The 72,089-nt window shown below is 35.0% G+C and overlaps 1 protein-coding gene, 1 long non-coding RNA gene and 1 pseudogene across 2 annotated transcripts in view; all 3 read left to right on the top strand.

The window, feature by feature from the left end:
- Positions 1-12,920, top strand: part of LOC144366526 (contactin-1-like) — a 13,624-nt gene extending 704 nt beyond the window's left edge. The window contains exons 2-4 of the mRNA XM_078020766.1: positions 8,712-8,782; positions 10,213-10,446; positions 12,820-12,920. Of these exons, the coding sequence (XP_077876892.1) occupies positions 8,712-8,782; positions 10,213-10,350 (209 nt within the window). The 3' untranslated portion in view covers positions 10,351-10,446; positions 12,820-12,920. The remainder of the gene's footprint in view (positions 1-8,711; positions 8,783-10,212; positions 10,447-12,819) is intronic.
- Positions 12,921-21,432: 8,512 nt separating this feature from the next.
- Positions 21,433-58,756, top strand: LOC144366525 (uncharacterized). Its single transcript, XR_013425583.1, has 3 exons — positions 21,433-21,539; positions 22,328-22,484; positions 58,064-58,756. It is a non-coding gene; the product is annotated as an uncharacterized LOC144366525 (long non-coding RNA).
- A 564-nt stretch (positions 58,757-59,320) lies between these two features.
- Positions 59,321-63,086, top strand: LOC144366792 (chondroitin sulfate synthase 1 pseudogene; annotated as a pseudogene).
- Positions 63,087-72,089: the final 9,003 nt, after the last annotated feature.

Below are 72,089 nucleotides of genomic sequence, written 5' to 3'. Positions count from 1 at the left end.
TATAACTCAAGTTCTCTTTTATCATAGTTCAACTTTGGCTGTTCTTCAAATTCAGGTTGGCATTTTTATGCTAATTACCAACTCCATTTAAGTAGCTTTTACTGAAAGAAGCACTCTTTTCCCCTTTCCCCCTGAATTAATTAATTAAATAACTTATTTCTTTCTTCAAATTTGTTATACATGACAGCAGAATGCATTTCAATTCATAGTACACATATTGAGCACAATTTTTCATTGTCTCTGGTTGTACACAAAGCAGAGTAACACCATTCTTGTTTTCATACATGTATTTAGGGTAATGATGTTCATCCCATTCCACCATCTTTCTTACCTGCATGCCCCCTCCCTTCTCCCCACACCCTGAATTTCTAAGCAAACTGTAATTTTGATTCTAATGATAGCTCTTCATTTATCATTCCTGTATATCAAAAGGATTTTGTTTTTGTAAGCTCTCTGAGTTCCTTTATTTTTATTTTGACTATACTCTGCTAAACTTCAGCACTTTATTTTGGGAAAAAGTTGGGGTTTTTGAGGGGGAGTGGGTACCACGGATCAACTAGAAGACACTTGACCACTGAGCCACATCCCCAGTCCAATTTTGTATTTTATTTAGAGACAGGATCTCACTGAGTTGCTTAGCGCCTTGCTTTTGCTGAGGCTGGTTTTGAACTCAAGAGCCTCCTGCCTCAGTTTCCCGAGTCTCTGGGATTACAGGCGTGCTGTTGGGGAAAAGATTTTAAGCAGATAACAGACTAGAATATAATCATATAATCCTGCTGTGTTCTCTTAATACCACTTATCCATGTTTCTGGCTATCTCAGTTACATGGTATAATTTCTGAACTTCTATTTCTAATGTCTTTAGTTTTTAAAACAAACTGATTCCCAGAGATAACCATCAATAAGCTGTCTTTCACAGTTTTATATAATTTCATCAAATTTATCTGATGAAAACGATGACCCTTAAGTGAAGAAAATAGGATTAAGATATATGGTCTGTGGGGAGTATTTTCACCTAAATTTCATTTAACCTCATGATAATATTTCCATATAGGAGAACAGTCCTTATGATTGTTAATAAGCAGTAGACTCGGGGACACTGGGTAGTTTGCCTAAGTTAATACACCTACTTGTGCGATTCAGAATTCAAATTCAGATCTGTCTGATTCCACTGATATATTGAGCTTTTCTGATAAAAGCAATATCTCAAGCAGGATCCTAAAAATTTATTTGCTTATGTGAAGCTGTATTAGAATTGCATTAGAAGTTTGAATTTATTTAATCCTTAACTAAGATGTTAGAGATGTCCTAAGTATTATTTTTATTTGTTTTAGTGTGTTCACCTAGGAAACAAAAAGTGTTCCCTCTTCTCTACCTCATAGAAATCTCTTAGGATATAGAAGTCATCTAAGCCAAAGCTGTCTGAAGCACAGTTGTACAGAGCCAGCACCCCTGTGTTTATTTTTATTATTATTATTCCCTAGAGTCACCTATGTTTGCAATGGAGGCTACTGTTTGGCAGGCTGAACACAGTTGTTCTTTCTTGAAAAATACAAAGAAAGGAAAATGGGGCATGACTGAACCAGTGGTTTTGACCACATAATTTTACACTGAGAGATCATGCACTTGATCTGATTTAACAAGCATTTTCATTTTCAAAATAAAGTTGGAGAAAAATACAGAATGATTAAATTGGTCTAAGCAAGCATTTCAGTTACAACACTGTAACATACCTACCTCAAATACAAACCTTTTTAAACAAAAATCTCATTGAATTTTATTAATTTTCTGCAATCTCTTGATTAATGTCATATAAACCAAGTCTTATCTGCACACTGTTTCTTGAAGTAAAAATGGTTCACAGACAGGAGGATGCTTTCCTTTGGCACTGAGAATAGAAGTAGACCTCCCTCTTTTTACAAATTTTATTAAAAACAATAACTTTAATATTTTTATCAGAGAAGGATTTGTTACATAAGTTCATCATCTGGACATGATTGCCATAGGATTTGTCTTAGGCTTATTTTTAAATTCCCAAGTAGAAGTAATGAAATTAAATATTTTTAAGAGCAACAATAAAAATACCAATGTCTCAGATTCAATTTAATTGTTTCATATCTGGGTCTATGAATATAGTTTGTATTTAATATAATGCCTAGAAGTCCCTTGCTTAATACTAGTGGTATGTACCTCTGAAGAATTTTCTACTTCAATGTTTTCTTCTTCTTAAATTCTAGGGGAAAAAATGTTTCAAAGTAATATCAAACCCCAAATTGTGGCAACCAACTTATTTTTGGCATCATCTCTTACTTTATTTTTACTCAAATGGTATTTTATTAAGGATTTAACTTTCTGTCTAGTGTGCTTAGAAAATAAATTATTTTAAATGACATCATAGGCAGAAGAGCAAACACAACTATGAAATGATAAAGGTCTTAATCTCAGAACAAGGTGAAGCCCTGTAGTCACAGGGGATGATTCATTTACATTGTGAAAAACTAAATCCTGTAACCTATAACACATTTATTAATCTATCATCAGAAAATGCTTTAGGAATTTTGATTAGTCAACTTTTAGGTTGCCACCATTCACATATGGGACATAGGTTATCAGATATAATGCTTCACTCTCTGCTTAAATATATATATATTTTTTTGTTCTTTTGTTTTTTTAATATGCTGATTGAACTCAGGGGCACTCAACCACTGAGCCACATCCCCAGCCTTATTTTGTATTTTATTTAGAGACAGGGTCTCACTAAGTTGCTTAGTGCCTCACTTTTTTGCTGAGGCTGGCTTTGAACTCAGGATCTTCCTGCCTCAGCCTTCTCAGCTGCTGGGATTACAGACTTACACCATCCTACCCAGTCTCTGCTTATATTGCTTCTCTTACTTTTCATGACAGCTTTACAAAATTATGATTATTCCTGGTCTGACATGAGGAAGATTGTACCCAGCTAATGGGAGGCAGAGTTGGAATTCGAATCCAATTCTTCCAAATTCTAAATGTTTTGCTCCTAAATTCTATCTGAAGACAGTGCACAGTACTGAAGTTCCAAGCCATTGATCCTCTATGGAATCATAGCATCATCATTTGGAAGCTCTAGGATCTGGAACACATTACTTAATCTCTTGGAGCCACACAGTCTCATCTTTATATGGGAATCAATTGTCTTATGGGATTACTTTTATGATTTAAAAACACAGGATAGCAGCATTGTGGTACATAATATTTGCTCAATACATATTTACTATGCTATTAATGTTAATTTTAAAATTTAATATGCTTATAAAAATATGGTCTCCTGTCTACTTTGTAATTGATCATCTCACTTGGTAACATATTTCCATTTTTAAAAGCATAACAGATCATATTATTTCATAGAATTTTTTATCATCTTAAAAGAATGATTTTATGTATTCACAAAATAAAATTCAACAGAATTTCTCTTTTTTGTTTTTCCTTTCATCTACTTTATTAAAAATGAATATACATAAAATTGGACATTTACATTTTTCATTCTTACAGAAAAGTAAAAAGACTTTCTAAATGAGAGATATTTGTCTTGTCATGTGCAATTATAACGACTCTAAGAGATGCCAGCATATGTTATGTGGGATAAAGGCTAGTTTCCATTTGATGGAAAAGTTGATCTGTGCCTCATTATGCTAACTGAAGAGAGGTGACATTATCCAATGCTGCACATGCCCTGTTCTGTCCAATTACTTAATGTCAAGATCTCAGAGAACAGTTGAGTGTATTCTTTGGATTCAGACAAGTGTATTATAAAATGGATGCTCCCAAATGAAGAATTAGAAGGCATGTTTGTAATTCATTTTAGCCCTTTTAATTTTGACTGTAAGAAAGAGATAATAAAAACATCCTTTGAAATAATGAGTCATTGTAAGATATATTCCCACAGCTAATAGCTCTGCAGGTGCAGTTGGTGAATTGATAGCCTCAAATGGTGCAATCAGGTTTATTTTGACAGCTTTGTGTTTATTTGCCAGTTCAAGCCAGTTTGAAGAGGAAAAGAGGAAAAATAACAAAACCAGAATAAACACTTTCATGTTATGTATTAAGTCTGAATTTCATGTCCAACAAAGCTAGTATTTCTTTCATTTAGATTTTTCCATTTCTTTTTTTCTTTCTGTTGTTTTTTTCTTCTTTTCCTTATTTAATAAAAGACAGGAATGCCACTAAGAACATATTTTATAGCTAGTAAGAAACTACTATGTGAGAGTAAGTTGTCATTAATAATTAAGTAGATAAATCATTTTAAAAGAATCAAAGAATATAGATTGATTTTTAAGCCATCAGGAGACCCAAATTAAAGTTGGCAGCTTCTCTACTTGTGAGTAGTATAACCTGGACAATTAGCTTCTTTGGGATTCATTTGCCTTTTTTGTACTTTAAAGTGTTGTGTGAGTGTCCAATTAGGTGAGATAAGTAAAAATAATTCAAAAGTTGTAGATAAGTCTGTTGTTAAACACGGATCATTTTATTCATTCAGCACTTTTATAAATTTTGGACAATTAACACAATGAATTAAAACTAGTAGTGTGCACTTAACCTCTACCATCATAAAGAACATCTTCGGGACTTGAAGCAAATTGTATTTATATTGTTATCTTTAGTGCTTAACACAGCATATTGTCCATAGTTACTCAAAATTATTTGTATAAGAAAAAATGGAGAAATAAGGAGGATAAGCTGGCAGTACTAACTACCAGTCATTAATAGCAGATGGTGAAAGGAAGGTGTGATCAAAGCAACAGTGGGATTTACATATTATGATTTAGAAGTATCTACTACCAAATATATTTTGTTTTGTTTGAAAACAAGCTTAACATCTGTATTAGATGATTTTGGTTTTCATACACACAGAAAGGTAAACTAGAAAGTAACAAATATTTTACTTTATTTAAAGAAATAATCCATTACTGGTTTGGATTTTACTTATGAATTTTATTCTGCATATAATTATTTCAATTTATAGCATTCTTTTTTGCCTATCTAACCACTATCTACAACTGACTTTTCTTATAGGATCATTGCATTGAGCAATTAATATACTTACTCTACTCTCCTGTTATAATTTCCTATTTGAAAACAAAGCCTATAATAACAAACAAACCTCCGATCTCTGCCTGATAAGATGCTGAAACATTAATATTTTTGAGAGCTGTCTTGAAATTTCTTTATTTTTATCTATAATGAAAGAATATCAATTTAATATAGTAGGTGCATTAGAACTGCTAGCAATCTGCTCCACCATCAATGTAGGATCTCACGAGTTACAAAGAACTACTTCTATTTGAATATCCAAATATTCTACAATTTGTTTCATTTTATTTTTCACTAGATATGGAAGAGGGGTGGGAGGAAAAAAGAGGGGGCAGGGGATTAGCAAAGATGGTGGAATGTGAAGGACATCATTATACAAAGTACATGTATGAAGACTTGAATTGGATGTCAACATACTTTATATACAGAGATATGAAAAATTGTGGTGTATATGTGTATTAAGAATTGTAATGCAAAAAAACAAACAAAGTACATGTATAAAGGCATAAATTGGTGTGAACATACCTTATATAGAGAGATACAAAAAATTGTGCTCTATATAGGTAATAAGAATTGTAATGCATTCCACTGCTGTTGTGTATTAAAAAAATAAAGTCAATAAAAGATTTAAAAATGTAAAAAACATAGAAAAAAGAGTTTTTCAGAATTATATATTTAAGTGCTTAAACATAAAGACATAAAAATAGAATAAAACTAGGTGTTAAATTGTAATCTCTTAGAATAATACTTATGGAACCATTTAAAATCTCTTACTAAGATATTTGTTTTAAATCATATTGGACTTTTGATGCAACTTAAGCTGAAAATTTACATTCATGTTTAAATTTTTTGTCTAAAAGTGACTTTTCAAGTCAAGGAAATAATTAGCAACAAATAAGTAGTTAATATATTCTGAGTCAAGATCCAATCTTTATATATTCTATTTTCATAATTTTGGTTTTGTTACAAGCCAGTTTCAACACTGTTACATAAAACATCAAAGCCCAAAATGATATTTATATACAAATTGTTTAAGTGATGTTTATATACAAATTGTTTTATATTGAAATATAAAAGGGAGATTGGCAGTATTAGCTTCTTTTCATAGGAAAGATAATCATGGCAATAACTTGATTTTCTTTTTTAAGTTTTCTAAACCTGTGACTGTAATACAGAGGCACTCTTATAAAAAACCTCAAGGGAATCGCAGTTAGACTGAAATGATGGCAAAAGAATGTGTTAAAATATCCCACTGTTTTTACCTTTCATAGTAAAATTATAAATATTGCTTATTCATTATTAATATTTTAGCATTTTTAAAAATATTAGCTTAAATTCGTTTTAATGATTTATTATTTAAAGAATGTCAATTTGTTTTCTGTTCAGTGTGCTGAAGCCTGGAGCTAAACAGACTTCCTTGTGCTTATGGTGATTTACTTGCCTAAAAAAGTCACCATGTGGCCAGGTCCTCCTGTGTTACCAGGGCCAACAGGAGGAAAACAAAACCAAACAGCATCTAACTGCTCTGTTCTCAGATTCAAGTTAGATGAGTAGGCTATGTGCTAACTGCATCTGTGAAAAATTCCCCAAATCTGCTAAGGCTACTGGTGAATATTTAAGGCAACATGGGGGAAATTAAGTCAATAATCTAAGTAAGATATCAAAACAAAGCTACTTTTTATTACTTTTACTTCTGTGCTTTTCTTCATTGTCTTGTTTTCAGCAACATGAGCCCAACAGGCAATATTTGAGGAGCAAATCAATTCTGAATTATTTGTTTGAAGCATGTTAAAAAGCACTTAAACATAAAGTGGCAATGTAAACACACTCTATCTTTCGCTCTGTTCTTATCATAAGGTTAAAAATGATTATAATGAAATGCATTAATTACATTATAAATTATAATGTAACATCCTAACTAATATACTTGTCCCAAGGAAGGCAGTGTTTGATTCAACGAATTGTGGTATAGTTTATTATTTTAGAGGTATTTTTGCAATTATTTGCAAAAAAAACCTTTACTCATTGATTATTAGACAATAACCTTTTTTGTTTTTCTATAGCATGTGGAATTTTAACTTCAGAACATGAGTTATGGAGTTAGAAGTGTTTCCAGAGTTATTTTAATATCCTAGTCTTCAATATGTGTTTTAAAGAGCTACAAACAACTTCACTTTTAACAACCCTGTGCACTGAATTTTACCTTCTGACATTCACTGTGGTAACAGTTGAATAATGAATTGAAATCACTCAGGTTTTTTTCATGAGAAAAGGAAATCATCATATAGTTTTATAAATATAAGGGAAAGCATGCATTTTGTTTCTGTGCAATAAATCTACATATTTCTTCTAAGAACTTACATAGCTAACATGATGTTTTGAGGCTTGTCTTTTTTAATCATAATTATTTGTTAGGTTCTGTACTTCAGTAAATGTTACCTTGCTAAGACGATTCTGAGGAAGATATGACCATGTCACCTTGGGAAGGGAATTGAGAAGAAATGACAGTTCATCTCTTGGAAGGGTTAACCAATTTGGGAATAATATCTCCCACTGAGCCAACACATTTGCATGGGGAATGTACACAGCTTATGGAAACCCAGACCTCTTCCTAGGCAGCCAGTAGCTGGGGCATGCTCAAAACAGACAAAGCATCATTCATCTGCACATCTCCAGTTAGAGGCCATGTCTACACTTCTAACAAGATACAGTGTCTACCCTGAAGGGATTTCAAGGAATGAGAAAATCAAAAAAAAAAAAAAAAAAAAAAAAGGAACCCATTGGACTTGGCAGTTAAGATCAATTTTGTGAAATAGGGATTTTAGGAATATGAAGAAGTGGAAACAGATTGAGGGTTGTTAAAAAGTGATTATGTAATGAATACAAAAGACAGTCATGTGTTCGTTCTTTCACACACTTCAGTGACAGGAAAGGGTGTGATGGGTTGGGGATTAAGAGGGAAGCAGCATTACAAGAAAGTTCTTAAGAGAGGAGAGACTGCACAGTGAGAAAACTCTCCAGCAGAGATTGAGACTGAAAGATGATGTAAGAGGTTCCAGAACAGAAGGATTGGAGTCACTGATGGGGCAAGCTTCCAAAAGAGACTTAGGAATTGGAAATGAGAGCATAAGAGATAATATTAGATTTATTGCATTTTTCTTATATCCACATATTTGGGGAAACATTATCCAATGTTAATATAAATGTATGGAATCTTAATATTTATTTTGTAGAATGAAGTATAAAACTGGCAAAACAGTAAGTTGTGGGAAATTTGTAGGGTTTCAAGTGAGAGCTCTAAAATATTTTCCAATAGAATATATATATTCTTAAAAAGTCATTTTAAATGGAAGGACACATCACACAAAAGATGGATGAGGCCAGTTTGCTTCATTCTCCTTTGCTGAAGGAAACCAGCACATTTCCTATGGCACAGAGTCAATTTTTATCTTGGCAGTAAAACAGATTATTACAGCTACTGTGAGCCATTGTTATTATAATTGAGTGGGATCATGCAGGCAGCTTGTTTTTCCTAGTGAAAGAAAAAAATCATGTTTTCTGAGGTAAATAAGAACACTATCATCAGAAAAAAAAATTACATAGTCTCTGTTTTTGTTGTTTCATATGTTTGTTTGTTTGTTTCAGCACCAAATGTGGCTCCTTCAGATGTGGGAGGTGGAGGTGGAAGCAACAGAGAGCTGACAATAACATGGGCAGTAAGTATTGATTGAATTGAACATATTATAGGGTACTTCTATACTGAACTGCAAACACATTTTATTTTCTGAAATAAATTCAAAACAAAGCAGAATTCTCAATCCACAAACAAGAGTGAATTACTTCTTTTTCTTTCTCTGGCTTGCAAAGGCTAAGGTGGGCAGATCCTATGCAAAAAAAAGGGTCCTGAACACCAAGGGATGCAGTAGCCTAGATTATTAAATATTCAACTCTCTGATTCCAGAAATATTTTAAATTCATTGTGGTCTGGTAACCCAGTTATAATTTATAACTTTTTCTCTGGACAATCTGAACTCCAAAGATTCAATTTGCAGACGTTCTATCCAAACCCATTTTTTAAATTGGAGATTGTTTCTTACTAGTGTAATCCATCATGATAGATGAGTCTTAGAAGTCATCCAGGGGACTGTTACTGAGTAATCCAAACAGTTTATTACATTTTCTTTATCCAAAGGAGAACTTCTATATCAGATATAGTATTTGTTGATTTTTGAGGTGGGAGGGAAATTGGGAGGGTGTGGGGAAAACTGTGATAGCACAGAATTACCTGAAGTAGGCATCTGGCACTTATCCAGGTAACACTCCATAAATTCATTTATACGGTCCAGATTTTTAATGTTTAAGTACTGCAGATATTTGAGGAACACAATTTAGGCTCCAAAGGATTTGAGGACCACAAGAAAAAAGACAGGTTTTAGTCTTTACATGAATTAGACTGATTTATTAAGTAAGAGCATATTCAGGTGACTTTATTCTGTCCTCTGTAGTCACATATTATGTTTGGCACTTAAATAGATTTTTAAGCAAGATTTTAAAAAAAGAAACAATGAAAGAAAGGAAAAGAAAAAAAGAAAGAAAAAGAAAAAACCCTGCCTTTTGCTTGTCTGAGTCTCCAATTATTTATTCCCGAGTTTTACTGTCAATGTAATGTCTCAAAATAAAAATATAAAAATCAGGACATTGTACTCTTTTCCATATGGCATGGTTTTTGTAAACCCTGTGGATATCTGCTTCCCAATAAAATGAGCTTTGTGAAAAAATTTCGAATTAGAAATTCTCCTAAAATTCAAAATCAAGTTTCTAAGGATAGGGCCTGAGAATCAGTGTTCTTGAAGGCTCAAGAAAGCTTGGGAGGAATTTATTTGCATCTCAGGCAGAGAAATTGAAAATGGGAAGGTCCAAGGCAGGAGCCCCTGGGATGTTTGAGAAATAGCAAGGATGCCTCTTGGTCAATGAGGTCATCACATGTTGAGCATGATTTTTCTCTGGCATGTTCCCCCAGTACTAACTTATGAGCAAATACATTTTAAGGGAAAGCATGCTTCTATGTGAATATTTATTCTCACAGGATTTTTCTCACTGCTAACTTTATCACTAAAACCTATTTAATATTTTAACCTCTATTTAGCCTTTATCAAGAGAATACCACTATGGTAACAATTTTGGTTACATAGTGGCATTTAAACCATTTGACGGAGAAGAATGGAAAAAATCACAGTTACTAATCCAGACACTGGCCGATATGTCCATAAAGATGAAACCATGAGCCCTTCCACTGCGTTTCAAGTCAAAGTGAAAGCCTTCAACAACAAAGGAGATGGACCCTACAGCCTCATAGCAGTCATTAATTCAGCACAAGACGGTAAGACAGAGGCCTTGCCAATGTGGTGAGGCAGATGGAATCTAATTCTTTAGCATTCAGTTTGTTTTCTGTCAGGTCTTACTTATGAAGATCCTTCTATAGTACTACACCTTTCACAAATTTTGAGCCAAAATAAAATGCCAGTCTCTCCACGTAAATGACAAGAGTGTTACTCATGCTTTTGTTCATCCTTTAGATCAAGTCCAATGTAGTTGACTAGACTTCTGTTCCTTGCCTCTTAATTATAACGTGGTTGTCAAAATTCTCCAAAACTGGATTGGAACTTATCTTTGTGCATACTACTACATAAGACTCTAGAACATATGTATTGCTTATAAAATTGCTCAAAATTATATCACAAAATTTGTGTGACTGCAGCATTCAAGTAAGTTTTCTTTTTAATTATAATAGCATGCTGAAATTTTATTAGTGGGTATCTAAACATGATTATATAAAAGAGGAATCAGAAAATCAGTTGAAATTTTTTTCTTTTAAAGGAAAATTTTTGTCCTATAGGCCATTTAGGGAAAAAATATTGATACTGGCTCTCTGTTTTTCTAGAAACTAAATTAATCGTGCTTATAGAGGACTTTTATGGTAAATGACATACAGTTTTTAACATAGTTACCTTATTTCCTATGATTTCCTATTTAAGCTGCTAAGATTTTTAAATTTATATTCCTGTTAAAAAGTGATAAAATGTCCACATTATGTCTTCTTACTCATATGCACTGTGTAAATAATTAATGACTAATGAAGCAAATAGAGATTTTATTGACTTCTGATCTAACACATTTACCCTTAGACAATTTCCCCTTGCAAACACTCAAGTGGAAGATTTTGAAAACTAGAACTGTGTGAGGTATTCTTCTACTCTCTTAGAGGAAAAAAGGCTCCATCTAATGGTTTATCCAATTTGCATTATTGTTACTTCAAAATAAACAGAAATGTCCCTTAGAATTCAACTGAACTTCTCTAATATGATCCTCAGTCATAGACTCATTAGCTTTCATATTTGTTAAAAAATGTAATATATATTCAAATAATCTTACCAATTCTGTTATTCCATTGTATATGTAGTATCTCATAACATCATGTTGCATACTCTAAATATATATAATATGTATTCAAGAATGCACATGTGAAAGGCAGCCATATGAGTCATTTAGCTCAGCTAAATACCTTGAAAGAATAAAAAGCAGAAATAATTTGTTTATAATCAAGCCATGGAAAAGTCCTGATGACAAATCTTACATTCTCTATTCCTGTACTTATTCAGTAGAAATGTGATAACTTGACTCAGTTTTAATAACTTGAAAAACATGACTACATCTCCTGGAGAAAATGAAAGTTAAAAGTATTTTACAAGTTATCTTCTCATCCAATATCATTTTTTACTGCTGTATTTGATGCTAAAGTAAGCTTCTAGGCAAAAGGCCATGCTTGTCATCTATGGAGTCATGGCCATTTGTGTTTAATTATATTTCTTTCCTAAATATTTCATGAGTCTCATAAAACTTGCATGTGCTGAAACTTGCATAAGTTGTTAATCTTCTACTTCTAGGAAATCAATCACAGTGCTACGTGTTTACCTTGATTTGGAAAGGCAACAGTGTTCATATGCAGAACATTTTTTAACATTAAATAGGATTATGCCTTTTTAATGAAAGACAATAAAAATTGATCACCCCTGCTTAAATGTTTCCCTGGTTTCTTTGTGTAAATTTCATAATGGATGTAAATTACTTTTTGTCCCTGAACAGAGGCTTTTTGATACATATTTGACTTGATGCCCAGTTGTAAGATTAGACATATAAAAGCTTTCCTGAGCCCAAGAAACAGTGGATGTCACAACTTGTTTCAAAGGATCATACATTCTTTTTTTTTTAACTCTTAGCTTGAACATAAAAGAAGAAAGTTTTATTAATTATATTGCTATGTATTGTTAATTATGAATAACAAGTAGGAGAAAACTCATTATAATGAATAATTTGTATAGTAAATACTGAAGTTCTTTTGGTAAGGTAGAATAGATAAATATAGTTTTAATTTACATAAGGAGGCCTTCTTAAAAATATCAGTTGGGTGAAATAAAAACAAATTAATGTATTTCTTGTTCAAAGGTATCCTGGAAATCCACAAAGCTTTCTATAATTTGTAAAAGTACATGAATAATTGTATGTCTACATTATCATTCATGTGTAAGAAAATGTGTGTACATAGTAATAATAAACATAATAAAAATAAAGGAAGATATAGTAAAACTAATTTATTTTTCAAATGTGATAGTTCTAATTCATTCATATAGCAAACAGTTTTATTCAAATCTCTTTATGTAAGTATCTAAAATGTAATGTTCTCATCAAATTTCAGCTCCCAGTGAAGCCCCCACAGAAGTAGGTGTAAAAGTCTTATCATCTTCTGAGATCTCAGTACATTGGAAGCATGTATTAGAAAAAATAGTGGAAAGTTATCAGGTGAGCTCAATTTTTGTCAAACATTGCATTTATTCATAAACATATGAGCATACATTTAAATAATTGCATGTTATAATGTCCTGGGTCCCACTAATTGGTAGAGCAACTAACATTATATTTTGGGTATTTAGTGTTTTGGGCGCTTATAAGCTAATTGTCAAGAGTAAACTAGTTAATATCCTGAGATGATTATTACACATTATCTATATGTATTAAATTACCACACTGTACCACATAAAGATGTACAAATATTAAAATATTATGTATCAATAAAAAGTAAAAGAAAAGAATAAGACAGTGTTCCTAACTGGCTAATACAGAAGGGATATAGAGACCTATGTGCTAGCAAACCACTGGCTGAAACAAAACCTAAAGTAATAACACTCATGGTTAGCCAAGGTATTTTAAAACAAACATTCTCATAAAATGCTGGTGAATATCAAGTTTTTTTGGAAAGCATTTTAGTAATTTATATCAGCCTCCTCAACATGGTCATCTTATTTCACTTAAGCAGTTCCACGTCTAAAAGTTTCTTTAAAAGATACCATTATAAATTTACCAGATATGTGTCTTACAATGTTATCTATGATGGCAGGGAATTGCCAACAATCAAAATGTCCCAAAGAAATTAATGAAGCCAGGCTTAGAGAACTGGTAGGAATTAGCCAGGTAGGAAGGGGAAGGTTTGTCTTCATAAGGGAGTGAAAACTGGAAATGGGAAACTAGAAAGGTAGTTGGGGTCTTCAACACAAAGCTAAAACAATTCAGGCTCGGTTACGTAGGATAAGTGAACAAAAGGATTGGCATCAACTGCCTTCACAGATGAGTGAATAAATACTAGATTCCAAAAAGATTCGACATGTTTCCTCTGTTGTTCTTAACAAGCAGTGGCAGGGCAGTGTCTAGAACTCAGATTTTCTGACTTAAGGTTAGGGCTTGATGCCATACCACAGATCTCCTTTTGTTTTGCCCAGTGAGTAGAAAGGACTGCTATTCTGGAGGTGCTCACCAGCTAGCTTATCCTCTCAATTCTTGTGCTTTGCTTTTCCATCTGTGAATAGACTATCAGATCCATAAGGGCAGGCTTTTATATATTCTATTCTCAGTACTGAGAATAATGCTGTGCACATATCAGACACTAAATAGATGTTCATTGAGTACTGATAGGAATAATGAGGTATGATTGAATACAATGTTAACCTTTGGCTCTCTGAAGATCATGTTTCTGTAATGCAGACACATAAGCAACCCAAGCCTTTAAGCAGAAACACCCAGACTAATAGGAATTGCTTTTCTGTTGTTGTTGTTGTTTTATTTTGACACCGTGGTTCATGATTTGGCTAGATTTCAAAGCACCTTCAGGTAATTTTTGCAAGGGTTCAACTGAAATTATAATAAAGATAGCAGATAAGAGGGGACTAGGAATGAAAGGAGCAGACAGACTGGGAATACACAGTTCTCATGATTTACTAACTCGACAATTATACATAGTACAAAAGGAGAGAGAGAGTGAGGTAGAGGGAAAAAGAAAGAGAGAGAGGTTGAGAGGGAAAGAGAGAGAGAGAGAAATTTTGTAGATGTCACAAATCCTCATAATAAGTAAATCCAAGATATCACTGGGAGAAGGCATCAATGATTGGTGCTTAAAACATCCGATTTTATACCGCAGGATTTTTTCATTCTTTATATTATTCATTTTTAACAAATGAAAAATTTAATGAGAATGAAATTTAATATATAATCCATCTCATTGAGATAAAGTGTTAAATATATATTTTACTTTATTAAAGGATACCCTATAGAATTATATACTATCGTTCCCTATTCCAGTAATTCTATATTGACTATGTTATTATTTTCAACATAGAGAATACAAAAGAAATATAAAGTAAGTAACCATATATTGATACCAATAATTCAGACAATAATCAGAATATAAGCTTTGATTGGGAAGTAACCCTGGATTAAAGATTCTCAAATAATAGAAAATCAGATTTTATGAAATGGGAATTTCAAAAAAAAAAAAAAGTGTGTGCCGTGGGGAATTTGGTTTCATAGACTTCTGACATTTTGCAGAACCACATCAAGTAGAAAGTTATGAGCTTTGTTGCTGACCAGTGATAAACCCAACCTGATCTTTTATTAAATTGGGAGCCCTCTCACCACAAAGCCATGAAAAGCTAATTTTGGCTTTACTATAAATTACTGCAAATTCTGAACCTGCTTGGAATGCCTGCCCGTGCCTTGAACTCACCCATGCCTGGCTCTCTGACCAGATAGCATCCCTCTCTGAAACTTTAGTGACACCTCATAAATATTGGCCTTCCCTGGCCAGACAACGACCCTCTCTGAGGCTCTAATGGGCTTCATAAATTCTGATGTTGGGGCCAGCAAAAAATGTAAACTACCATTAGTGTGATGCTTGTCAGAGTCCTGTTATCTGTAACCCCCCTTTTGTGTAACTTTCTGGGCTATAAAGCTGGGCTGCAGGAAAGGTGGGGCTGCTGTCTTGTTCCTGCTGTTTTGGGAGGAAAAGGCAGTCCGGCCGGTCGAAATAATAAGCTTGCTTTAATTTGATTTTAATTGGAGTCAGTGGTCTTTTCTTGCGTCCTGGTCTAACACCAGACACAGGCTTACATTACAGCTCTGTTACTTAGGAATTTAGTGGGAGATTTATTTGAACTTCCTTAGTTTCCTCACCTATAAATTTGAGAGAGTCACCACTGCCTCATAAGATTGTTGCTTGGAGGAAATGAATAATCCACATTTAAGAGTTTTCCTGTTCTTTGCCATTGGGTATTCTGAAAATGACTATGGCAATGATGAGATGATTGGGATGATATTGAAAAAGACAGCACCTGTTAAGTCCTTGTATACTGAACCTCAGCTCATTGTATTGAATCTACACAACCTTAGGGGACAGCCGCTTTTGTTTTCTCCATTTTAAAGATGAGGGTCTCGAGTCTTCCAAACATTTATAATAATTGTTTTGAATCTCCAGAGAATAGAAGATTTAAAAAGCTAGAAGTAAATTGTTCAATTATTGTTTCTATTCAGTCTTTCTTGAAATCCTTTTAAGCCTTTCACACAGAACCTCAAATATCAAAGATAAGCACAGATCTTAAAAGAGAAAAATCAGTATCATTTATTTCTCCCATGAGAAATGTCCCATGAATATATGGGGGGAAATTTTTACTGACTATAATATGGCTATTATTTCTATTTTAAAAATAGGAAAGAAGCCAGTAGTTTAGAAAGGTAGATGATCAGGAAAATCAATACCCCCACTGCACTTTCTATGAAAACCTATGATGGATCTAAGTTACAAATATGCATATGCAAAAAGCAACATGTTAAAATACCAAATAAATTATAATGTTGAGAAAGTTGAGTCCTGGTGATCAACCGCATCTCAAGGCTGAGATTTCAATGAGCACTGCAGGCAATTGGATCCAAAATTAGTCTTTTCTTTGTAGTTTTAAAGTTTGTCTCAGTAGAAATTGAAAGGTCACACATGTTTTTTTGGGGGAGGGGCAGTCAGGTTAAAAAGTTCCCCATTTCCAATTTAATTACCCAGTGAGTTTTTCTATAGAATAGGTGAGCTAGAAAACCACAAAAATTCCTTCTCAAAGTCATTTCAGTAACTTTGGTCTCCTTCCCAGAAATCCACAAAAGCCTTAATTTACTCACTCAGCAGGTAAAATATTCACTTAATTAATTTAATGAAAATAAGCAAAAATAGGCTATCAGAAATAATGAATGCAAAAACTCTTGGTTGCTGAATTGGAGATTAATGCAGATAATTGATTGTGCAATCATCATAAAAGATTAACGGTCCCAAATATTCTTCTAAAGTGTTCTTACTGGTTAAGTTGTTATGAGTGAACAAAAAATGATGTTTAGGAAGTGCTTCATGTTCTTATTTTGGAGAAGGCGTCTGTCTTAGTCTGTATCTCCCCTGAGCAAAACTTCACAAAGGTGTAGAAGAAGGGGACTTTTTATTATTGTTATTTATTTATTTTACATAAGATGCAACCGGAGCAGACAGGAGGGAAAGGAAAAGAAAACAGGACAGGAGAGAACTTAAAAACAAAGGAGCTTTATCTTGTTGGCAGCCACTGTGGACAGCATTGAGATCTTTAAGAAACTTCACAAATGTGGCTCAGGACTGCCCTGCCTGAGATGAAAGGGGAAGCACTGAGGCACCCTTTTCCCCTGGGTTAAGGTGGAGCCATAGGCATTGTCTCCTCTTTCTTTGGGGCCTACTGAGCTTCACCCTGAGGTGCAGGTTGACCCTAGGCAGGGAGTGTGATGTTGGGAGCTCTGAGGAGATGAAGTGTTGTCCTGTGTTTGTGGAAAGCTGCTTGAAACCTGCTCAGCTCTGTTTTATCTCTGTACCAGTGGCTGAAATGAAAGGGAACTTTGAGTAGTTCCCAAGTGGTATGCAAATAGATTTTGAAAGATTTATATCATTGCCATTCATAGTCATAAACTGTGCTAATACTTGATCTGGGACCTGGATAATTTAAAGTCATCATATCTCTTTAGAGATTTAGTCCTTTTTTGTTACTCTTATTTTTCCACTTAAATACCATCTGTAGATTGTTTTTTTTAGTAAAAAGATACCAATTCTTATATTAAGTAGAGGAATATTCACATGTCAGCGATTACTTTTGGATAGATAAAATTTTCAATTTAAAGGAGGGTACTTGGAAATTGATATGAAAGTTTACAGAATTAGCAAATAATAAAATGATACAAAGCTAGTTTTTGGAAATGCTAAATATCTTCAAGCACTCCATAACTGGTAGCATGTATTATTTTATTCTGATCCTCTTTGAAGTAAATGAGGTTAAAGGGCTGCTTTTCTTACAAATTTCTCATTTTTTTCTGGGAAGGGATATAATTGTTGCTTTTTTGAGTGAGCACAAAATGATGTTTAGGAAGTGCTTCATGTTCTTATTTTGGAGAAGGCATCTGTCTTAGTCTGTATCTCCCCTAAGTAAAGCTTCACAAAGGTGTAGGAGAACTTCACAAAGGTGTAGAAGGGATATAATTGTTGCTTTTGTAACATGATTGTCACTATTTTGTGACACTATTGTAGCTCATAAATGTATTATAATTATTCATTATTAAAAATGGGAGTTAGTTTTTTTCTGAGGCATTTTTTTTTCGCTTCTTAATACTTTTATGAAGAGTACATTTTCTTGAAACAAAATTAAACACTGATCTATCAATGATTTTAATAATTATATATGAACTTAAGCACTTTTATTCCTTGCTTAACATTTAAATAAGAAATATGAAGGAGAACACATTTCTTTGGTTCTCTACTGCATGATCAGCATTTAGTACATTATCTGGTACAAACTGGGAATCTAATGAATATTTGTTCAATGAATGAGTAAGTACCACAGGTAAAACAAAGTATTACATACACTTTTTAGATCTCAATTTTAGCATATAATGTGTTCAAAAATAATACACCTCCCATCACTAAGCTTATAATCTATACGAGCAGAGAGACAAGTAATGAGGCAATTCTATAATGGTTTAATATGCTATTATGAGTGAGCACTAGACACTGAGTATGGTGGGGCTTTTAACAACATGTAGATAAGTGTTAAATGCCATGCATTAAATAGAAATAAATATACAACTCAGAAAGAATCACATGTTTTCTCTCATATGTGAAATCTAGAAAAAAATAGACAAGAATATAGAAGGGAGGCTTAATGATGAGGGGGGAATTGGGGGAGATGAGAGGGGTGGTGGAGGGTGGGGAGGGGTGGTGGAGGGTGGGTAGTGGTGGGATAGCAATAATCAAAATATGTTTTATGCATGTATGAATATAACACCCAATGTATGTAATACATTAAAATGTATTAATAAATATTTAAAAAATTAAATACAACTTTTGTTACTCCAGCAAATGAAAATGAAATTTAAGGTCAACTATCAAAAAAGTGTAGACCTGCTTTGTTTATTTACTTCCTTGCTTTTCTAATAATGATAATGTAACCTCCCATTAATTCATATAGAGTCTCTTTTGGTCTCCCTACTGATTAGCCAAGAGCATTACATTTGTTCTATTTTATGGTTCAGGTTGTAGACCCCTCCCACTCCCTGCCAAACAAATTTTCACACAAATTATTGTTGTTTCTTCACCACAATGAAAAACTCAGCATGAAGATCAAGATGCAAGAGACCAAACTTATCATCTACTTGGAAATTCATTCCAATTTCATAGTCAGCATCTAGTTCAGACAGAAATCATAATGCCATGTTTTACACATATCCATCCACTTCTATTTATTTTAGAATTATTTGAAAACATAAGTCATAAGTATGTTCATATATACTTAAGAGGCTGATTATGCAAACAAATCATTCTGTGTCAGGTCTTTCATTTGTAAAGGTTGAGTGTACATGTGAAAATGCTATGTAACTCTCATATTTGGAAACTAGGAAATAAGGAAGTACTACTTGGCACACAAAGTGATTCTTTCTGCTCCCAAGTTACAAGGGAATAGCTAAGTCACTGCTTCAATTGGCCATGAGTTTCAGTGGAGACTGTTATTACACAGCTTCTTGCCAGAGTCAGAGGAATAAAGGAATTGGTCATTCAGGATAAGTTACAAAGAATACATTAAGAAAGGTTTTTATTTTTCCTTTTGTTGTGCCAAATGTATCATGAAATTTGAATAAGATGACTCATTTTAGTATAAAACATGGAAACTGCCTTCATTATAGTCATCTGGTTCAAAAGCTTCTCCTCTTTAAACTGGGTTCTTCTAAAGGAAAGATGTTTTAAAATGTGGTATGCATCTCAGTCAATAAGCACATTTATAAAAATCCAGGAATCACGGAGGCCTCCATTGTAGTTGCTGTAAGATGGGGTAAATTCGACCATCAGATGTTTGTTGATAAGACAGTGTGTGTGGATGATGCTAATGCAGTGCCTGACATTTCCTTAGAACCTAAATGTTCATTTTATTTCTTTTCTGCTTAGTAAGGAATAGGCCTTATGTATTGTCTGTCTTAACCACTCACTTAGATCAAGGCCTTTTGCTTCTGATCAGATGAGTGTTCTTAGAGCCTGAGAAACCCAGGCCTCCACCAGAAGACTCTTGTCCTATCTAGAAGACCAGGAAGTTTCTGCCAGCTAACAGCTGCTTTCCAAACCTCTGTGTACCTTTCTCAATCTGAGAATTTCCTTCTGGTCTGATGATGAAAATGTCAAGGAGTGTCTGTTACAGTCATTAGAAAAATATACTATTGTATCAGAAAAGTTTAGCATTAGTAAACAAAATAAAAACATTGCAGAGGAATAAATAAACAGTAATCTTATTCAGAAATGTGCTTGTTCTACTTATCAAACTATGGAGGATCTTACAGACCACAGGAAGAAGTTTGGGTTCTATGTGTTGTATGAATACATTGCAAGATTTTAAGGCAGAGAGTAATTAAAAAATATCATTCTGGTTTTGGGGTATAAAATGATTAGTGTTAAGAGAAAACAGAAAAGCCAATCAGAAGGCCATATCAATAGTTGAGGAGGATTGTGGTTGGCTAGCATGGAGTGGTAACGAGGACAGAAGTGGTACGTTCTCTGTAGGTAGAGTTGACTTCTTCCTGTAAATTTGCGTTGCCGTGGGTGAGATAGCTGGTCTGAATAAATTTTTGCCTTACAAATTGGGAATTTGGTTGTGTCATTCAAAAAAAAAAAAAAGAATAGGAATGACTTACAAGAGTCAGGTTTGGAGGTACACAACAAGTGTTCCATCTTGGTTACATTACACTCAAGAAGTCTTCCAGATGTTCAAGTAGAGATAGGCATTTGGGCACATCTGTCTAGAAGTCCAAGAGAGAAAAGAGGGCTATAATTAGAATTGTATTTAAAACCATTGACTTGATTTTGGTACTTTGGAAAGATTTAGACACAGAGGAGAGAAGGATGTGCAGGATCAAGTTGTAAGTAATGACATCATTTAGAAGTTGAACAGAAGACCTCGATCTAGGTCATGAAAATTAATGAGAAAGAATTCTGACCAAGGTAGAAAGAATATCAAGGTAAGATACCATGCATTTAAGAAAAAAACAAGAGATTCAAGAAAAAGAAAAGTGGTACAGCTCTGTGAACTATTCCAAGGATGTTAAGTTTGAAAAGAATAGGACAGCGACATTAGATTTGGCCTACTTGAGGTGATTGGTGACCTTGAAAATTGCAGTTGCAAAAAAGTGGTGGAGAAAGAAACTCAAGTGGAGTGTGAGAGAAAAGAATACAACATAGTTATATTCTCTACCTTACACTAAAAGAAATCATGGCTATCAAGTGCTTAGCCTAGTGTCTTTCCGGCACTATAGGAAGCACTTTTCCAAATTGGGTGGTGGTGGTGTTGTCATCATTGCTATCATCAGTAGTATACTTCCTGATGCAATGAGATTGCAGACCTGAGTTTGGATATGGTGACCACTGATTACCTATTGCTGCTTTCCACAGCTCCTAGCCAGCCACCAAGAATCATCAGTTCAGTAAGGTCCGGTTCACGCTACATAATTACCTGGGATCATGTTGTTGCTCTATCAAATGAATCTACAGTGACGGGATATAAGGTATACAAGAGTACTAAAATGTTCCTCATACAGGTTTCATTCTTACAGATGTTTATTGATGTGTGTAATTTTTTCCATTTCAGTGAATTCCATTCAGCTTTCTTATTTTACCTGTATAGCAACATTAGATGGCATAGTCTGAAATTTTTTGAAATGAGAAAACATCTTCAAGGAATTTTAGGGAAATGCTATGTTAAGTGATCAAGATACATAAAATAACTGTTTTTTAAAGAATATAATTGTTAGAGTAATTATAGCTTAATGAGGAAAGACATAATGAATTCAGTTTTGTTTGACAATGTTTATCTTAGTGTTGCTAAACACACAGCAAAGTAAAAGAGAAAAGATTTTTACTATGTATTCTCTATATCACATGCTATCATATATTTCACATTCATCAGATACTAAATTTTAGGAATAGTATGAAAAAAGGTTAAAGTAAGAGAGAGTATGTTTAGACTATTTCAATATATTGAAAGAACTTTCATTTTATGTTTTTTCCCTTAAAAAGACATATAATTCCGATCTCTTTGTTTTCTATTATATCAAAAAATAAAATTCAGATTCTGATGGCAAACCTATTGTATAATCTTCCCCCAGAAGCAGAAATCAAGTTCTGTGAATGAAAATAACATTAAATTTTTCCAGGTGTGAAAGTGCTAATGTATTTTGTTTGTTCGTTTGTTTTTAATAAATGCAAGGGTAAGTACTTTCATTCTGATTTTAGTATTAGGGCATTTGCTAATTAGTTTGAATTTATTAATAGGAATGTCTTTGGACTTTATCAGGTACTCTATAGACCTGATGGACAGCATGATGGCAAGCTGTATTCAACTCATAAACACTCCATAGAGGTTCCCATCCCCAGAGATGGAGAGTATGTTGTAGAGGTTCGAGCACACAGTGATGGGGGAGATGGAGTGGTGTCTCAAGTCAAAATTTCAGGTAAGCCAGTCATTTCAGTTAAATACTTATAAGTTTCTATGCCATATGGCTTCCCAAGAGTAAAGGTAGAACTGATATTCATACCACTATCAACATTTCCCTAAGTAGTTTTGAATTATCAAAGAAACCTGAAACTTGATATTTTTTCCTTATGTGTCACAAAAGTAAAGTTACAACATACCATGAGTTTGTTGATTATTATCTAGGTGTCAAAGCATAGTTAAAAACTTTCAGTTATAGAATGAACAAATTCTGGGGATCTAACGTATACCACAGATGGTTATAGATGTGTTAATTTGATTGTGATAATTACTATATACTAGGTATGTGAATGCAATCATGTTTTCCTTTTTCTTTTTCTTTTTAGTTGTAGATGGACACAATACTTTTTTTTTTACTTATTTTTTTTATGTGGTGCTGAGGATGGAACCCAGTGCCTCACTCATGCTCCGTGAACACTCTACCACTGTGCCACAACCCCAGCCACTACAATTATATTTCGTACCTTACATAGATTCTATTCGTGATTTCAAACCAAATATTTTAAAATATAAAAGTATTTTTAAAATATAAGATATTAAAATGGTTAATTCTAGACCATAATTTAATAAGATCCAAACTTCTCTCATATCAAAAGGAAATCTAAAGAATGATTTTTAATTCTCTGCACAACTCCTTTTTCTTGTCTGCCCGTGTTGATATAATAAAACAGATCCTGTACCTTGATCTCTGTTTCCTTTTGTGTTAGCCTATTTTTTTTCTGCAAACTCTTTTTCTCACATCATTGATTAATTTTGAATATATATTTGAGACAGAGGGTTTTTTCTCTTTTTTGATTGCACTCTTATGATTTGTTTAATAGTTGAGACTTTTTTTTATCTTCATGGTTTCATTGAGCTGAATTAAAACTAATGTTAATTTGAGAATTTTATGAGAGAATATAAAATACTACATAATGCTAAATCAGGCAGGAATAACTGGGTTATAAGAGTAGTGATGAATAGCTAAATTAATGATATGTTACATATTAAACCAATAACACATCCTTAATACAATATCAGACAATTTAATAATTTAAGTACTATCTTCCTATTAGCTACATTTTCATGCAATTTACCATAACACATGCATACTTTTTTCAAATCAAAAATTTATTGAATAGTGAATTTAAATTTTTCATTTTAATTTTAAACATTAGTATTTTGCCTTTTTCGAATATTTAGAAATTCGAAAAATCTAAAAGTAACAGAAAATATTCATTTATATTCAAAGTACCCTGTAATAATTATAGTTAATGTTTAATTGAATTTATTTCTAGTTACTCTATGTACATATATAATTTTATGTTTTAACTTTATTAAATGCCATATCCACCTTTCATTGATTGTTACACAAATATTCTGTTTCTCATTCAAGATTTTGAAAATTTTATTTAAAATTACACATAATATTCTTTTAAGCACTTCTACTCCGTTCAGTTTTTCCAATCATAAGTGATCAGTTTTTGAGAGTATGTTTGTAAACTGATTTTTCCACAGGTTAAATTTAAATAATGAAACTAAAATTTTACTTCATTTTGCAGTTCTTTGAAAACATTTATCTGTTTATCTTCCTATGTCATTTAATGTGTTTGTTCTCACTTAATACTCTAACATTATTGTCTTTCTCTTCAGTCATTACAAATTTGATAAAAGAAAATGGTATCATTTTGTTTTTAAAGCTTTTTCTATATTATGAACTATGATAACCAACACCTTCATTTGTTTTTTAATCTGGCATTCATTCCTCAGTTTAAACTGAATGTAGTTTCTGGGATTTGGACTCACAGTCTGTAACTGGTAATGCTATAGTCAAGCCAGCAATGTCAACATGCTTATAAAAGTGATATGTTGGTAATTGCTCAATAACAGACTTTCTGGGGATGGTGGAAATCCCTTTGTTTACATCTGTGGTGTAAATATTCTCACCATGTCCGATTGCAAGCTTCCCACATGATTTTACTTAGTACCCACTAAGTGTAAAGTACTACCCTCTGCAGATGTGAGGGGCATAACTTCAAGAGCACTGGTGACATTGAAGAGTAGTAAAATAATCAGGAGGTGATGGATTTTGAATATTTGCTACCTTTGTTTTAAGTTTTTTAATAAGTTTATTTAATTTGACTTTTAATAATGGTGTTTTTAACAAATGCTCATAAAGTTCCTGAAAACAGTTGGCTCTCAAAAGGTGGTATGGGCCAATTTCAGTAAGCCATAGAAGTAATTGGACATTCCAGTGTAAATAGCCTATGTATAGAAGATACATTGTATGCTTGTTTAGAAACATAATTGGTGTCTTCCCCTCCCTCCCTACCTTCTTCCCTTCCTTCCGCTCCCCTCCCTTCTCTCCTCTCCCCTTGACATCCCTCTCTCTGTTTCCTAACTAATGGACAATTCTTACTTGCAAAACTTCTATTATTTATCTTAGTCCAACCATAAGTGCACAAAGAAACTGTAGAATTAACATTATGAAATGTCAGATATTTAGGGAATAGTAACATTTTAGTATTTTGTTGTTTGAGTTTGGATTTATTTGCAAATTGCTTAATTTATTTGTAATGAAAAAAAAGCATGTAGCTGGAAATGTTAAACCTTCCTGCAAATTTGAAGAATTTTAATACTTTAATATTTTATTGCAGTTTTGTGTACAAAATATGTAGCCAAGAATTTTAATATACTGCTAGATTTAATGTTTGTAACCATTTTGCTATTAATTCATTCATTCAACAAATATACAATTAGATACAGTACAGTGGGCTCAGTTCACATACTTAAAACCTGCTAAGGTCTTTACATTTCTACATTCCTCTCCGGTCATACTGCATTTCCAATCTTAGTCTCCTGCAGTTGACTGTATGCACACTCAGAGAGGTCTTTTCAAACATACTCAAATCATGTGAGTCTCCTCTTAGAAAGAGGTCCCATAGAGTAATGTCTAAGTTCCTTCTCATGGCCCTTAGGCCCTGTGTGACCTGGCCAAACTCATCTCCATTAAGTGATTTCTCCCTTCTCCACTGACCTCCATATCTACGTGGACACAGAGGTGTCACTCCTGGTTGAGGCATTGTACTTGCTCCACCTACTGCCTGAAGATCTTTGCATTTTGGCAACCCAGGCTCTTTCTTACCATTTGTTTCTGCTCTGAGATTATCACCACCAGTTTATGCTGTGCCCCCTCACTCTGAGTAACTGTTAGTCACATATCACAACACTGTCTTATTTTCTTCATAATATTTATAACCATTTAAAAGTGTTCAGTGCGTAGTAAAATCAAACAGTTGTTCATTGTCTGTCTCCAGTCTTTCCTGAATCTAAGCCCTATGAGAGCAAGCTCTTATCTGCTTTGTTCGACTTGGGGATCTCTAGCACCTAGGGAACTATTTGGCATGTAACAGCATTTAGTAAATGAATGCTGAATCATTTATGAATTCCACATAGAGAAAAATATAGTTACAAGAATAATTTGGGCAACTTAAGGTTATGATTAGATCTTCAGAAAAATTGATATATTTCCCCATTAGGTACAGGCATTATATGTCAGGTGCTGATCTACAAATTTGAGTCTTTGAATAGCCTTTGATCTACAAATTTGAATCTTGGAAATTTTACTAGGCATAGTAATCTGTAATTCTACTTCTTTCTGCCCTTAATACTACTTGCTGTCTTACATGATTCCTTATGGAATATTTACAGTGCACATCAAGACAAATGTAACACCTCAAATGTTTCAGCACAAAAAAAAATCTCTAAGAAATTATGAATTGTCTTCTTATAACCTTTAGTTGTTTCTAATCATTAGGAGCTAAATTAAGAGAATGTACAGATAGCTATAGTGTTTTGAGTATTAATTTAGGTAAGCTAATTTGGTTTAATTCATATTTGCTATAAAACTTAGGCTATCAGATAACAAGGATCTTTGTTCATAAATATCCACAGAGAATCATACATTTGTCATATATGTGTAAGCGTGCCTATTCTAAGCCCTTATTTTTTTTTATTTAGTTTCAAACAGGCAATAGATACCTCAGCCAAACCAAGGAGGACTTTTAAGGACATTTCAGAGGCTGGACTTCTTCCTAAGGACAGAAATAGTTAGTCATATGATACCTTTGACATAGGATTAAAATGATCCGATTTTCTCACTTGCAAAAATCATATTGGTGATTGTGGAAAATATATACAGCCAGGCAGTTAGAAGTAAGGAGAGGAATTGCAGGGCTTATTGCCATAAGATGATTAAAAGATATTGATGTTTTACACCAGAAAGATGGGGTGATTGAAGTCTAGGGTGGATACTAAAAGAACAGGCCCTCTTTTCCATTTGACTTAAAGTTACTGTGTATTTATTTTGTGGACTTTATGTCTTCTAATAAATCTGTAATTTATCCTGATGTTACCACAGATGATGTAATGTAAACATTTAATCTACTATTTTTTTAACTCCAAGCTATTAAGTTAAACTATATAACAATAGCCACTGACTTAAACACTGTGATTAAAAACATGTTTTGTCTTTCATTTGTCCTTTACTCTCCAGTCGAAGAAAGAGGGGTAAAAAAATCATTTTATGATTAGAACTTTTGGACATTTAACTCCTTAATTCCCATGTGCCCTTCTCTGGTGCCTTAATAGTGCACTATAAAAGTGACAAGGTGACAGATTGAATGTTCATAGTTAATTCACATGTTATTAAATGAAAGTGCAATATTGACATCATCATCCTTGCGATGTCTTTTATAGGCATTTTCAAACCTAAAGTTCTGAGCTTCTAGTCTTACACTATAAGCTCTAAATGGAAGGAAAGGGAAGGTAATACATATGGTGGTTTTAAGCTTACTTTATCCTGCTTTCCTTATGACAGGATACTATATATGATTCAGTGATCCCTACATCAGCAACTTTGTAAAAGTCTTCTATCTTTCAGGAGAAGTAGATTTCTATGAATAAAGTGACCATGTGAATATTGTGAATGCATATTATTTGACAGTAATACTGCAGTTGAATGCCATTTTTATAAATCCATCATCATAATTTAATAAATTTACATTTTCAATAAAGGCAATTAGATACTATTAAGGAATGCTACCTCTGCAACCATTTTGATATAGCCAAATATTTGGTTTTCTTTTATATTTTGTGCATGCTCATGTTGAGATTTCAAGTGGATAAATCTAGTCTACATAGATCTAGGTTCACAAATAGCTTAATTTATGTCACTTCTAAATATGAATCACCTTTATTTTCAGTGAATTGTGACATCTCAAAGCCTTTCCCCAACACCTGTACAGAATTCCTAGTTTTGTGGCAAGAAAGAAAAATGAAGGAAAGTTTTTATATAATGTAATATCTTGTGAATTAGACTTCAAGAAGAAATGCACAGCCCTGATGATTAGTAACCTCACCCTGTGAATGACCCAGCCTTGCTCCAGTAGTGGATGGTTAGCTCACAGCTCAGGGAGCACCCAGAGTCTCACTTGTCTTTCAGAAGCTTTGAGCACTAGTTTGAGAAGCATATGCTAGGAAGCAGACATATTGTGAATGGTGGGAAAAATTTCTGTGCATCTCTGGAAACAGAGTTGTGAGGAGCCTAGTGATGATAGTCCAAGCAAAACATGAAATCAGCTTTGACTAGTGTGCTAATAGTAGAAGATGGAAGAAGCAGTATTATTCAAGACTATTTGAAAGAAGACCCAGAAGTATTTTTTGATGATTTGATGAGAGAAGTTTGGGGATTTGGTATGACTAAACATTTAGATTGACCAGAAGAATCATATACCAACATGACCAACAGATTCATGAAACAGAACCATTTACTGACAATAGGAAAATTAAAGAGAACTTCAGAATAATAGGATATAATAGAAGATCAAGGAAAACCAAGATTCATAACTTCTAGTTAAAAAATAAAGAGCAAAACAGAGTCTGCATACAATCACAACAATTTTGGTGGTCAGTCATAAATTCTCAATTCAAAATTATTTGAGAAAATAGATACAATTAGTCCTGATATGATCAGGGTCTCAAAAATATAATCATGAAACAGGTTTTCTTCTCTCTCCACTTGAGAGGCCCCAGTATTGGCCTTATTCAAAAGCTTCCATTTATGCAAAATGCTGAAGAAGCATTAGGGATTATCCCTCACATATAGATATTATAATTAATACCATGAACAAGAGGCTCCATCTCTTTTGGAAGTCAATATTTAAATTATGGATCTTTTCCAAAAGCCACTCCAAAAGCACTCTCCCATGATATTCAGAACCAAGTCATAAGTCTATCCCTAAATTAATAGAATGAAATTTCTATGATTGCCCCAAATGATCAATATTTATTGTTGATCTGAGGATGACAAAACCTTTCTGGAGAAAGAATATCTCAACAACAAAAAAAAAATGAACAGTGGATAAACAAGAGAGCAGAAAGGAAAAAGATTTCTGCTTAATATTAAAAGTGAGGAAAAAGAGGGAATTAGGTCAGAGATAAACTTTGTAAAAACTCAGAGGAAGAGGGTTGGAAAGTTATGGATATGCTAGGACATTATCTTCAAAAGGCAGGGTTATTTTTAGTTGAAGCAATAAGGTATGGCCAAGAAGTGTAGGTGCTGAGATTAAAATAAGAATTTATAATACTGAGCAAGTTATCCAAGATTATGTCAACACTTAAGTTGAAAGAACTCTAATCCAAACAAAGTAAGTAAACACAAGTTTATCATTTGCAAATATACATTTGGATCTATTCAAATATTCGCATAGGCAAGTGGAGAGACATATTTAAGGAACAGTTTCAGTCATTACTACTATAAGAAAATTATGAAAGTTTTTTTGTTCTGTTTTCTATTTTGGATTAGATATTTTACAATGCTGAAATCTTTGAGACAATACTTTCCCTTTAAAAGCTGCATTTTGGGGTGTGCACTGAAATCAGAAAGATACACTGTGAATGTGTAGTCTGGAAGAAATATTACTAAAGAAACTAAAATTGCTCCCTAGCATGAGCAGTGACTCATATGATCACTGCTTTAGAAAACCAGATTGGAAATTAGAAGAATGTACCATTTTAAAACAGTATAATTGCATCAAAAAAGTTACAGGAAATGAGCCTAAAGGAGATATCTTGATTCATAAATAAGTTTTGTTTCTGTAAATCTTGAGTATCAGAAAAATTCCAGGTTCACTAAATAGTAATTTGGTTGTCTCACTTTGTATAATACCAAACTATGAGAAATTTGGCCATAAAGTTTTCAAAATGATTATGGATAATAATTTGCTTCAAATATTGGTAATGAGAAAATGGATAATCTTATATAATGATATATCTTAGGTATCTAATTATAATTATTAACAAGCTCACATTTGTATTTGTAAAAGTTAATATGTTAATGGCACAAAATAATATTAATATATCTCTTTTTTATACTTAGAAGGATTAGAAACAGCCTATATTCCTAAAGATGTAATATCAGGATAGTTATTTCTCCCCTCAAATCATCATTTTATTACTTTGTATTCTGTATTGATACAGCATCAATAAATATGTGAGGTAAAGCAATTAAATGGTCTGTAATCAATGTATGCAAAAACTATAAAAATACTATTTCAAAATTCATTTTCCTCGGAAACTTTATAGCCATCTTAGGAAAATATAAGGATAATTGCCTATGTTGAGAAGGGGAGTTGGGTTTTAAATTTTCTCTCCTGAGATTTGACATGAATTGATTATAACATAATGTGAAAAATGTTTATAAAAGAAAATGAATTTATCATTGTTAAAAAATAAGAGCCTGGAAATTTCTCACAAATGTAACTAAAAACTTTAATGCTATCATAAGAGGAGCATAAAACACTTAAACTGAAAAGTAATATGCCAACAAATCTAAATGGTCCATTCGATATTACATTAGGGACCAGCTTTGATGATTTATGAAGGAATTTTCAGGGCTCAAAGTACTTCCCATATTCTGGTAAGGAGAGAAGGTGGGCCTCTAGGTGGGCCATGCACAGTATGGAAGCAGTTCAGTGAAGCAGATGGCATTCCAGAGTTAGATTTTATAGAGCCAGACCAAAAGTAAATAAATAATTTGGAGCATATTTCAAGAGTATGAATTTTCCAGCCAGTTGTCTTGCTTCTACCATCAGACCCTGCACACTTGACTCTTACCAAAAGCCAAGCACCACAGAGAAGCAAGACCATTCCCAGGTGTATAGATTACAGAGGAGTGGCTCCACAAGACACTAAGCCCAGAGATACTTCAGAATCCAGCTATGCCTGCTCGTGGCAAATTCTTAGAATACTGTTATAGATGTAGGTGATTCCTCCAATAATGCCCTGGCCTCCCAATTCATTGACCTTCTCTTTCCTGAGGATCTTATCCTCTCCCCTTTCTCAACGACCCACTTATAATCACAATCTCAACAGGACCACATCCAGAATGTGAATTAGAGTTTGAGTAGTCCCTGAAATTGGAATGAGGAAAACAATTACATTGTAAAGTTCAATAATTTCTAGTAGAACTTTAACATTCCTTCAAATATAAAATCACTTTCACCAAGAGTAACTGAAGATAGTCTCATAACTTATTTCAACTGTTGATGTAGCAATTCAAAATATTATTAGACCTAGTTCTAGGTCTCATTATTTAAATATGCCAATAAACATGTTATTATAATGTGCTAGAAAACATATATTTGGCTTTCTAATCTTTGTATAAGTGCATTTCAATATAATTGGTTTTCTTTTAGCTCTATATTGTATTTTATTCATATAAAAGCAATATTTCCAATATTCTCAGTTTCACAAACTACTAAATAGGTTAAGTAGTTTGACACACCAAATAGGTTAAGAACGCCTACAAATCTTAATATTATTACTAACTCCAAATTAAAAAAAAAAACTTACTTAAGCATTTTATTTTATGATGTTTAACTCTTCCCAGCTTGTTCCTCATATTTTATCTCAACTATAACCATTTTTCTACGTTTCCCCCAATCAGACTTTCTGTTGTTCCTCTTGCTTATGCTTCTGTCCTTCAGCCCTCTCATCACCTAAGTGGTCTCAGCTCAGACACCACATTTGCCTTGCCCAGTTTTCTTGATGCTCCTTCCATAGCCAAGTCCTCCCTGCTTCCTTCAGGACATTCTCCTCTCCAGCCGCAGAAGGCCTGTTTGGCATCTCAAAGCCTCAATTTACCTGCCCATTTCCTCTTGTTGAGGTTTTCTGTGAACCTTCTACAAGCTCTTGGGCCCTCCTATTCATTCATTGAAGACTTTAGTACCCATTCATGGTTATACTCTCCAGATTACTTCTTGAAACATTTTGATGATTTCAATATAGATGTATATGATCTTTCCATTTTTTATGTCTTCACAGGTTCTTGAAATATTCCTCTTATTTTACTGTCCTGCTCTTGTTTCTACCCCTCCCCCTTATCATTACTGTCTTCATCATCTCACACATTCTAGCGTTGACTTCCTCTTCCTATCTTTCTTCTCATTCCTAATACTAGAACTTCTAAAATTTTTGACCCAGCAGTCACCACAGCCATGACTTTACTTTTTCTCTATCCTCTATCTTCTTCATGTCCACATATGTCCACATCTAGCATATATCCAGACACATCCACCTCTGCTCTATCATGCCCAGCCCTCACATTTTGCCTCCAGCACTGTTGTACCAGCCATCTAACGGTTCTCTTCCCTTTCTTCCTAACACCCTACCATTCATTCTCAACAGAATGACCACAGTTAGCATTTATCCAGCTAATGATTGCTCTCTCCACTCAAACATTTAAATTTAGCCACCCGCCCAAACACCAAACACCATTCTCTTGACACTTGGTATTGGTTTAGATTGAGAACATCAATACAAAAATTACAGTTAAATAATCCTCCTCTGCGGGCAGTTCAGATGTTACTGACTGTTACTGACTTTGATATTTGGTATTGCTTTAACATGAGGAAACACTAAAAAAAGAGAATAAACAAAACCAAAAAGTAGTCACACAAAATCTACTGTCATGTTACAGTGTTCTAAAATTGTTGAAGATTTATTTTGCTGTACCACACAATATGCTTTTAAAGAGCCATGATTGAAATGTCTCTCTAGTAGGGCTAAACCCAGAGAAAGGAGCACCATGATTCAGGATAATAAATAGCTAATATTAGAATAATATATTATTTATTATTATATGAGGAGACATGAAATCCCTTTACATCCTCTATTTAATCCCTTTAAACAGAGGATGAGTTCTTCAAGAAAGGATTGCAGAAGACCTCTTATATCCAGACTCTAAAACAGGTCATCTCTTCCACATGTATCCCATGTAAGCACCCACAATACGAAAGTACTGTGAATAGTCCATTTTCCTCTACAGGCATCTGAGATATTACTTACTGGAGTGTTTTGAATAGGAGGCTTTTTCATCATACACATTCTTTTAGTTAGCTTTTTGTCACTATGACCAAAAGACCTGACAAAAACTTAGAGTAGAAAAAGCTTATTTTGACTCACAGTTTTAGAGGGTCAGTACATAGTTCTGGACTCCATAGTTCTTGGCCTAAAGTGATGCAGAACATCATGGTGGAAGGGCATGGAGCAGGAAAGCAGCTCAGGACATGGCAAACAGGAAGCAGAGAGAGAAATAAGGGTAGAGGTGGGGAGGAGAGCTGTGCTCATCATGGACAAATATAAACCTCAAAGGCACATGCACAGTGACCTACTTCCCCGGCCACACCCTACCTGCCTAAAATACCACCTTGTTAGTCGATGTCAATGGATTAATCTACTGATTTGGTCATACATCATCATCTGATCTTTTGCCTCTGAAAATTTTTGCATTGTTCCACACATGAGCTTTTATGGAATACCTCATGTCTAAACCCTAACACATATAATCTCTAAATAGGTTACCAATATTAATCTTCAATTCAGTACCGTTATCTAAAAGAACTCTGGGGAAAGCACACTCTGATAACTTCCTAATTTATTGCATTTTAAATAGATTGTTGGCAAACATTATAGATTGTTATTCTGGATACCTTCCCTACTTGATTATCCCTCAAACAGTGTCTGTTCTCTGGCATTATTTGAAATATTTCCTCTTATTATACTGTCCTGCTCTTGGTTCTGCCCCACCCCTTATCTTTACTGTCTTCATCATCTCAAACATTCTGTCTGAGGCATTATTTGTTTTTACATTTTGGATGATGACCTTGATTACTGATCTCTTTCTATGTATGCATAATCTGGCCAAAGCTGAACCAAATCTGCAATATGCCTTTATCTAAATATATGCAGCATTGTGTATTTTAATTAAAAATCAATAAATATATATAGAACGCTTTTTAAAGTTACCTGGGATGCCTGAGGCACTTAATAAATATTAGCAATATTAGTAGTAACATTTGCTGATATTATTGCTCTTTTGGTTTTATTTTTTCTTTTGTGTTACTTTTCCTAACTTTATTTTTCACTCTCTCAATATTTATTTTTTTCTTTTTTCAAGCTCTCTTAGTTTCTGTAAACTCTTGCAAAGCCTTTTTAAAATGAGCCAGCATATATCTTAAGTAAATATTTATTTTATTCTCCAAAGAACCTCACATAGCATTTTGATTCAGTATTTGTTTTTTTCCATTTCATTACCAAAAACAAAAACAACAACAAAAATAAACCTCTTCACATAAATACTATTGCCTTACAATGTATGAAAAACTTAGATCATAAATGTTTTAGGAGCATATATTGATCCTCAAGAGCTATAAGACATGTGGATCCGATTTCTAGTATATGCTTTATGATTAACTGTAAGCTAAAAAGAATTCTTAAACTATTAAAATTCTAAGAAATGAGGACCTAAGCTACTTAGCAAGACCTTGTCTCACAATAAAAAAATAAAAATGGATATGGGTTGTGGCTCAGTGTTAAAGTGCCCCTGGGTTCAATCCCCAGTAAAATATTTTTTTTTAAAAAAAAGAATATATTCCAAAATATGAGAACAAGTAAAATATAAAAATGAAATGCCTAAAATAAAGGGAAACAAGAAGAAAATTGGGCACAATTAAAAACCACTTATGTATTTAGTGAAACAACTTTCATAGCAAATGGAAAACTAGAACATGTGATTCTAAGATTACAGAGATTATATACTAAGGAGAAATCTCAACCATAAATTAAACCAACTTAATAGAGGAAGATTAGATGCAGAAGAAGTGATGCCACTCTATTTGAAAGGTATAGTCATCATAGTTCTCACATTTGTTCAAGTCCCAAATATTTTGGTGACATTATCTATTTGAGATTTTCTGAGAAAACCTTAGTTTATATAAATGATATAACATTTTTTTTCTTTTTATACAGCCCCTACAAATAGCTGCTTTATGTTATCACCGAGTATATTTTTCTGACAATAAAATAGAATTAGTCCTTTGGAAGATTGCTCATTTCTCTGCACTCTAGTGATTTTGAGAAGATTGTTAATTACTTTGCTCTGTGAACTGGTAATTTTGACACTGGAACATACTGTTTTGCAGTTCCCTTAAGCCATATCTTATTTTTTTTGCTTTTTTTTCCCCCTAGGATTGAAAGCTGCCTTTATCAAAAAGGTTTAACTGATCTTTAACAAATTTAAAATAACTAAAATGTATTTAAGTATCATTACAGAAAAGGCAATATATTCATTCATTTATTATACTTTCATAGAACATTGAGCTCAGTTAAAGAAATAATAATAATAATTTGACTTAGAATATTTTTACTCTGATTTTTTAAATCCCTTTTCTTTCATTTATTTGAATGAATATAATTTGTCAATAAGGCAAGAACTTTACTAACTAGTCCTCTATTTTATTTTTATTTTTTGGTATTAGGGATTAAACACAGGGGCACTTAACCACTGAGTCACATCCCCGGGCCCCCGTTGTTTAAAATATTCTATTAAGAGACAGGGTCTTGCTAAGTTACTTAGGGCCCTACTAAGTTGCTGAAGCTCACTTTGAACTCACAAGCACCCTGGCTCAGCTTCCTAAGACACTGATTTTTAAAATAATATTTTACAAATCAGATAAAGGAAATATAAAATGAAGAATATTTTGTAGAATATCTGAATTTTGTAGCCAGAATCCCTTTTCTTGGAAAATTTGATGGGAAAATCCAAATTAGTGTGGATTTTAAATTATTATGAGACTATTTGTAACTATGTAGTGTTTGAACTTCTTTGATTGACTGTCTTGGAATAAGATATATCCTACTAAAATTTGAATTTAATTGAGTAATAAATTTTGATAGGAGTTAGAGTATTGTTATCAGGAGAAAAAGCACACATATCATAGGCAATAATAAACTCTATACTATAATTATTTCTTAAGACTTTTGTTTTTAAGTATTTTTGTGTAAATTAAGAATTGTCAGTGCCTGATAGCTTAAATAATACATTTTTTTTCCTGTAGCATAGACTGTATGTGCCAAGGTTAGCTATGCAACAGATAAAAAAATCACAATGAGAATATGATCAAAGTTTCTGCTTTAGTAGAGAAAGGAATGGCTATTCTTTCTATACTTTAAACTTGAGCAAATTTCCTTTTTTTAATAACTGACTTCTTGGCAAGAGCCAAAACACTCATCTCAATGTACAGCAGTTATTTTATGTATCCTCAGCAGTTACTAATAAACATTGTAATGCTCACATGTGAATAATGTGTTTCACTCAGAATCCTCCCTTTATATTACATTCTCAATTGTCACATCATATTTAAAATACTAGTTCTTTAGTTATTAGATGTACTTAAATAGTCTTATATGGTTTGGAAATTGTCAAATTATAGAATACATTTTTGCAAACTTAATGGATTCTAATAGATATGTATTGATTTAAATTGCTGTGTCTATAATTTTATATATTTTCTATACAGATATACTGTGCAGTCACTGCACAATATGTCATTTATGGCTTATTCTCATACCTTTTCAATTAGTCAAAATAAAACACTGCAAATTCAAAACCAAAAAGTAGGGTTATTATAAGTAGTGAACATTTCTGTTGTGTTTCCTTTCCAAGGTTAATAACTTCTCTGACACTTGAGCAATTGTGGGTTTTTTTAATGTATTCTAAAGGAATATGTTTTTTAATTCTGTAAAATTTATGGTTAAGAAGATGATGATATAAAATATTTTCTTATATTTTAAGACATCTATATGTTTTTATTGTTTTAGAGTGTTTTATAAATCAGTGAATGTAAATTAATTTACCAGGATGACTTAACTATAACTTTATATTAAATATGATTAATATAAATAAATAGCTTAGAATAAGAGTTCACTTCTTTTTGAATATCAAGGATTACTTTTGATTAACTTTTCTCTTTTGAGCAATGCATTTGCTCATGATATTATTTTTCTCTTTTCACAATTAGAAGGACATTTGTAAAACACATTCATGTATTCTGCCCCATCTCATCTGTTTAGCTAATGTATCTCCTCCCCTAGGAAGCTCCTTATTGCAACCACTTGCAGCTGTTCCTCCTTTTCCTTTCCATCCATCTTGTTTGGCATCCTAAGTGCAATAGTTCTCACCACATGCTACTACTATTGTGGTTTATTGTCATTCACCTGTGATCTCTGGAGGAGAGATGGTTCATTCCTGCAGCCAGTACTGAGAAGCACTAATAGGCTCATTAAATTGAAATACATAAGTGAATGTCTGGCAGTTAAATTTCTTTCTCTTCTGTTTAAATTTAGAGAATTTGCCTATAAGAAAAAAATTTATCAGATCCACAGATTTTTGTCACATTCACATGATAACTGACATTACTACTTAAAACACACAACATCTTTATCTACAAGTTGGATCCTGTCAGTGTACTTTGCTCGGGCGGTGATTTGTATGTCTTCCCTCTTTGCTTCCCACCTAGGGGCATTATGGTGCAGGAATTACTCTTATTTGAAAGAAGGGTGTGCTTCACTTCAGTAGGTTTCTAGCTTTCAACAACCTTGGAAAGGTTAAGCTATAGTAGCGTAACCCTGATTCCCCCTGGCTTGCCTTACATGATGCTGTAAATCCCTCTTGTTACCTTTTAGGTGCCCTTCACTGTGGATCTGATAGATACCTTTTCCTTCCTCAGTGTGGAATTCTTTTGAATTTGGTCTGTTGACACTGCAGATGAATGTCACTCAGATTTTTGACAAGGGCAGATATATCTACTTACAATAACAGGAAGAGCTATCAGCTATTAAATATTTTAAATAGTAATGTGCTCTGTATCTTTAATTGGTACAATAATACAATTAGATAATTGTTTTCTCACCATTTTGTTAATGAAGTGATTGAAATTCAAAGTTTAAGTAATTTGTATATGGTTGGTAAAGTGAGGATCCAGAATTCAAGTGATATAGTTTTAACATCAAAACATGTACTCAATCTCTACACTATGCCCAGATATAAAAATTCCACATGGCCAATTAACAAGAACCTGATTCTGAGACATGACATGGCTCAAGAGAAAAAAACAAAGACATTTAGAAATACCCAGGCCATTCTATAAGTAACTACCCTGTTGCAAAATAAGTAGTGAAGCCAGATAGGCAGAAGTGAGATCTATAGCACCCCAACTCCAAACCAAAGTTTGTTAATTATAGGGGAAAGAACATGTAATTGCTTTGTCCATTATATAAACATTAGGAATCCACAATATCTTTGGAAAAATTAAGTAAACTCAGATTACTTTCTTTTAATTATCTAGAGTCCATCTGCATAAGAGGAAAATTCTTCTGAGTCAGTTAAAGCTAATATAGTCAATTAAAATGCTAACTAAATATATTCCTGTAAAGTAATAGATTATGATTGCTGGACCAAGATCATATCTCTTACACAGTGGGAACATAATCAATACATAAAATAAGAAAGATGCTGAGTAGTGCTTAACATCTCACAACTGCATGGGCGGAAATTTCACAAGAGAAAAAAATATATTGTTGAGGGTCTCAATTCTCAAGTTGAGAAACTTGCTGGTGTGCAGCAAATTTTTCCAAGTAAATTCTACTTTTTTTGTCTATATTGTAAAACTGACCTATAATTAGCTAGCAAAGACATTTCTCAAATATGGAATATATAAAAGACTGTTTTACCATATTTCAGAATTGTGCTCTACAGTGTATGTTGGACTAACTACTTGATGTGGGTCTACCAATAAGTAGGAATTTAATAGGGAAACTAATTGCATTCACTTCATTTTCTCAGGAGAATGCTCTTTCCAGCATGCATAAAAAAAGAAAATACATGGTAGAGCTACAGCAGAGGGGGGGGGAATCTAAAGTATGGTTTAGTGATAGAATGAAGATAGTTTTGACTATCAATCAGTTCATTCAACAAAAATGTACTGAGCACCAAATTTGCATTATATAGCACTTAGTGCTTGGAAATTTGAAGATGAATAAGAACATAGTCTCTATTGTCTATTTAAGGAGCCCCAAAGTTACAAGAGAATAAGGCAGGTGAAGAAATAATTGCAGCATGGTGCATTAAGTTTTGTAGAAGCCGGCAGAGAAGTTAGCTATGCACAATTATTTCAAGGAATGACACTTTGAGTGAATCTTAAAAGATCCCCAAGACTTTTTCAGGCACTAAAGCCATTCAAGGAAACAAATTTAAGGAAAAAAGTTGACTCTGGGAAAACATGAAAATAATGTCTCATTTACTGAATCTGGAATGCAAGATTAAAATACAAAGGTAGGGTAGATTTGATGACAGCACAGGTAATAGTCAGACTGCAAAAAGGGAGCAGATTAAATTTGTTAGCTTTGGAGTTTTGGGGCTTTTTTTTCTTTTGTTTTGATTAGGTCCTGGGTTTCTAAGACAGAGGTAATAGAGTGGAACTAAGAGATTCTAGAGCTGCTTTGGAATAAATCAATTGCACTTTGTGTACAAGTTTGCATATTGCAAGTGAAAGGGGGGAAAAAGGGTTTTGAAATTGATTTTTTCTAATTTATATAATTAAGTGCATGGTGATGTCATGGACTAAGCTAGGTAATGCAAAGGATGGGAAAATTTTATAAGAATAGTGACAGAAAGAGAGTGTGTATGTGTGTGTGTGTGTGTAGGAAGACAGAAAAAAAAAGTCCTAAGACAAACTCTAAATGAAAAACCCAACCTGAGAAAACTATGTAAGGTGAACAAGAGTTAGAACAGCCCAGATAACATAAACTCTATCAAAAATGATTCTTTGCTCTCAAACTTCTAATTTCCATAACATTTATCTTGGCCCCTAGAAGCTTCCATTATCAATTACTTCAAAATACTTAGTATATCATCATTTTTCAGCATTTACAAATCCCTTTATATAAAATATAGTTTCAAGAGATACAAATACAATGGGATACAAGTGGAAGAGAGAAAATGCAATAATGGCTCTAAAACCTGAAGTAATGAGTGACTGAGAGAAGAGTGGCAGTACTGTTAGAAATGCTGGTATTGACAAGGGTCTCAATTCTCATCCTCTGTGTGGGAATTGACTTGCTCAACAAAAACAAAATGATTTCTTAAAAAATTTCCCAGAGTTTCTGGTGGTTGGAAAGAAGTAACTACTCTGTTGATTTTGTAAACTCTTTGCAGAGTGATGAAAGTTAAACTTTTATATATATATTCATTTTTTTGAACTCAAAAAGAATTTGAACACCACTTTATATTTCAGGTCCCAATACCATAAAACTATGAATAAGAAGTAGTCTTTTGGGAAAAGCAATTCTCAAGAGTATATATATATATATATATATATATATATATATATATATATATATATATATATATTTTTTTTTTTTTAAAAAAAGAAGGAAATTTTGTGCAGATACAACCTGAAGAGATTACAATTATTTTATACTATCTGGATGAGAAAATGAATAAGCACTGCTCTTAGACATTCTTTGGAATAGTCAGTGTTCAGTTTTGCCAGTAACTCCTTACACATTTCTGATCCTTTTCAGAACATCTTAGAAATTGTTTCTCCTGTAGTGCAAAGAGAACCCTACATTGTTGTGATCCATTTAAGATACCAGGGATTCATAGATTTAGACAATTTCTTATAAAAACTTCGTATGTGGGGGTGGAGACAGAGAGGCACTGATCTTTTTGATAGCTTAATCCTGCAGTGAGGCTCCAGTATAACAAATAAGTTCAGGATCATAGTAAGAAAGAAAGTCATGTGTACCAAGATACTATGTTAAACAGGTGAGTCATTCATTTGTCATAGCCCCAAATCAAAAGATAAATCAAGAGAAATCAAATGGGACTTTTTGCTCTAGTTTAAGACCTGGGAAAGTTTCCAAGGTAGTCATGTCTCTTAATCACCATTTGGAACCAGTGGGAGAATAGGATTCTTGGCTTCTGTAGCAATAGAAGTTTTTAAATACCTGCAATAATCTCCAACTTGCAAATCATTACTTTGAGGTGGGATCACTGCATTATCTAACAATATTAGGAGATGTTCAGGAAGCAGCCATGGGATAGACCAAAAAGGGCAGTAGGTTAGACTGTGGTTTGAGTGGAGTACCCATTTTTGCCTTCTGCCAGGTGGACATAGGTGAGCCTCTATAAATAAAAATAAGGATACATAATTGTGCATTTTACTAGTTAAATAACATGTTCAAAGTGTCCTGAACAGAGTAGAACTTACTAAGTGATAAAAATTAAAGGAGCACATTGAACCAGTATTTAATAATGCCATGTTATGGGTCAGACTGTCCAGAAAACTTAAGTGAAATACAGTTAAAGAAATCTCCTTTTTTCATTCTACTATCACCATTCCCAGTATATTTAAATTTTGGAGGTTTCCTCATTGTCAGGTGGAGATTCTATTTTACAAAGAAAAACAGAGGTACAGTATAAATTTTTGATATAACCTGTATCTATATTTAGATAAAACCAGATATGTGAGATCAGAATCACTTCCAAGTAAGACAACCACTTGGATAGTGGCTGCTAAATAAGGAGCCACATGAATCTGAATACTGCTTCCACTTGGAACAGTTTTTCTGTGTATTCCACAGCTCTCACCTTCCTCAAGGAGCTACTATTCTTTTAGGCCACATACATACTTTTTCCTAGAATTGAGGAAGAATTCTCTCACAAATATGGATAAGGTATTAGGTGTTCAAGTATGTATCTCCAAAACATATTGCATCTTTCCTATAATTTTAGGAATTTCATACAATGCTAGACTGTCTATGAATGAGTAGTCATGACATCCAGCTTCATGATAGTGTGACCCCAAAGTTTCCATTGTCTCATCTAGAAGTAAATTTTATGCCCCACTGTGGGCTTGAACATGGGAATTAAAATCACCAAAATATCATCTAGTCAAATTTGTATAAAAGAACTGAGAGGAATTCTGTGGGCTATGTGAGAAGACATATCTGTTCCCTTTAGTTTGAATTTCTTTAGTTTAGATACGCTTACATCAATTCTTGAATCTTCTTTCTGACTTTACTTTTCCCTGTGCCTCAATACTAATTAGATGAAGGCAAGGTAGAGGCTGCAGAAGAATAATTTATTAGTTTTAAAAATAAACATGGAAAAATCAAATGAGCATCTGAAGTTTCCAGGCTCTCTAACTTCAATAGAATTTAAGAGAAAGTAATCCTGTTGGTAATTTGATATATTCCATAAAGTTCAGGCTACCTATTGTGGAGAATGTTCTTTCAAACAGCTATTTTCATACCTATATGCAAAGATTATCTAATAAACTTGCTCTGGTTGTTATAAAGAAATTGAATACCATTGCTATAGATTTCGTGTAAGTTGAAAATGAAACAAATCCATAAAACCCATATGTATGCTGTGTAAGAATTCTGTAGAACAGGATGCAGAGACCGGGTCTCTTTTGTCTCACTCCATGCTTACATTTTATCACTAAATACTCACTAAATAATAATTTGTAAATGGACAATTATTTTCAACTTCATAATTAACAGATGGTCTTTACTGTGCATTTCTCATATTTTTCAAATTTAATTCTTATAACATCCTACTGTATAAGTATACCCTCCCCATTTTAAAGGTAAGGAAATGGAAATCAGAGAGGTGGGTAAGTGCCTCTGAGGGGTCACACCCTCAAGTGAGTGGTTATGATATTCAAATTGCATTCTGTCTCACCCCAAAGTTCATGCCCTTATGAAAATGCCACCTTGCATTTCCAAAGAAGTATATAAGCCAATTTTAAAAGTTTTCATAATTATTTTCTTACCTCTCCCCCCCCCAAAAAAAACAAAAGTTGGGTTTTGAAGCATGTGCTTATTGGCAAGGAGGTAGTTATAAGTTGCTTTTATGTTTCCCAGCAAATAATTGGTAGTCATCTATTGCTAATGCTCACTCTATTATCAAAGAGGAAATGTATCCTAGCAATCTGGCATTCTCTGACAGGAAAAGGGCCAGAATCAACAGTGAGGAACAAACAGAACTGCCAGGACCAGCTGCCAGCCAACCATGAACCTCTGCCAAAAATAGAAAAAAAGATCTATTTTGCTTGGCATAGCGGTTCATAATTGCCAAACAAGTAGAAGCAGCAAAATTAGTGGGTTTGACTTGATTGAAACAACCCACCAAACCACTGGTACTTATATGACCAAGCTTTTAATGAATATTTATAAACTAATATCAACTTTGATTATCATAAATAAGGAGAACTATGACAAGTGTGTTTGCAGATTTCATGGCTCAATACTCTACATTCTAAACTACATTATGGTTTGCTTAGACTCAGGATCCTGCCTTAGTAGGAACCTTAAGACTAACACACTGATCCCTATATTTTATAGAAGGAAAGTCCACATGTTTGAGACATAAAATAGCCAAAGATCATGACAGGGTCAGAACCATGATTTGAGCCCAAATAATTATTTTTACGAGTTATATAACCAATTATTTGATAGAACTAGAAGCAGGCCTTAGGCTGCCTTTTTTCTGTGCAGCTTAATATTAATAATGCCGTCTCAAAGAGGCATAAGAAGATAAAATCAACAAAATCAAAATAAGCAGGGTGATAAACAGATACTGTACTTAAATATATATCTGAAGGCAAAATAAAGACAAGAAAAACATCAAATATACAAAAAATCCTGCTCTACCTAAAACTACAAATTAATTTTATTTTCTGATTTCTTTTTGGTTTCTGTTCTAGAAATTCTTAAAACCAACTAGGGTAAATATCTATTACTTCATTTTGTTAAAATCAGAAAGTTAGTACTCATAATAATTGATTCAAAATTGAAAATGGTATGGATGTGTTCCTCAAAAGAATTGTTTAAAGCAAATCTAACTAATTTCCTAAAAAAGTCACCTTTAATTTTTAACTATTTTATTTTAGTCATATATAATTAGTAAATAATAGTAATGCATATTTATGGAATGCAATGGGATGTTTTGATTTATGAACACATTATGGAAAGATTTAGTCAAACTAATTAACATAACCACCACTCCACCAACTTGATGTGTGTGTGTGTGTGTGGGGAGGGGATGAGAATGTTAAAAACATTTCCTCAAAAATTCTTTAATTCTTAATAAGCATAGAACATGTATAAAAAAGCAATTTTGGTAATGATCTAAAAGAAATTTTAACAATAGTCTTCCTGAACTACAGGAATTTTACCATCAATTCTTTCCCAGTTTTCAGGCAAGAAAATTTTCTACTTTGTGAGTAAGTCTTATATTTCAGGTCTACTGTATGCTTGTGATGTTGGTAGAGATTAGCCAAGATGAATAATGGCATATGCACCTGGGAAGAAAATACTGCAGGAGAAAATGTATAAAAACAAAGAAACAAAGATAAGAGAAATTCTTTTAAAAATCTGTCAAATAATAATAAGTCTAAGATTGTATTGTCCCAGATATTTTGTGAAATCCCTGTGATTAAGGTACATTTTTAAATATTTGTTTTTGTCTCAATGGCTTCAAATTTATCAAGTGTTAAATTCTGTAAGAATATTGGGCTGCATGAATTTTTAAAAATTGCCTTTGTCAGAAGACTGCATCATCTCATAGGCTTCATGGTCTCAAATTTAGACACAGTTCTGCCTCCTTTAATATTTGTTTCTATTCTTTTCTACCACAAAAAAATTAAGTAATTATATTATATACCTAATTAATTTCCTTACCTAATCCCTACTGTGACCCAGTAGAGAACAGATAAAATTTAATAATTTTCTGAAGGGTACATCTGGTGAATGACCCAGAAATTCCCAACTTGTTGAGCTAAATTTCAAAACAGAGCTCTTAAGCATTTTTAGCTGTTTGGTTTTTTTTCAGAATAAATTTTTTGAGTGATTGAGTTTGTAAAGTGAAAAACTCCTCTGAAAATAAATAAGGTCATAAATGCTGACAGTTTCTAATGCTGCACCAGTCCTGGGTGAATCTCGGTGGTTTCTCATGAAATGACTCTAGTTTATTTGAAATGCTGAAGTTTTCTGTAGCTAAATAAATCACTCACTGTTATCTTGATTAGCCTCAAGCAGTTGAAAAGTAGGTGAATGTTGACAAGGCCAGTTAGAGAGCCTGTGAATAACTCAAGTGTGTAATTCCCTGCAACATACTTTTATGTTTTACCACAACTTTGTCACAAAACACACTTTCCAAATTTGTGGACAGGTCCTTTCTCTTGTGACATGCTCTTTGACAGAAGGGTTACTGATCAACAACTTTGGAACACTGATTATCCCATGTAGCTTTCAGTGACTTGAAAGCAAATGAAAGAGAAAGAAAGAAAGAAACAAACAAACAAACAAAAAAAAAAACAGAGACAGACCTCAACAGATCAGCAATGCTTTATTAAGCAACAGAAGGGCACATTTTAGAGAGGAAAATAGCAACTGATTATAACAGGCAGTTGAGTTTTATAAGATTCAGTGTAACCGAATCATAGCAGAATGTGTCCATTGAGTAGTCAGGATGAACTGTTGTAGATACAGGAAATTGTGAAAGTCCATGGCCCATAGTTTTCCTTTTTTCCCTGGGAGTTGTTCTCCTTTTCTCCCTGGTGGTTGCTGTTTCCCATATTCTTCATTACAGACTCTGAAAGGGGATACTGAATAGGTGTATCAATATCATGTCTGGCTGCTTCCTGCTGAAAAGGGGCAAAGTATGGAGACCTCCACTTTCAGAGTTCTGAGGGAGAAGACAGAGGTCCCAGGGTTGAGGCTGAAAAGGACCATATATGGAAGGAGCCTAGAGGTCATTGTAGGTGAATTCCCCTTTCTGTGGTTTCAGAGAATCACAATGTAAACACAGGAGGACAGTGGCTTTAACATGTTCCTGGGAGGCATTTTGAGCTAAAGAAGCTGTTAAGAATAAAGGAACATTAAGAATACAGGGAAGAAAGTTTATTATGAAAAAGGTGAATATTAAGGGGTATATAAGGGAGCATAATCAGGAAGTCTGTCATTTTTGATCCCCCAATGAGGACTACCAGGAATCAGCTACTTCAGTACCGAGTCAACAACCTGTTGAAACTCTTTAATAACCTGGTCTGATAACTTTTCATAGTAATGAATTTATGATCTTAATCCTGCTGTTCCTATGCCAGTCACAGCAGATAACTCTAGCCCTGTGAGTAAAGGAATAAACTGGAGGGATTTCTTGAGCCTGGTGTGCGCCCTTATTAAGATAGGTAAACTTTGGTTGTTAGGTAAAATGCAAATTGAGGAGTAAGGATGACCAAGGTACAGAGGCCAGTCGAATTTTTGGTAGGTAGGGCTGTGGGGCTGACACAAGTATACATCTTAGGTTCAATTAAAATAATAATAGTCTTTTATTTTAAATACCCAGGTATGGCTATACTTTGGTGATAACTATTTAGGTATTTAAGACCAAGCTGGTCAAATTGACCTTATTCCTATCTGTTGTTAAGAGCCAGCTGAGATCACTCTTTGGAACTTGTGAGCAAACTCTAAGTTCCACTAAAGTGCCATCTGCCTGGGTAGGTCAGAGTCTCTTTGACCATGTGGCTTCCCTTAGAAGCATCAGGGATAACACCTCCTCCAATGACCCTCCCCTTTGCAGCATGTGCATCAGTCAGCTTTCTCTTCTACAGGGTCTTATTACTCTCCCTGATCAGGAGATTATGTGGCCATGAGCTAAAAAACCCTAGAGAATTTCCCTTTTTCCCTGGAGTCAAGCTGATCTCAGAGGGCAAGAGCCAAGTATTGGCTATTTTCTCTCTTGGCCATTTTATTCCTTAATTTTAGTCTCTGAGTTTGGGTCCTGAATATACAGCAAGCCAGTTTCACCAGTCTTACAGTAAGAGTACTGAGTTTTACCTTTAATGTCTGTAACTTTACAGTTATTTACCCATTCTATTTAATTGGGATAAGTATTAGTGCTAGAAGTTAGCCTTACATCTGTCTGTCCTATACATGATGGTCTATTATCTCAAAATAGTTCAGGTTGTTATATTACCAGTTGTTCTTTTGTAAGGGACTAACAGATACTGGTTAAAGTTTAGAAGGAAAATACAAAATGAAATTAACAAGAGTAAAACATATTAGTGTGTATAATAGCTATGAACTAAGAAACACAATTTTTGTTGTGGGAGGGTGGATACCAGGGATTGAACTCAGAGACACTCAACCACTGAGCCACATCACCAGCCATATTTTGTATTTTATTTAGAGACAGGGTCTCATTGAGTTGCTTAGTCCTTTGTCATTGCTAAAGCTGGCTTTGAACTCACGATTTTCCTGCCTCAACTTCCCAACCACTGGGATTGCAGACATGCATCACCATGCCTGCCAAGAAACAGAATTTTTATAATCCCAAAAATTTACTTTAAACTCTGGTTTGAAAAGAACCAAATTGGCAAAATGTTCTTCTACACCTTATATTTTAATGACTAGTATGCTTGGAAGATATAAATACATTTAGGAAAATTCAGAATCTATAGTGCAATGTAATACTCTAAAATAACAATTGTTGTTTAATCAGAGTTGTACAAACTGTAATTTTATTAAGACAAGTTTTTCTAAATAAAACTTAACAGACATGAGACATTATCTTGATAGATAAAATCAGATTAATGTTTTAAGAAATCCTTGTTACTTCAACCTATAAAGGATTAAACTTTGATTTATATCACTAGTACATTAATAGTTGACCTTAGGAAAAAGCCTTCCTTATGAAATTCCTGAATTTTTCCAATTATTCCTCTTAATAAGATTACATACTTTATGTTATTTACAATACATTAATTGAAACACAGCTGAAAAGTTTTGGACTCTTTTCATATAAAATTGCACCTGTTAGAATTTTAACTCTTAGCAATCTTGCTTTAGTGAAGAACAAGAAACAAATAAATCTTAAACTCTTTTTTTCATGTAGCAATTTATAAAACACATCTAATGTTTAAATATATTACCTTATAGAATTTGAAAAATCAAAAGTACTTGATTTTATATTTAGCAGTTAATGCTTTTTAGCATAAATTAATCAGATATCTCCTCTAATATACTTATGAACAATCACATTGATATTGATGTTAAATATAATTTACTCATTTTTAACTGTAAAAACCAAGATATCAGACAAGTGTTGTTAAGAGTATTATCTATCTCTTTCCTGTTGAAGAAAAATCCTAGAAACAATGGATATTGCATTCTAGATATTTTATAGAAACCAATACTCTGTTAATTTTCTGACCATCTAGAAAACCTATGAGTTAGTAATTTTAAAGACATATTTTTTTCTCATCTGTTTATCTAATTTAAATTAAATTTTTAACTCTCATGAACTGAAAGGTATTTGGATCCATTTCTCTTTTAAATTTTAATTTATGAGCACTCATTTATCTATATGCCAATTTTGATACCATGTACATGATATATGGACATAATCAGATATGTAGACACAACACAATACACAGGTGTGCACACAAACGTAAATCAGCCAGGAAACAATCTTGTAGCTGCAGGTAGATCTCTACAGGTAGAAGGCAATGTTACAGATGTTTATTAAAGCCTCTATTAAAATTAACCTGCTATAAATTAAAATGTACTTCATTAGACTTTTACATTATGATTAATCACAGAAACCTATGAAATTGAAAATGCTTGGTGTAAAGTCTAACAGCCCTGATTGATACTTAGATCAGGTGGCCACTTTTCCTCAGGGACCACCAGATTTATTTCCAACATCACCATGTCCATGTCCTTTTTTAGGATGTTGTAAAAGGAGATTCTCCAATGTATTTGAGAGCTTACCCTTGAAATTTTGGCCTCTAAACAAACACAGTGTAAAAACCTCTGTAATTAGATTAAAAAAGACTGATCAGAAAATATTTTAAATTAGGTATACAGGATTAAATGTGAATTCACCATAAAACCATGAACTAAAAAAAATAGAATTTTTTAAAACAGGAGTTCTAAAAAAGTGGCAGTAATTAGTAAAGCAACAAACTGAACATCTTTATCAGATCAGAGTGCACTTTTGGTTCAAACTAGAGTCAGTTCAGATGTTGAAAGAGTGAGAGCTCTGAAATGCTTAGGTAAAAAATTTCAAGGTACAGAAGACTTGTATCTTCTATCTTCCCTTCTTGTGCTGTAGTGTTTAGGGAGGAACTTGTTAAGAAAGCAGTGTGGTACACTGCTAAGAGATACATAGCCAGACATTTAGGTCCCATAAGCAGCTTGGATTTAAAGGTGGCATTTTTCACCCTTTGATCTCAACCAGTTCTCTGAAAGCCTTGTAAATCTTGCAGGCTCTGCAGGCTCTGTAATCCATGGAGAGATAGAGATCTGGCAGCAGCTAAGAAGTAAAGGAAGCTGCTGTTTTGAGCAAGGCCTCATCCATAGGGCATTTTAACCATTTTTCATTTCCCCAACTGGCTACATTTGGATAAAGAAAATTCAGCAGTTTCTGCCTTTCCTTCCATGACCTCTGGCTGGGGCTTCACTCAAAATGGAGAATACTAACTTCTTGGTTTCAAGGGAGGATTTTTGTCATCTCGTTGTGCCCTTAACATTTCTTACATATTCTCTTTGTCCTTTGGGGTCCTCATACTCATAGGACCATGATATCATATTATGCTCCTCAATTGAAGTGGGAGGCAAGCCTATTAGTGTTCTGGGTGATATCTCCACTAGAGAAAATAAATAATTTGGATTATTGAACTAGGACAGATAAGGGGTAGTTTTAATGTGATTAAGTGAGACAGATTTTCTGGTCTTTTTCCTGCCGGAAAAGGGGAGTACAGAATCAAATGTGTCTTGTGAGAGTCTAGAGAAGGTAGTCTAATTTTAAATCATGAGTCCTTGTTTAAGAGGCAAACAGTATGGACAGAAATGGGGTTGAAGCATTTGAAGAAGGAGAGATTGCCTGACTCATGCTTTGAGGATTAGTGGGTCACCACTTTCCCAGAGACCTCAGATCAGACCGAGATTTCATCTCAGAATCCCAAATTCATTGGGTAAGAGTGCCCTCCAGCATCAGGCCAAGTCAGTCAGAAACAGAGACAGATAGTGGTTGATATTTGGCACCCCTGGGGGCTATAGGGGTCAAACTCAGTACATGATAGCTTCATGCAGCACTGGGGAGTGGCCCCAGCCAGCTGACTTCAGTTGTCTCAAGCTGTTCTCTGCCCCAGGCACCAAATTTCTCCCACAGAAAAGAAACTGAAGCAATGCTGGACCAGCATTCCCAACACCTGGGTGAAGGGGGATCCAACCCATCCCTTATCAACATTATTTTGGGCCTGTATTTCCTCTATAGTAAGGTAGTTTGCCAAGGAAGTGACATATCTTGTCCACAGGAGGCCAGGCAGGGTTGCAGGTAAATTGCTTCTTGGAAAAGAAATCATGTGGGAGTCAGCACAGTGGGCCCATTTGATAAAATTATTATATATAAAATTTAGCATTTTTAATGTCACAGATGTTTTCTTGAGCTGCAGTTAAGAAGAGGAATGGGGATCAGGATCTGATCTAGGGGGCTTATGGAGCAGAGGTCTAAATTAAGGTAGGAATTGGAGAGGAGAGGATTAGAAGAAGATGCCTCCAACACAAATAACGGACACTATACAGGTCCTTGCTCTGTCCATGTGGCAATGATGAAGGAATGCCTAATGCCATTTGATTTTTGTAAAATCCCTTACTTTTGGCATTATCTCTGTGTTTAGTAGAGATCCTTTTATCTGTGTCAATTAGAGCTTTCATAGTGAAGTTAGGAATTTTATGTGCCATATTACATATTTTCAGACTAATATGAGGGATAAATATTGGGGCTAGATAATCATACTGGCAAATAGAGAAACACAGATAAAGCCTGCTTATGTAGGAGGTTAGGAAGATTTGTAGGTTTCAAATTGACGCAGAAAAAAAAAAAAAAAACGCTTGTGACTCTGACAGTCTCTTTTGGTGGTAATCAGGCACTCCTCTCTATGAAACTTTCCTTTATAGCCTCCCGCTTTACTTTTGGTGAGGGTTCATCTGCTATTTCAGGGCAGTAAATGAAGAAGAGGGCTGGGGATCAGGATCTGATCTAAAGGGCTTATGGAGCAGGGACACAGTGAGAATTGGTTGGCATAATGAGGGCCTTGAGTGAAGGTCAAAGAAAGCTTGGAGGTAAGCCTCAGGCCATTTGCCATTTCATTCAAGGAAATTGTTTAAGTTTTGGAGGATTTTGGAGTCAAAGTTCCCAAATTCAGGCCACTGATGCAGGTTGTCTGATTTATATTGTGGCCAGATCTAAGTACTAAGCCTAATAAGGCATCAAATTTTAAGGTTCTTAAAATTATTTTTGAGACAACCTAAGGGAGAGTCCAGTACATGGAAGCTCCCATGTGGGAGAGGTCTGTTTGGGGTGGTGATTGAGATCAAAGTGTCCTTTGATGTCTCCTGTCACTAGACAGAATTTCACCAGAGAATGAGAGGGCATCCCTTCTAGAATCTGAGTAGTGAGGGACCTCCAGGGTCCAGAAAGGTGGAGGGTCTTGGACAGGGTGCTTCTGCAGGAGACTGAAAGGGATCTTACCTCTCCGAAGAATGAGGAGGTTGGTGTGTTGCATACAAAAGCAAAATGGCAAACAGCGGCCTCTAATCCAGAGGTCTAAATTAAGGTAGGGATTGGAGAGAAGAAGATTAGAAGGAGGATGCCTCCAACACCAATAACGAATGCTATACAGGTCCTTGCTCTGTCCATGTGGCAATGAGGCAGCAAAACCCTAGCCCAAGAATGGAATTGGTTTGGGGACATATATCTGCTGCCATTGAGCTTTAGTGGACTTGGAGTTGCAAAGGGGATCCTTCTATCAGAAGGAAGGAGAGAAATAGAAATCAGATGAGAAGATAGAAAAGATGGTGGAGGTTCATTAATGGGGAGGTGTAGATAGCCTCAAACCCCTTCCCAGTTTTCGGCACTAAATGAAAGCAAATAAAAGAGAAAGAAAAGAAATGGAGATAAATTTCAACAGATCAGCAATGCTTTATCAAGCAGCAGAAGGGCACATTTTCGAGAAGAAATTGGCAACTGGTTACAATAGGGGTCTGAGTTTTATAGGGTTCAGTGAGACTGAGTCATAGCAGAATGGGTGAGTTGGGCAGTTGGGGGGCGGGGGGGGGATAGTTGTAGAAAAGGGAAATTGTGAAAGTCCAGAGCCCATTGTCCTCCTTTTCTCCCTGGGGGTTGTTGTTTTTCATATCCTTCAATTCTCATTGTGCATTTACACTTTGGGTTGAAGTATATTCTCTTTTTTTTTTTTTGCCCCAGAAACCCTCTTTTACTCCCAAATCTATTCACTTGGGAATGTGCTAGTCCTCCTGAGATAAGAACCAAGTTGTCAATTTACTAAGTGGCATTGCCTCCTTTACCACAGTGATTGGTTGAGCAATGGGAACATGTTCAAGGCTGGTCCAATCATAGCCACTAACTAAGCCACAGTTATTAGCCTGAGGGCAGAGGTGATTCAAAGTTGCAAATCATTTTTTCCTTTAGAGTTTTCTCACTCTGGTAGGATCTAAAGAAAAATACTATTTATTTGTTTTTGAGAATCTATAATTGTGAGTTAGGATCTCATCTCTATTTGGAATACATGTCTATTTTCCTGGAGAATGTTGAGCAATATGCGAAGGAAGAAAAGAGGAAAGCTACATGTATTCAGTTCCCTGACTCTAGTTATCCCTAAAGTCAGAGTATCACTTCTTTCTTTGGTTGGATTTCTGTTACTTAAAAAACAAATATCTCTGACTACCATGCCACAGAGAAGATAACACTATATCCAGACTATTACAGAAAAGTTCAATATGCCCAGTTTATGCTGCTGTTTTGCTCTGGTTTCTATCCAACTACTCTTCCAAAAATAAAATGTTCAGGTCCAGAGCAAGAAATAATCATATTCAGATGTAGTGTGAATAGCTAGCACTTACTTAGAGTTTTCTTCTTTATTATTCGCATTATTTTTATTTTTAGTTATACATGATAGTAGAAAGTATTTTGACAGAATACACATACATAAAGTATAACTTATTCTATTTGGTTCCCACTCTTGTGGTCATACATGATGTGGAGTTATGTACATATATGTGGTCATATATACAAATACAAGGCTAGGAACATTATGACCAATTAATTCTACTGTCTTTCTTATTCCCCTTACTTCTCCTTTCCCTTTATTACCTTTTGTCTAGTCCAGTCTATTTTTATTATTCCCTTCCCTCACTTGGAGTTTTCTACTATCCATGTATTTGCTGAAGTGCTTTACAGAAAGATTCTGCTTTAAGACTGTGATAAGCAGAGCCCCCTGTGTTCCAGGGGGTAGTTGGGGATGGGGAAAAGTATAGCTGCAAGCTTAAACACAGAGAAGGCAAAAACTTGGCAGTGCCCTGTCCTCAGACCCATCTTTCAATAAAGCATCCCTTCTGCACCCATTTCAGTAATGGGCTTCCACATACTGTGATTACTTATGAAGAAAAAGTTTATGTTGTATATACATAAGCCTTTGGTAGATATGTTCTCAATTCTCACAATATAGCCATAGAGACATATGATTATTCCTATTCTATGGTCGAAGGAACTAAGGTTTACAAAGATTACAGAACATACTCAACATCGTCCAGTCAGCAAAAGGCAAAAATCGGGGGTTGCACTTCCCTTCCCCTGGCCTCAGAGCCCTCTACTTGTACTGCCACGTGAAGCTGCTCCCGGCGTAACCTCATACCTGCTACTAAGACCAGGGAAGTCTCTGCTTGCTTATTGATCCTCATGGGTGCCAGCCTGTTCTGTTAAAACTTAACCAAGACCAAGCTCAAGCCTGTTCTCTGACAAATTACCTACTCACATGGGAGGGAGAAGGACCTTATGTAAGATATGAGTTCCTGCTAACAGAATTCTAAGGAGGATCTAAGGAAGGTATCAGTCAGTTCTGGATTAATTTTGGCTTCTGAGGTGGAAGTAGAAGAAGTAGAAGAAGTCATGAGGGGAGGGCAGGTTAGCAGTTGGGTATCCCCACTAACAAATGGGAAGAGTAGAGCATCACTGGGCCATCATTGTAACTGTACACTATCCACTCAAGGAGGAATTCATTATGGCCTTTTATAGCTGCTATGTCATCTTTGAAGTGTCTGCTGTCAACTTGGCAGGGAGCATGACCTGTGGCTTTGTTCTTTTCCTCTCTGAGCTAATTTTACTCTTTCAGTCCCAAAGTTTGCTCTTTCTCCTTTCTAAGCTTGCTGCTGTCCCAGCAGGGGTTTTGTTGAACTCAACAACTAGCAATGGCAAACATCTACCAATGTGTACCTAAGAGACCTGACTGTACTGAGCAAACTCCTCAGAACAGGGGTCAGCCATCTTATCAGAATTCTTTCTTCTCTGAGCCCATGGAGATTGTAAGACCTTGGAAGGGTCAAAAGCGGCCTTGCAAGGCAAGCTGGGCGAGCCCAGGACTTAGGAAAATGAATGCCTTCTGATGGTGTGGGTGATGGCTATCATCTCTCTGATAGGAAAAAAAAATACTATTTCTTGAGAAAAATCTTTCATAGAAAGGGGTAACCCTCCTCCTTACACCCTGTCTTTATAAGTTAGAGGATCATGATATAAAAAAAGAAAGAGAGACAAAGACAGAGAAATATTAGAAGTTTGATGGAGGTCATACTGGTATCCCTTAAAGGCCTTCTTCCTCAGACCCCATTGCCCTGCCTTCTTGCTGTTTTCCCTTCTGCCTTGTGCTTAGTTATCAGAGGAGGTCCTGTCTTGCTAAGGAAACATGATTCAATTATGTGGCATCATGGTTTGAATAATTTCTATATACTGGACTTGAAATTCATTAACACAGCTGCATTAATTTGGAGTCAGATAGTCCCTTTCCTGAAGTTGTCCATAAACTAAAAATATAACAATTTTAAACTCTAAACAAACAAACAAATAAAAATGATACTCCAAAAAGAAAAATCTAAATATGATGTCATAATCAATAGCCAAGCAGTAGCAACTTGGATTAGATCATGTTTATGAAATTTAAGCCTCAGAGAGGAGATATAATTAAAAACTGAAAAGAGCAGTTCTCTACTTACCATAAGGACAACTTAACTTTTAAATGAAGTATTGTTCAACTGAAATTTCTGCTCTCAATCTGTATTCCTCTCTAGCAAAAAAAAAAAAAAAAAAAAAAACCCTTCCTGAAGGAAGGTAAAAAAAAAAAAAGAAAAAGAAAGAAAAAAAAGCATGAAAATCTAATGAAATAGTACTCTAAATTAGTTTTAAATTTCTTCTTCTAGGGAAAAAAGTGATCCACATGACTGATGATTTGTTCATATTTAACTTTGAACAAATACATGAAAATCAAAATATATGTTTAATACATACCATATATGTACTAGAATTATTCTTGATAGCAGTAATATATACTTTGTGAGATATATAATCAAAATATATTGAAAATCCCTCAGGAATATATAGACCCCCACATTTATAATGACTTTAAATAGTAATTCAATCAAGTCTCCAGTTTCTGCTGGAATGGAGAAGAGAATTGAAGATGAAGACCACAATTACATAAGCACGAGCCATTAGAGAAATTAAATATAACACACATAAACATGAAGAGTTTATTTAAATAAATCAAATATCCTGATGTTGAAACCACAAATTATGAAATTGTGTTTGGTTTTCATACTAACACGAAAATTTCAAAATTGCATCCATAATTGACTACACTTCTTTCTGTAGCCATAGTTTTTGTACAGTGCCAAGCCACATATTCAAGCAAGCACATAAACGGGTACCCATGGCTGATGTAATTTGTGGTCACAGGATAGAGCATTGTAGAAACCCTGCACTCATCCTTGGACAAAGGTCTTCAGGGGTCTTAATATGGGTCAAACTTTGAAAACTGAATGTTTAACTATGCAATTGAGGTCTGTTATTGGTCATTTTATCAGAATAACATGATGTGTGCATTGTAGCCTATTTTTAAAATCATATACAAAAGTAGATTTTAAAAAAGGTCTACAAGAATGCAAAAAAACTCTCTGAAACAGCTTAGGAGGTATCCCTGTTTTCCCATATGGCATTTATTTTCCTTTTTGTGACATTATCTTGACACATCAAGAGCAGGGTGTAGTGTCCTTATGCATTTCCAAAAGTATTCCTTTTCTAAAGTTACCTGCAGGATAGTGACAGAGAGGTAGAAAGAACACGGTGTTTGGAGCTAAGCAAATCTGAGGTCTAAACCTGTCTCTGGCCTCTAGTGGTGGTTGGCCTGAATCTGAGTTACAAAATCTGTAGTATGACGATAATAAAATGAATAGACTGTTATGTTAAAGTGTGTATATGCATGGTGTGTGTGTGTGTGTGTGTGTGTGAGAAAGAGAGAGAGAGAGAGAGAGAGAGAGAGAGAGAGAGAGAGAGAGAGAGAGAGAGAGAGAGGGAGGGAGGGAGGGAGGGAGGGAGAGAAGAGCAAACAGGGAGTCTATTTTGTTGCTGTGGAACTATAACAGAGGCTGACATAGTAAGGATTAGTGTTTTCATTGTTATTGATAGTGTTACACAGCATCTGCAATATTGCAGCTGCTGGAGGGCCATTTATCTTGCTCTTAAAAATAAACAAGGAGAGAAATGAATTACAGTAGATGGGGTAGAGAGAGAAGATGGGAGGGGAGGGGAGGGGGGATAGTAGGGGATAGGAAAGGTAGCAGAATACAACAATTACTAATTGGGCATTATGTAAAATTGTGGATGTGTAACCGACGTGATTCTGCAATCTGCATTTGGGGTAAAATTGGGAGTTCATAACCCACTTCAATCTAATGTATGAAATATGATAGATATGATATGTCAAGAGCTTTGTAATGTTGTGAACAACCAATAAAAAAAAATTTGTCCTCACTTTTTGATCCTCACTGCCCTCCTTATTTCCCAATATCACTTTATCTGTATCTAAAAATACTTTCTATTATATTTTCCAAGCAGCCAGCAGGACAGTGGTGGAATGCAAGCATGCAGAAAGGATTCTCTTCCTCTTTAGAGGGACCACAGATGTGATCATAATGCCTAGATATTCAGGAGAAATGCTCTAAGTCTTGGATGTAAGAGAGATATTTTAAAGAATGGGCTGATTTAGGCCATTTTTAATCTTAGATATTAAGTTTTCAAATTTAGAAAGTAAACTTCCAAAAATTGAAAAAGAAATTATCATCTTTGCAAACTGTTGACTATAGTTTTTAGCCCTTCCCTTTTTCCAGTAAGTTAGTTCCTAAAATGTGTGGAGAATGGAAACAAAAAGTAAACCTTCTCTGTCAGGAGTTCTAGAGACAAAAGCACATAGGCCAAGAACTTACTTACAACAGAAGTTGTCCTTCTAGGTGGCACCCAAATTGCAATATCAATTCATATGTGTTCAGAGCATATTAAATCATTTTCATTTTTATTTCAGAGAATAATACATCAGGGCAATTATTCTTTAGCTAAAAAACATAAAGAAAATTAATGTTATTAGAAATGCTTTTCTTAAGTCTTTATGTGAGTACCTAAATGTGTTAAAATTATTGAAATATGGAATTATGCAAGATTTATCCAGTACACCTCTGATATTATTATCCCAGGTAACATTGTTAGGTTTGTTTGTTATTTTTGTTGTTGCTATTGTCGTTTTGTTTTTGCAAAGCCCAGGGCTTTGTGCATGCTAGACAATTGCGCTACCATTGAGCCACATCCCCAGTCCCATTTCTTATATATACTTCTTGACCTTTTGCCTTCTGGTAGGAATTTGGGACTGCTGTATCATAGAGACAGGATAATCATTTTTGATCTTATTATTTTCTATGACTACTTTAAACCTATAAAAACAGTTCATGTGGTCTCTAAATCCTTGATCAAATCTATCTCTTTCTCTATTTCCTTCCTTCCTTCCTTCCTTCCTTCCTTCCTTCCTTCCTTCCTTCCTTCCTTCTTTCTATCTTTCTTTCTTTTCAATCACCAATAAACAAAACATTTGGTTTTCAGGGCAACACAATCATACCTTCCCCAAGCAGACTAAATGAACAATAATGACCAATCAATGAAATGACATATATGCTTTTCATTTTCTTTTGTAGGTAAGTCCACCCTGTCTTCAAGTTTTCTTGGCTTACTGCTGCCTGCCCTTGTCATCCTTGTCTACTTGGAATTCTGAGTGTGATGTGAAAGCTGCTGTTCCCAACCCAGCTCAGAGGACACCCTTCATCCTGGGATAAAGACAGTTCCCACCAATTTCTGCGGCTTCATCCTAAGCCAAATAAATTACACTTCAACAAACTATCCAGCTGATTTACAACACACTATGACTGAGGCATTCAGGAACCCCTTCATCCAAAAGAATAAACTTTTAAATGGATATAAAATGACTTTTAACTCGTTCCAATATGCCTTATAAACCACTTAACCTGATTCTGTGACAGTTGCATGATTTATTCCAATGGGACAAATTACAGTGTTCAATTCAATATCATAGGCTGTAGAGTGAAAGTAAAATCACCATACACAGGTGCTTTAAATTTAATAACAAGTTGTGAAATATAATAGAGGTTAAAATGTTGATTGTATGTGGTAAATGTAAGAGTAATACAGTCTCTTGTATGATCCCATCTGTTTTGGGTCCTGCTTATTTTTGAATGGCCCCTATCATTCATGAAATTTTGATTTTTTCCTGAAAAAAAAAAAGAGAACATGACAGAAACATTTCAGCATAAATTCATTACCAAATCACTTTACTGAATGAGCTGAAAGATTTTGAATATTGAAAACCAAATTCTAGAGGGGCCACGGTTCGCAGCCGCCGGAACCGCTTCATAACGCGCTGTGCGTGACGTGAGGGGCTTCTGTTGCAATGGCGAGTTAAGCCAGAGGATGTGCAGCTGCGACGGCGGCGTCGGCCACGAAGAGGACGGGGGCGGGCGCAGCACAATCCCAGCAGAGCCAGCCGGAGGACGAGAGCTGGGCGGAACAGGGGCTCTGGCCCGCCTGCCACTGCTATCGCCGTCGCGCTGGCCCCGCGCCTCCGCGCGCGAGCGGGAAGAGCCGCCGCCGGCGCGCTTCGGGCTTGGTCCCCTCTTAAAGGCGCAGGCCGCGGCGGTGGGGGCGGGCGTGCGGAACAAAGCGCCGGCGCGGGGCCTGCGGGCGGCTCGGGGACCGCGATGGGCGCGGCGGGCCCGCGGGGGCCGCGATGGGCGCGGCGGGCCCGCGGCGGCCGCGGCGCTGCCCGGGCCGGGCCTCGCGGCGCTAGGACGGGCTGGCCTCCGCAGGCGGGGGCGGCGGGCTGAGGGCGCGGGGAGCCTCGGCGGCGGCAGCGGCCCTGCGGGCGGAGTGGCGCCGGAATGGCCGCGCGCGGCCGGCGCGCCTGGCTCAGCGTGCTGCTCGGGCTCGTGCTGGGCTTCGTGCTGGCCTCGCGGCTTGTCCTGCCCCGTGCTTCTGAGCTGAAGCGAGCGGGTCCGCGGCGCCGCACCAGCCTCGAGGGCTGCCAGCCCGGGCAAGCGGCGGCGGCGGCAGCAGCGTCCCAGGCCGGTGGAGTGCGCGGCAATGCGCGGGGGGCGCAGCTGTGGCTGCCCGGCTCTGCCCCGGATGGTGGCCCGCGCGACAGGAACTTTCTCTTCGTGGGAGTTATGACTGCCCAGAAAGGCCTGCAGACCCGCGCTGTGGCTGCCTACAGAACATGGTCCAAGACAATTCCTGGGAAAGTGGAGTTCTTCTCTAGTGAGGGTTCAGACACATCTATACCAATTCCAATAGTGCCACTACGGGGCGTGGATGACTCCTACCCACCCCAGAAGAAGTCTTTTATGATGCTCAAGTACATGCATGACCACTACTTGGACAAGTATGAATGGTTTATGAGAGCTGATGATGATGTTTACATCAAAGGAGATCGTCTGGAGAGTTTCCTGAGGAGTTTGAATAGCAGTGAGCCCCTGTTTCTCGGGCAGACAGGACTGGGCACCACAGAAGAAATGGGGAAACTGGCCCTTGAGCCTGGTGAAAACTTCTGCATGGGGGGGCCTGGTGTGATCATGAGCCGGGAGGTGCTTCGGAGAATGGTACCACACATTGGCAAGTGTCTCCGGGAAATGTACACTACGCACGAGGATGTGGAAGTAGGAAGATGTGTCCGGAGGTTTGCAGGCGTACAGTGTGTTTGGTCTTATGAGATGCAGCAACTTTTTTATGAGAATTATGAACAGAACAAGAAGGGGTACATCAGAGATCTCCACAACAGTAAGATTCACCGAGCTATCACGTTACACCCGAACAAAAACCCACCCTACCAGTACAGACTACACAGTTACATGCTCAGTCGCAAAATTGCTGAGCTGTGTCATCGCACAATACAACTCCACCGAGAAATTGTCCTGATGAGCAAATACAGTAATACAGAGATTCACAAGGAGGACCTCCAGTTGGGAATACCCCCTTCCTTCATGCGGTTTCAGGCCCGCCAACGAGAAGAGATTCTGGAATGGGAGTTTCTGACTGGGAAGTATTTTTATTCAGCTGCCGATGGTCAGCCCCCCGGAGAGGAATGGACTCAGCCCAGAGGGAAGCCTTGGATGACATCGTCATGCAGGTGATGGAAATGATCAATGCCAATGCCAAAACCCCGGGGCGCATCATCGACTTCAAGGAGATCCAGTATGGTTACCGCCGTGTGAACCCCATGTACGGGGCAGAATACATTCTGGACCTGCTGCTTCTGTACAAGAAGCACAAAGGTAAGAAGATGACAGTTCCCATGAGGAGGCACGCATACCTATAGCAGACTTTCAGCAAGATCCAGTTTGTGGAGCATGAGGAACTAGATGCACAGGAGCTGGCCAATAGAATCAATCAGGACTCTGGATCCCTATCCTTCCTCTCCAATTCCCTGAAGAAGCTTGTTCCCTTCCAGCTCCCTGGGTCCAAGAACGAACGCAAAGAGCCCAAAGATAAAAAGATAAATATACTGATCCCTTTGTCTGGACGATTTGACATGTTTGTAAGATTTATGGGAAACTTTGAGAAGACATGTCTCATCCCAAATCAGAACGTCAAACTTGTTGTCCTGCTTTTCAACTCTGATTCCAACCCTGATAAGGCCAAACAAGTTGAACTGATGAGAGATTATCGCATTAAGTACCCTAAAGCTGTCATGCAGATTTTGCCTGTGTCTGGAGAGTTTTCAAGAGCTCTGGCCCTCGAAGTGGGATCTTCACAGTTTAATAATGAATCTTTGCTCTTCTTCTGTGATGTTGACCTTGTGTTTACTGCCGAAGTCCTGCAACGGTGTCGAGCAAATACAGTTTTGGGCCAACAAATATATTTCCCAATCATCTTTAGCCAGTATGATCCAAAGATTGTTTATAGTGGGAAAGTTCCCAGTGACAACCATTTTGCCTTTACTCAAAAAACTGGCTTCTGGAGAAACTATGGGTTTGGCATTACTTGTATTTATAAGGGAGATCTTGTCCGAGTGGGTGGCTTCGATGTTTCCATCCAAGGCTGGGGGCTGGAGGATGTGGACCTCTTCAACAAGGTTGTCCAGGCAGGTTTGAAGATGTTCAGAAGCCAGGAGGTAGAAGTGGTACACATCCACCACCCTGTCTTCTGTGACCCTAATCTGGATCCCAAACAATACAAAATGTGCTTGGGGTCCAAGGCATCAACATATGGGTCCACGCAGCAGTTAGCTGAAATGTGGCTGGAGAAAAACGATCCAAGTTACAGTAAAAGCAATAATAATGGCTCTGCACGGACAGCCTAATGTCCAGCTCTGCTGGAAGGGACATTTTTAATTACCTAATTTATTTTTCAAAAATTTTTGTATGATCAGTTTTTGAAGTCCCTACAAGGTTATATTTTCCAAGTGGTTTTCTTACATAGGACTCCTTTAAGATTGAGCTTTTTGAACAAAAATGTGATCAATGTTTGCCTTTGAATACACCTTCTTGCTGAACATTATGTAGCAGACTTGCTTAATTCTGACTTGAAATATCCCTGATGAACAAAACCTTTTATGTTTTTTTTTTTATATTTCCTTTCCTGGCCCCTTCTCTGTAGTCCTATGGCAGAAAACATGAACATTCCTATGAAGTATTATTATAACAAACAAAAAAAAAACACTGTAACTATGGTAAATTTTCTATTGTGACTGTTAACCTTGCACAGATTCTACCTTTTATCTTTTTTTTTACACGTTTTTTTTAAAGCCATCTCAAGTTTCAGTTGTAAATAAGTAAATGTGATAATATCTGTATCATCAGCATCAGCATCTTCAGCCAAGCTTTCCAAAGTTGATTATTTCCCCCACACTGTACTCCACTCATCAAGGTCAAGTAGCTTTGACAAGCCACAGGAGTGAGGACAGCACAGCCAGAGCTGGGGTGGTTCCTGGGATGCCATGGCCTGAGCAGGCCTGGCACCACATTGTGAGAAGTGTTTGGCATTTTCTCTCTTGCTGACCCTTCTCTTTAGAGGGTGAAGTATTAATATTTAGAATGATGAAGAAGAATTACTGTAATAATTCTAATGTATGCAAACTAAACAAACAAAAACACCCTAATGAAAACATGGGGGGATGTGTATTTGGTTTCATTCACTTCGTCCTGTCTGTTGTGGAGATGGTTACTTCATTCTTTAATTACTGTTTGTTTTATCCTTGACATCTGAATACCTTTAATTTATTTAATATCCATTATTTAGAGTTCTGCCATTTCTTGAGTACCTGTTAGTATTAGTATTTATGTGTACCAGGAGTGTGGTTAGTATGTTTTATTTGCAGTAAACCGATCTCCAAAGATTTCCTTTTGAAGAGATTTTACCCCTTTCTTAATTTTCACATTCCTGTTTTACTAAATATTAAGTGTTCTTGGACAATTTTGGTGCTCATGTGTTTTGGGGACAAAAGTGAAATGACTTTGTCATTACACCAGAATGTTTGTTTTTAGCTCACAGATCAAATGTGCCTTAATATTTTTTCATTTAGATTTCAAACAGTTGATAGGCTTGCCATTTTAATACACATCATTGGAGATCTGCTTATTTGTAAATAGCCTATTGCTCATTTGGAAAAATAAACCAGTGAACAATATTTTTCTATTGTACTTTTGAAAACCATTTTGTTTCATTATTCCTGTTTTAGCTGAAGAATTGTTTTACATTTGGAGAGTAAAAAAACTTAAACACAGAAAAAAAAGAAAACCAAATTCTAGAACTTACTATCAGTATTCTTATTTTTGAAGTAATTTTATAACTATTTCATTTTCAGAATCAGTAATGCTTTTCAGTTAGTTTTCTAATGGTAAACATACCATATGAAGATTTTTTTTTTACTTTTGTATTCTACTCTGAAATTATTTTATGCTCTTCTTATCATCAGTATCAAACCTCAAAAACACACAGCTCTTATCTGAAGTATCATCATATTGCTGTATTTATTCATATGTGAAATGATGGATTTTGAGAAGTAGTGTGCTTCCATTTTTTTATTAAGATGTGAGTCTTTATATAGTAGAGATAAATGACAGTTAAGTGAATATCTGAATTACCTAATAATATTCTAATATCTTTGTTTTTGTGCTTCATTCCTAAGTATAATCTTTCTTTATTGAAGGTGTGAAATCAACAAATCATCTGTAGGTTGAAGAAGCTACAGTATTCTTTTAAAAACAAATAAAATAAAACTTAATTTTAAGCTCATTTGCCACTTCAATGCCATATTGACAAATGGCTAAAAATACCAAATTGACATGTTAATGGTACTTTGAAGATTATGCAAAACTGGAAGGCCACAGGGAGACAGAAGATGTGTCTCCCAAGTGTTGGTACTTAGGGTTTTTATAAGTTGTGAAAAGAAGGGTGCACATTTCTTCATTCTCCATGGTGTGCATGGAAATATATCTGAGTGTGGATGTGAGAGCTCGGGAAATAAAGGATTAGCTGGCTCATGAAATAGTGCAATGTTTGATGCTTCAGGATGTATGATCCTATTTTATTAGCACAACCTTGCTAGCTAATTAGAGATAGAGTTTTTCTTTTTAGAAAGGATACCTTATAGGTTCATAAAAAGATATTTACAGGAAGCAAAATAAATCTATTACTACTTTACCCCCTATCTTTAATTTGTATAATTTTTGTACTATATATCTATGTATAAATGTTTAGAATCTTCATTATGAAAATATCAATAAATATTTCATTAATTTACATTTACCTCTTTGTTATAAAATGAAAATTTTTAAAACCAATGAAATGGATGACTGCCCAGTGAAAGTATGTCAACAGTCTTAAGATCATTGCCAGGTTTCATAAAATATTTAATTATTTGGAAAAAGAAACAAAATGACTTCATACTTTAAGGAAATGAATACTCTGTAAGCCTTCTGTATAAATGTTGGTGTTTCATTGTTACACTACGGGGTTTTCCTTTTGCAATGTGACCCATGTTGGGCATTTTTATATAATCAACAGCAACGACATCTTTTGCCAAATGCATGCTTGCCTTTTTATTTTTTAATGTAAGGTAATAAAGAGCAAAACTGGCTAGATTTTTGCATGAAATGGTTCTGAAAGGTAAGAAGAAAGCAGACTTTGGAGGTTGTTTAGTTTTAAACTTGTGACAGATAAAGTAGACTAAAATATCTCATATACTGATAACTCAAGCTTTTCATTTCCTCATACAATTGTACGAATTTGATTGGGACCATCAGTTTTAAACTGTTGTTGAACTAACTAATGTATCATATGCTTTAAGACGCAAGATTCTTAATTAAACTTTATATAGATATAGAAACATCTGTGGTTTCTTTGTATTTCAGGAAAGGTGGTAGTAGTTTTATTTGATACTGATAAAATATTGAATTGATTTTTTTGGTTATTTTTTATCATTTTTCAATGGAGTAGTATAGGACTGTGCTTTGTCCTTTTTATGAATGAAAACAAATTATAAAGAAATAAATGTCTTACTGTTACCCAAAACATAATAACTGTCCTTTCAAATTACCAAGAGTTTAAATTCAGATTTAGAAGGTTTTCATTCTAAGTGCAATAGCATGGAATAAACATTACTTGGTGAAGCAACAATTCAATGTTGATACGGTTCACTGTTAAAAAAAAAAAAAGTATACACACACAGACAAAACCACAGTCAGCTTCATCGTTACAGTGAAATAAGATCACCTGGTAAGTCAGTTCAACTCTTGGAGGTGCCCATGAATGTCACTCAGGCAGCAGCAGAAAATAAGAGACTGGTAAGTCTTGAATGAGCTGAGACACTAGGAGGAATTTGCATGAAAGCATAAACCCAGAGGCAAGGAGTCTAAAACAGGTAGTCTTCCTCTGAGTTCTGAGCAGACTGGACCCAGAATTAGGAATCTCAGGGCTTCCTGAGCTCTGCCTTTTTCATTTTCCCAAGTTTCCCTATTGTGATTTCTCTTTGCCACCCTGACCTCCCTTCCTGATTCATGAAGCTTGCTTCACCGTGGATCCAGGTTTTCCCTTTTAAGCCCTTTGTTTAAGTTCCATTGCTTGACCCTAAGTATTAGGTTACTTCCTAATTCTAATATTTTGCTTCTGGTATTTGACCTTCACCTGACCTCAGCTCAAATTTTTCCCGGCTTTGGGAGATCAAAGCTTTCATTGAGAGTACCTTCCATGTAAGTATTTCTCAAAACTAGTTGCCCATCAGAACTTTCAAATTCTCAAGAAATTGAAAAAACAAAATGGACTCTGTTGCTTCAGTCTGAAATTTCCATATCAGAATCATGGGAGTGAGGTACAAAAAGCTATTTTGGGAGGCAATGTTCAGGACTGTTTGATAGGAGGTCAGGTTTGAGAATCAGATTTTTCATGATTACTATAACTTTGATATTTTTAACTAAAGAACATAGTTCAACATAATATATACATAATTTAACACACCTGAAGAAAAAAATCCATATTAACTTACCTAAAATGCTGATTTGCTTATGACTTGATCTTATCTTTACTTCTACATTATAAATATCAAAATGCTATATGTTTTCCATAACGAAAATATCCCTTAATTTGTTTATACCTGAAACACAGGCAACAAACTGAAATATTTCTCAGATTTCTTTTCTCAAGGAATGTGGATTTTCCTTACATTTTTTTCTTTCTCTTTATTTCCTCAATGATACTTGGATAATTAATTAAAATTTAATAATTTCCTGCGCCTATAATCCTCGGGAGTGTCTTAAAAACAAAAATAATGACAAAAGGTGCCCTATCCCCAACTTCAGAATTTGTTTTTCTCTGAATAGAAACATGGTGATTTTTAATAAGTTGACTTCATAAATTAGTTTATGGCAAGCCAAAATTACATTTCTACATTGTTTATCATATTTTAAAACAGATTCCTCATTTTGGTTACTAAGAATACATTTGATATTTGGGGTAATGTATACCAGTACTTGCAATACCATTACTGATTTGGATTTAGAATTCAGTGTGGCTGATTGTAAGGCAGAACTTTGAAGTAAAGGAACTTGGTCTTCTTCTGTCATATTTGCTCATTCAGACTCATTTGCTTTCCAGGATGCTGCCTTGAAATATTTCTCCTTTCCTCATTTTGAAACCTGTATGTGTGTCATACTCATTAATATGGATAAGATTGAAATGCTGCTCCAAGCACATTTTCAGAAAGCATTTATGTTGATAATGTGCAACAGTGTGGATGAATCTGAAATGTATTATGCCATAAAAGAAGTCAGATGCAATGCTATGTGATTCCATTGATGTGACATCCTGAAAAGGACAGAACTCTGGGGACAGGACAGTGGTTGCCAGGGTTGGATGTGAGAAAAGTATCTGCATATATGCAGCATGATAGTTGATAAAACTTGTGGTGGTGGTGACTCATACCTAAGCATTTGTCAAAAGAATGCACGGATAAGGTGAGCTCACAAAACAAGGCCAAGAAAAGTCAATCTCATCTCTATCTTGCTCACTTTCTCTCTGTGATTCACGGGATTGGCTAGACCTATTATATTATTCTGACTACCATTTATTACCTTACGAATATGAACAAGAAATGTAACATTTTGAGGTTGTTTCCTCTTCCACAAACTAGGGATATCACTTTTTATCCATTCAGGATTCTTTCAATTACATAAGTAATTACATAATAGACATAAGTAGTAAACAATAAGTTTAAGGGGAAATTAGGGAGTTTATTGGCTCAAATAATGGGATCTCCAAGATGGAATGGACATAGGGCTTATATAATATTCTTAGGGAATGACTTTTCAACCCACAGATTTTGCTTCTCTGACAGACTATCTCTTGTGACAGGAGTTATCCTAGTTGATGATCCAAAAGTAATAGATATGCATTCTTACTGATTTAGCACATATACCAAATCTTATCGAAGATTCATTTTATCTTCAAGAGTTTGGTATGTTTTATTTAGCCATCCTGGGTTTCCTGTCCACACTTGTGTAGTTGGAAGGTGGCAGGCATTGTGTTAGAAATCCCCACAAGGACCACATGGAGTAAAGAAGGGATAGTTTCCCCCAAAGAAAGGTGCCTTTTGGCACTGACACCCTCCTATTTCTAAACTTTAAATAAACACCATGCCTGGAGATGAGGGGTGAGGGGAAACCACTGTCAAGCAATCCATCCACACCATTGTCATTCTTTCTAAAAAAAAATTGTCTAAGAAAGAATGACATGAATATCAAGTACAAGTTTTCAAGGGACTTCAGAATTTCATTGGAAAATCTTACAAACATAGATAATCACTCCAATTAACACTGAATATGTTTCAATGTTGAAAACACACATAACATTTTAAGCTACCTGAATTAGCATTTAAGGACAAACAACCACAAAATATAAGTGGCATATTACAATAGACATTAATGACTCACATAGCTGGGCAGTAGTAAATAGATATGTTATTTTGCTACCTGAGCTTGGCTGCCTTATATTTAGAAATTGATGACTGTCAGCTGTTGGAGGCTGCCTTTAGATGGGGTCTTCAGGGCAACTTGGCTTAATTTAGTTTTCTTCCAACCTCCATAAGACTAATCCTGGAATGTTCCCATGGCAAAGACAGAAGTGCAAGAAAGCATGTGGAAACATGTATGCACTCTTTCAAGTCTTTGCTTGCCTCATGTCTGCTAACATTCTGTTGACCAAATTGAATAATATTATAAACACTGGTCCAAGGGCAAAGCAGAATACCCATATACACTGGTGAGCACTTTAAATATACAAACAAAGAATATAGATATATAGGAAAGGTCAAAAATATTGAAGCCAAGTCATTCAAACTATCACAAGTGCTTACCAAATTTCATTGGCTCTCAGAAAATATCAGTTTTCGATTAAAAAAGAAAAAAAATACTCCTAATTAAATTATAACACAATGATTGATTATCATGTAGGATATATATATATATACATATATATATATATATATATATAGAGAGAGAGAGAGAAACAATTTCTACTTCAAAGACTCTTTATTATTTATTATTCTTACACATAGACAAAAGTGAAACTATCAATAAAATAATTCTATAAGATAACCCTAAAATTGTCCACATTCAGAATATGACTCTTCTAAATCATTTTAAAACTCTGAATAGTTGGTGCTTATATTTTGATACAAAATATCATTCTTTGGTACTAATGTGTTATTCATGATTTCTCAAAAGGATATTCTAACCTTTTTCTAAGTGACTGATGCCCATTATGCCTGTACTCTCTCAATATTACCAGGCACCAAAAGAAAGTTATTGTGGCCATTAAAAAAATATATGTCCACAAATTTCTCCACTTAATAGTTGGAACCTAATTCTATTCCCCCGAAGTATGTGCTGGATTAAATAACTCTCTCCTACTGAATAGAATAAAACAAGAGTGACATTGGATTACTTTGGAAATGGGGACATGAAAAGCCAAACATTTCCGTCTATCTTGCTTTCTATCATGTTCCTGGGAGAAGAAAGCATTCAGGTAGCCCTGTGGAGATGCCTACATTGCCCAGAACTGAGGCATCCTGCCAGCAACCTAGTGAATGAATCATCTTGCAAGCATATCCCCAAGCCACACCCAAGATTTCAAATGACTATACTCTGGCTAGAAGCTTAACAGCAATCTAATGAAAGGCCTTGAATCAGAACCACAAAATCAAACTGACCAAAGATGCATGACTCTCAGAATCTGTGTGAGATAATAGATATTTTTTGTTGTAAGCCACTATGTCTTGAAGTGATTTGTACTCAGTAACAGACAACTATACAATTAGTATACAGTGAAACTCTTACAGGATTTGTTAACAAGAACTTTAGGCAAATGAAGTCATCTAATCAGTTCAGTAAGAATAACAAATATATCCCTAGATGTCCAGCTAACTTATTTTGATGAATTTCTGTACATTAGAACTTTTTGTCTTCATGCTAAATCAAAAGATACTTTAAAAGCAGTTAAAGTCAACATGTGTTATCTTCCACATACTTCCAAATCAACTGGAATAATGACAATATAAACAGCTATGAACAAGGCCACATATGTGCAGGCAGTAACAACTATGTCATAGTTGTCTCCTTGCTGAGAGTGATTGAAAGACACCATTAATTATAAAATGCATTCTATTTTCCAAGATGTTAAAATGTAAAAAAAAAATGTATACTAGAAATATGATTTTTAACAGCTCCTATGGATGCTTGCAGCATCTAAGAGTAAATTTAGAGTAAAGGAGGTGAGGGTTATATTTAGATTAGGATGTTGAATGGTGTTTGGTTCACTGCGGAGGCAGGACTCCAGCTCAGCTGACTGGGATCCCAGTGGTTAACTGAGAGGAGCAAGGCTGCCAAGGGAAATGGTTTCTGCCTTTACATCTACTGTAAATGTAGCTGCTCAAAGCGTTCCATCTGGCTCACTGTTTCACCACTTCTTTTCATCTTTTCAGAGCAGTACAAGGCCTTGCGTGTAATAAAGAACCAAGTACATATATATCGAATGGATTGCTGAATGAAAAATAAAGCTTTTAGTTGTTTAGTGTTTTAGCACCTTTTCTAGAAATGTTTTTGTATTACTAGATTACTAATGTGCCTATTCCACATATTCTAATATTAGAAGAGCTCTTGAATAAAAGAAAAATATCAGTTCTACATAATGGAGTGTTTATAGGTCTGAGTTTGTAAAACCATTTGGGAAAAGGAATAGGTTCAATGAATAGTGGTCGCTGAAGGGGAAGACGTTTATTTACACTTGTACCTTCAGAAAACAGCCAGTACCTCCTTCTCCTAACATTGTTTCCATAATCCTTTCTTTAAATGTTGCATGTTAGGAACACATAATAAAAAAATACCATATAATTTGTGGTACCTATATATTATGCACAACATATCTTTTGTTTAATGACATATGTATTTATTTACATGTTGTATTGTGTAATTATCCCTTTAATTTCACCTTTGTTATGGTTTAGTTGTGAGGTGTCCCCCACAATCTCCTATATGAAACAATACAGAAAGATTTAAAGGTAAAAAGATTGGGTTATGAGCTTTAACCCAATCAGTGAATTAATTCCCTGATAGAGATTGACTGAGCAGTAACTGAAGGCATGCAGGGTGTGGCTGAGGGAGATGGGTCCCTAGGGGTGTTCTTTTGGGGTATATATTTTGTTCTTGAGGTGTAGAGCTCTCTCAGCTTCCTGATGTAATGTCCTGAGCCACTTTACTCCCTCACAGTGTCCTGTCTCACTTGGGCCTGAGGAATGGAGCCAGCTGTCTGTGGACTGAGACCTCAGAAACCCTGAGCCCCCAAATAAACTTCCTCCCCTAAAATTGTTCTTGTCAGGTCTTTTGGTTACAGCAGTGAAAAGCTCAGTAAAACAGACTTCAATATCATAGATTCCATATTTGTCCCCTAAATTCATCTTATTAATTTTATTTATGACCAAAAATTTGTATCATATGTGGTTTTTATTTACATAAATTGCACATTTTATTCCACATGTCTTATTCTATTTCCTAGCTCTCTCAATTAACTCCCCCCTAATCCACTCAATGTTGTTCTATAAAGACCTGGTTTATTCTTCTGGCTAATTTCATTCCTTTATTCCCATTCTGTTTTTAAATCTCTCCACCAGAGACTATTCCAAGCAAACATCTATTTAAATAATTTTTATGCCCCTCTGTGAGACTATTTCTGAGGTACATTTAGTAACAAAATTACTACTTTACAGTATGCATGTATATTTATTTTTGTTTAGCAAGGTACTTTTCTTGGTGTAGGAATGAACAAAATAAATCCATTCCAATTCGTAAAAGGTGATACCAATTTTCAGTTTGTCCAGCATTTGAAAGTCTTTATTTCCTCATCAAATCTTAATATATAGATTGAAAGTTTGGTCAATAGTCTGTACGAAATGTTTAAATTTACATTTTCTGATTTACTAAGTATCTCTTTGTGTGATACACTATTTGTATTTTTCTCTTCTATGAGTTGACTATTTATAACTAAACATTTTGACATTCCCTTAAAGATATGCATATTTTCTGAAAAAGCAGTTTCAATCCTAGAGAGATATGATAGAAAATTGTATGTATATGTGCACTAGGTATAAAAGTATTCAAGTCAGCATGATTTATAATTGTTCAAATTTAGAATCAACACAAGTTCCAACAATTAGTAGCTTAGCTAATTATACTGTGGCATTGTATTACTCAGCATTCTCAAGAGAAACTGAACCAAGGATTTATGATGAAGAATTATCTTATGTGATAATGGAGGTGGAGAAGTCTCAAGATATGCTATCTACAAACTGGAAGCCCAGGAAAGCAGGTGGTGTGGTTACAGTCCAAGACTAAAGGAGCAAAACCATGAGTGCTGATGTCAGAGGAGAGAAAGAGATAATGTCTCAGCTGAAATAGAGAAAATGAATTTACCCTTCTTCTACCTTCTTCTATTCAGTCCCTTGATTGATTGGATAATTCCATCTACACTAGTAAAAACAGATCTTCTATATTCAATGTATGAATTCAAATATTAATTCAAAAATACTCTCATAGACACACCCAGGAATAATGTTCTATGAGTTATCTGGGCATCTCTTAGCCTAGTCAAATTGAAACATAAACTATC

Source organism: Ictidomys tridecemlineatus, chromosome 9 (assembly GCF_052094955.1).
Source record: "Ictidomys tridecemlineatus isolate mIctTri1 chromosome 9, mIctTri1.hap1, whole genome shotgun sequence".
Lineage (NCBI taxonomy): Eukaryota > Metazoa > Chordata > Mammalia > Rodentia > Sciuridae > Ictidomys > Ictidomys tridecemlineatus.
The sequence above is the reverse complement of the archived record's forward strand: the minus strand, read 5'-3'. Positions and strand labels throughout refer to the sequence as shown.